General features: G+C 48.2%; 2 protein-coding genes across 2 annotated transcripts; both read right to left on the minus strand.

Annotated features, from left to right (window-relative positions):
- Positions 1–423: 423 nt before the first annotated feature.
- LOC144107645 (uncharacterized) lies at positions 424–8335 on the minus strand. Its single transcript, XM_077640742.1, has 4 exons — positions 8274–8335; positions 6863–7010; positions 3262–3427; positions 424–1011 (listed from the first exon to the last, which is right to left on the minus strand). The coding sequence occupies exons 3-4, from the start codon at positions 3339–3341 to the stop codon at positions 534–536; spliced, it is 558 nt and encodes a 185-aa protein (XP_077496868.1). The 5' UTR covers positions 3342–3427; positions 6863–7010; positions 8274–8335; the 3' UTR covers positions 424–533.
- A 995-nt stretch (positions 8336–9330) lies between these two features.
- Positions 9331–31747, minus strand: LOC144108607 (uncharacterized). The gene is made up of 7 exons (XM_077641801.1): positions 31686–31747; positions 21474–21636; positions 19561–19707; positions 16850–16896; positions 15375–15501; positions 13618–13679; positions 9331–9486 (listed from the first exon to the last, which is right to left on the minus strand). Exons 3-7 carry the CDS (start codon positions 19613–19615, stop codon positions 9331–9333), a joined length of 447 nt encoding a protein of 148 aa, XP_077497927.1. The 5' UTR covers positions 19616–19707; positions 21474–21636; positions 31686–31747.
- Positions 31748–71776: the final 40029 nt, after the last annotated feature.

A 71776-nucleotide genomic window follows, 5' to 3' on the forward strand; every position in this document is an offset into this window, starting at 1 on the left:
GACGTCCAGTCATTCAGTTCATAGTGAGCGAGAGTCAAATCCTTAAACAGTTTCTTTTCGAAGCCTTTTCTTGTCTTTCTGACTGCTGGAGTGTCATCACCACATACAGTTTGCATCAACCTTTGAACATTGGAAAGTAAAAATTATTACAAATGTGTGCAACTGAGCATCAAATATCTAACAAAATAAGCTCGAAGTCTTGTCTCCCCCAATAAAAAATAAGTTCCGGAGTCCCCGGAAGGCTCCACATATAACCTTCCCGTCATTGTCAAGACAAGCTGTCATCGGGTGTAATCACATTCCGGGGTGTTTTCTACGGCTTCGTCTTTTCCATTAATGTTTGACTTCCTTTTGCTTTTCATTTGAGGAATGGAGACGTAAAGTGTATGGGACAAAAAGTTATTTATTCAGTACAGAACGCTGAATGTCGCAACATCTCACTACATCGCTGACGCATCTTGCGCTACCTCTTTACGTGGTCGACCTTGACCTGGTTTCACTCCTGGCGGTGGTAGTGCAACTCCCGTAAGCTTCTACGGTGCCGGCGCAGACGCATCTTGCGCTATTACTTTACGTGTACGATCTCGGCCCTGCTTCACTCCTCCTTGCTGCGGCGTACCCTCTGTTGTGTTACGCGGTCGTACCTTTGGCGCCGTTCCGTCTGCCCTTAAGTGTGGCCGGCCTCGGCCCCGCTTCAATTCTTCGTTACCCTCCGTTGTGCCCAGCGGCTTGCATGTATGGCGCCTGAGCCTCGTGACGTCCTCGGCACCAGCCCCGCACCGCGGGCAGGTCAGCGGGTACCGGCGGGAGTGTATGACCTGCTCGTGCCTCCTTGCATGGGCGCGTTCCCTGAACTTCTTGCCGCACTGGCTGCACTCGTAGGGCTTCTCACCACTGTGGATTATCATGTGAACCTTCAGAATGTCCGGCCGGGAGAACCTCTTCTGACACAAATGGCACACGGAATCTCGCCTGCCAACGTGGGTACGCTCGTGCCTGATGATATCAGCCCTGCATACATGAAGGGTAAGGATAAGCAGAATTACCGCACAACTATGAATATCTTCTCCGGATGCCTCCTTTAGTCGACACCTTTAGCATAGCATGTACCATGTTACCGTTACTGGTACCGTACTGTAGTACCTGTAGCCCGCGAAGCCAGTACACATTCACACATCATCCTGACGGTGCCAGGAGGCACCAGGTTACCGGCAGCTGCGCGTGCGCATGCAGCATCAGGAGCAATCAGCGCGCGCTCACCGGCGGTGGGCTGTCTTCCGGTACTTCGGTAACGAAAACGTGGGACACGGTAGGCTAAGGGTGTCTAGATATGTGTGAACATCTCTTTCAAGGTTATGATTTCGCCAGTGACGATCGCACCTTCCATCTATATTTCTGCCGCTGATGTTAGGCGCATCTTCGCCTGCTTCTGACGCATCTCTTCCGCGTGAGCGAACGTCTCACGCTTACTTTCTTTCCGCTCCTGCTCACATTTCCTTCCTCTGTCCTCGCTAAGGAAACCTCGGTTCACCCGTAGTTCAGTTGTAATGTGAGCGACTCAGCAGTAATGCTTGATAATCAGGCTTATTGAGGAGTGTCTGAGGTACCACTGCTCAGTTCAGCTCTGCAAGCATTGAAACTCGCACGCGCAAAGTCACACAAAATTCTTTAGCGTCCATAAAGGTATGCGCTTATGAGGGGCTGGCCACGAGTCGACCAGAATTGGCGGGCGGCTCGTCCACTTGCCCGAGTCGAGGCCGCTACCAAAAGCACCAGCCGGGCCATTTCCTACACGGGAGATTCGCTCAATTCTGACACCGCAGCAGCGGCTTCAGAGTGCCGATTTCTACACTGGGGAGGCAGCAAACAACGGCCGCGGTTATAACGAACACTCGCTTATTACGAAATAAGGTGGTGCTACCGTAAAAATGTGTGTAAGAAGAGTGTCACTGTGTCTCAGATATAACGAATGACTTAAGCCGTGCAACTCGGTTAGGTCGAACATGGTTTCGCCATGAACTCGACTCCTGTATATAAAAACTCGCACTTTCCGCGACCGCACATGGCGAATAACGCCACCCAGCCCCGGTTGCATTGCTCTGAAGAGAACATCGCGACGCAGAAAAGTAACAAAATGCAGCATTAGAAATACGCAAACTCGGCGGCGAGGCACGCCGACGGGTTAAGGAATACAACGGTGATCACTGGGTAAGGGTGCACCGGCTGGGCAAACCTCTAAAATGCAAGTGAGATTAGCGCAAGGTCGGCGACCAACTAAAGGTAGCGATTAGAGAAGTTTTAATAGCAGTCACGCAGCATGCCTGGCTTGCCAAGCCGATCACATGGCCAGGGTCACCAGCCCAATCTCCTCTCCACAATCTGCGCTGCCACCGTGAGTAGACAACGCCCAGACAGGCTGTGGAGTTGACACGTTCTGCGCGTACTTGCGCCAGATTCTCGGCCGGATGGACCCAGGCGTGGCAGACGATTGTGACGCACGAGGTGTTTGCGGCAACGTGTCCTTCTTGGGCTCATGACCGGCATGGGTGACTTCGTTAACGCCGACATCACTGAGCCACGAACTGATGAAGCATTTTAGGCAAAGTACGAGCGCTCCCAGACTTCTGGGAACATTATGAAGACCACGACGAGGAGGCGTACCTATTTCCACCTGCCTTGAACGCTTACCTTAATTAGTTATGTCGTGTCCCTAAAGCAGTTTGTTGGCGGCAAGGTCCTCAGTGGGGAGCACATGGCCACCGTGGACCGCTTGGAAGGCACCTTGATAGGGCTTGCTTTCAAGTATCAGACGCATATAACTCGCAAACTCACTTTCTCAAATATATGTATTGTTTTTCTGATTTTGTAATTTCGGTGTAATATTAGAAGTTCACATACAACGAACATCGAATACAACGAACGCAATCAGTGCGATCGTCAGGCTCATTTGCACTGTAATTGTAAGCTTGCTGGAAAAAGCGGGCAGTGTTTCTTGATAGAAAATGAACACAAAATGCGAACAAGAAGCGCGAAGAGACACTTTCGAGCACGCTACTGCTATTAGAATGCTGATGACTGTGTTGTGCTCTGTTCCTAAATCGTGTCATTCAAGCATTCATTGCGTATTTTTAAGGCGACTTCACGATTTCTGCTTTTTAAAAATATTTACGGCTTCAAAAGATGCCTTTTAAGAAGAAAGGACATCTCTCCAGTTCAAAAGTCACGATGGCGTCAAGCAACGAACGGCACTATAAGACCTACTTGCGAGTGCTCGTGTAGGTGCAGTGCGTGCAGTGGTGGATTCCCTCCGTGCTATGCCAGTGTTTCCGCCGGGTATGCATTTCTAAGTTGTACTGCTTAGTGAAGAGGTCGTCGCACTTCTCACAGGCGAGAAACAGGCTGTGCAAAGGAATGTTATTGACGTCCTCTGAAAAAGAACCGAGCAGTGGGAGTAGCGAATGAGCACATGTGGAGTGAAGAACTGCCCAGATAATTCAGTGTTCTTAAGGTGGACCGTGACAGAGAGGAAAAGGCCGCAAGTGATACTTTTTCACATCAGTTCCTTTGTATCAATTAGGTGCATTGTAGTTTCCTTAATATAGTAATAGATTAGCAGGTCGTGTTAAATATTTTGCCCATTCGCGAAACAAAGGCAGTGCAATGGTACTAGTCTGCACAGATCGGTGAATAGGTAATATAAACCTTAAATTTAAAAAGACAGTGCCTTTTCTGGAAGCGCTATTGAGTAGCTTCGCATCGGTACACACACACCAGAAGAGGAGTTCTCTCACAATGCTTATGTCATTTTCATGCACTAAAGATATATACATAAAAACAAGCACCCATGCTATTTTATCCACAGTTCAATCTCCCTGCTTATTTGGCAATGTGTCACCTTTCCTTCAAGTTTTGCCCAGATATCCTTGCACAGAATGGTCTGCCGTCTATGCGGACATTCAAATTGTTCATAATCAAGCATAATATAATTAGCTTAGACTTGAAGACGGAAAGGAAGAAGCTAGTGAAGAAGTTCATTAACGAGTTAGCAGTTAGAGGGAAGGAAGAGTAGTTCAGGATATCGCTGTCAAACAAATATTCAGTTTAACTGAGGAAGGCGATCTTAATTTGCATACAATGAGGTATAATTTGACAACTGTCGTTAGGCAGTGCGCAGCAAAAACAGGCGGTAGGACAGTTCGACAGGATACCGGCAAGCTATCTCAGGAGACAAAAGATCTGATTAAGAAACGTCAAACTATGAGGGGAACTAATCCTACAGACAGGACAGAACTAGCAGAGCTGGCCAAGGTAATAAACAAGCGCAAGGTTACCGACATAACGAAGCTCAATATGGAGACAATCGCGCATGCTCTAAAGAACAGTGCCAGCCTAAAAGCGGTGAAGAGGAAACGCATAATTGCTAACGTACCATACCTGCAATCTACCTCTCACCTCTTCAGGAGTTCAATATACACCAGAGTTTGCGAGCTATATAGACTTAGGTTATCATGAGAATATTAGAATAGTCAAAAGCGTGGAAGCCATACGCTTACCGACATTGCCTGACAACGCTTAGCCGATTCAGTATACTCTACGACGTCTGCCCCATTTTGGAAAATACCTGCCGGTCTAATTACGGTCGACGAGTTCTGCATGATCTGTTACCATGTAAGTTAATTGACTATATAAATCAAGGTAACAAGATTTCTAAACTGCAATTTTCTGATCTCATTGCCATGTTCATATGCTGAATCTTTATTATTTTGTGTAGCATGTGATAAGTGCTCAATTAGTGCTGTGTGATGTAGTTTATTTTGACAAGTTGAATGTTTGTACCACTTATAGTTTCATTTTTATTGCTTTATATTTTGCTTTATGCTGACTGAACTAGCTGTGTCCTAGGACATTGCTCTTTGTGCTTTTCTCGCTGCTGCCCCTGCTTGATAAGTGGGGCCAAAGACAACTCAAGCCGAGCTTGAACGGCTTTTCCCTTGGCTCCTTTTTCACTGTATAGTGAGAAAAATAAAGAATGAATGAAGAATGAAAGAGAACAGGAGGGCAATAACATTAGCAACATGGATAAGATAGTTAAAGTAGCCAAACAGTTCTATACAAATCTGTACAGTAGCCAATGAAATCGGAAACATCAATGAGAGAGAGTGTCCCACACCACTGCGTCATCCTGCCAGTGACGAGAGAGGAAGTAAAGAAAGCCTCAAGAGCAATGGGAAAGGAAAAGGCAGGTGGGGAGGATCAGGTAACAGCAGATCTGTTGAAGACCGGAGGAGAGATCGTGCCAGAAAAACTAGCCACCCTGTTTACGCAATGTCTTATGACCCTTGACCGTACCAGAAGCAAATTTTATCTTAAATCATCAAAAAATAGAGGCCATGAACTTGAAAAGTTACAGGCTGATCAGCTTACTCTCCATTGCCTGCAAGATATTTACTAAGGTAATCGCTAATAGAGTCAGAAAAACATTAAACTTCAACCAACCAAACATTCCGGCATGCTTTCCTAAAGGATACACCACAATATTTCAGATTCAAACTATCAATCAGGTGAAATAAAAATGCTCAGAATACAACAAGCACGTATATAAAGCCTTTATTTATTACGAGAAGTTGTTTGAGTCAGTGTAAATCTCAGCAGTTATACAGGCATTACAGACTCAGGGTTTAGAAGAGCCTTATATCAAAATACTGGAAGGTATATACAGCAAAATGGCATTCCACTGGGACACTTGGTATGAATCTGTCTTTGGGCCAGCGTGAATTTTGGAATGCACCAATGTAGACACACACATTGGAACACGGAACACCATAGCTACTATAGTCCTGCATAAAGTCAGCAAGAATATACAAACAAGGAAGGGCCTCAGGCAAGGTGACATGATCTCGCCAATGATATTGCCCTCTTGTTTGCAGGAGGTATTTCGAGGCATGAATTGGGAGCATTTGGGGATAAGAGTTCATGGAGAATACTTAAATAATCTGCAATTTGCTGATGACATTGCCTCGCTGAGTCACTCCAGAGGTGAACTGCAAATTATGATCAATATGTGTGACAGGCTGAGCAGAAAGGTGTGTCTAAAAACTAACATGCAAAAACCAAAGTAATGTCCAGCAGCATAACAGCCTAGCAGGAAAACAGCAGTTCACAACTGGCAGCGAGGTGCTGGAAGTGGTAAAGGTATACGTCCAATTAGAACAAGTAGTCAAAGCTGATGCGGACCATGAGAGGGAAATAACTAGAAGTATAAATGAGGTTGAGTGCATATGGCAAGTTCTCTCAGATTATGAATGGCAGTTTACCAATATCACTCAAGTGAAAAGTGTACAACAGCTGTATCTTACCGGTAATCACCTACGAGGCAGAAACACGGAAGCTAACGAAAAAGGTTCAGCTTAAGTACAGGACAACCCAGCGTGCCAAGGAAAGAAAAATGATACTTGTAACGTTGAGAGACCGGAAGCCGGCAGAGTGGGTGAGGGAACAAACGCGTGTTAATGACATCCTAGTCGAAATCAAAAGGAAGAAATAGGCTTTGGCAGGTCATGCAACGCGAAGGTGAGAGTGTGTTGAGTACATCAGTCATTTGATGTGCGGTCGCCGCTACATAGGGAAGGAATCCCTCCGACTTCAGTACGACACAAGGAACATCCTTTACCCCTTCATCAGCAAAGGCGTGCGAGAATATAACAAATAGTGGTTCCTCATTACGTATCATAGATGAGCGAAGCAAGCAGCCAGTGGCCTTTGCATATGCCTTCTTCTAATTACTGCTGTATCAATAACTATATCCCCTCCTCCATGCAGGCCTCTGTTCAAGTCTGATGTCAATCGCGAATCGCACACTTACGGTTCTTGTCGTGCTGTTCTTCCCGAGAGGATGGCTCTTCGAGCAGATGCTGATCGCCGCTCCCAGGTACCTCCCAGTGGTCCGGAAGCGCCTCGGGGGAAGTCGAAGGTGGGCTTTCTCTGTGAGTCTCCCCAAAGGCGTCGCTTGCCTACGTTAGACGCGCATGCAGAGAGTGGAAAGAAGTAATGTTTGCTTTCAAAAGACCAGGGAAGGCGATCGGTGGTAGCTGTAGGTTTACGGGGCAGCGAGGTTTAAATGTTGCTGTTAGAAGATGTTGGGCTGGTCAGTTTATAGTTATTGCAAAAAGAACTGCACGAAGGAAATGGGACAAAGAGAAAGGCCTTTGTCCGCCTTTGTGCCTGTTTTGTTGCCGCCGTCTTCGCGCAGTTTATTTGGGAAACAAAGTTGCAGGCTCTGCATCAAGGTGAATCAACTTCCGGGAGGTGAAATGGTTTGCCTTGCTTCAGAAACCGCTCCGTACATGTAGCGTGTTGCCCAGAGCTTGTACAGGTGACATAGAAGGGCTATGGGTCGGGCTGGTGGGTAATTCAGATAACGTTCTATAGCGCCGAACCATGAAGGAACAAGATCCCAAGCAGCACAAGTAATTGGACCAACAATGGAGCTGTATTGGCAAAGACCAACCCTACAAGGGCCATGATGGGACCATCCTATTGCAATATTGGGCCGACGACCTGTGCTGCTTGCGATACAAGCATTTCTGCCCCCTCTGTTCGTTCTTTTGCGATGTCAGCCATCTCCCAGCCATCTTTCGATTCTCACCGCGCGAAAGGTGCCGAAGGGAAACATTTCGCTGCACTTGTTAGTGGTGGATTCCTTGCAGTCAGGCATAGCAGTGACGAATCCGCAATATAGCATTATCGAATTCTGGGAGGATATATATATTGAGTAATTGCAAAGGCAATTTGGCGAGAATAGGGGAAACGTAAATGGACGCTTAAGCCACCTTCAAAGTTGATAGCGATAGGATTAAATTTCAGATTTGCCATAGTTTTTGCTGCAACTTCGGTGCGTGGTGACGCCAGTTTCTTTGAAATTCTCGGTGCAGCAACCTCCATATTCGGACTGCTAGGTGCAGATAGCTGTGCTGACAACGTGATAGGCACGTCGCGACGACGTCACAAGGTCACGGGACCTCTCTCGGCCAATCACCGAATTTTATGACATCTATGGCGGATTCCGCTCCTTACCTAAACACTAATGTCATTGCATTGATCTTTGGCTGCATATACTCCTTTTATTAACTAAGGCCGTAATCCGCCATGCGGTTCCAGTGCTTTAGTGCTTGGTTAGTTCATTCTGGGCCCCGATTGCGCCTTTTATATATTGAGAACACCTGCTAAAGCGCCCCGAGAAAGGTAGTGCGAACATCGGTGCATGCTTCACTTACCTCCCTCTCCGCTTCGTCCAATGCTGTGTAAACACTCGCAAACGTTCAGCTTCCGTCGATAGCTGGAAGACATGATTTGGGGCGTATTTTTAGATGGTTAAATGCCGCAAGCGTAGTAGCTGTGTTGGCGAATGGCTTATCGTGGCACTAAAGACGCCAGATATCTAAAAAATTGTGTTAAAATCACGCGACTGAATTACTGAAGCGGCGGAAAATAAATTTCCAGCTCGAAAATTCTGAAATTCACTACAGACAGCGAAATATTTCAGGATGCGTGTCCGAGGAAAATAATACTTTGGTGAAGGCGCGTGCCCCAAAGACAAGAGAGATATAGTGGTTAAAAGTATAAGAATACTGTCAGCTTCAAGAGTTTTCGGCATGTGAGTTCTCGAGAAAAATAAAATCTTACTGTTGTGATACCTCGTAACCCAGCCGTCCAGTATCAACTAATAACGCTTGATTGTTTCCAAACACTTTCAGGCATTTCACGCGATTAGCGTACGTCGCTAGATCCAAATAAATTTTCCCGCATAGCCGCATCCCGTAACGTGTAACCTTTTGTGGCCAATGGTACTTGCTACATCCGCTGATACGAGCCGAAGAAGCTACAAGCCACGCAAAAAGTAGTGTTTTTTTCGAACAGATGCATGCATCCCTTAAACGTCTGCCGCCGATATCAAAATGTTCTAGCCACGTACTAAAAACATTCTCCATACTGAAATATGGCTACCGTCGCTTTGCAGAAAAAAATGAGCATCCGCCAACGACCCCGCGCACACGATTAATGTGTGTTGAGGAACGTCGGTCACGTGATGTGCGGTCGCCGCTACATCGGGAAGGAATACCCTCCGACGTGAGTACGTCACAAAGCACATCCTTTACGCCTTCATCAGCAAAGGCGTGCGAGAATAAAACGAGTAGTGGTTCCTCATTACGTATCATAGATAAGCGAACTAAGCAGCTTGCGGCCTTTGCATACTCCTGCTTCTAAATACTGCGGTATCAATAACTATATCCACTCCTCCTCTGTTCAAGTCATATGTCAACTGCGAATCGCTCACTCACGGTTCTCGTCGTGCTGCTCTTCCCGAGAGGATGGCTCTTCGGGAAGATTCGGATCGCCGCTGCCAGGAGCCTCCCAGTGGTCCGGAAGCGCATCGGGGGAAGTTGAAGGCGGGCTTTCTCTGAGAGTCTCCCCAAAGGCCTCGATTGCCTGCGTTAGCCGCGCATGCACAGAGGGGCAAGAAGTAATGTTGGCTTCCTAGAGATCAGGGAAGGCTATCGCTGGTAGCGGAAGGTTTATGGGGCAGCGTAGTTAAAATTTGCTATTAGATATCATGATGGGATGCTCTGTTCATAGTGATTGCAAAAAAAAACTGCGCAAAGATGATGGGACAAGAAGAGAGAGGTGTGTCCGTCTTTGTTCCTCTTTTCGTTCTGTCATCTTCGCGCAGTATTTTGGCAATTAAATTTTCAGCCTCTGCATTTAGGGTGAATGAAGTTCCAAGATAATAAATGGTTTGACCTGCTTCAGAAACCGCTTCGTACTTGTAGCGTGATACGCACAGGTTCTACGGGTGACAGAGAAGATTTATAAAACAGGTTAGTGGGTAATTCATATTTTATTTCACAGCGCAAATGCATGAAGGAACAAGGCGCATGCATTTCTGCCTCTCTCTTCATTGTTTTGTGATGTCAGCCATCTTCCAGCCATTTATCGATTCTAAACGCGATAAAGGTTTTGACAGGAAACATTTCGCTGTCCTTGACACGAATCCGCAATATAGCAATATCGAACTCTGCGAGGAGACCTAGATTCAGTAATTGCGCGCGACAGTTTTGCCAGTTAGAATAAAGGAAACAAGGAAACTATGGGGACTCTGAAGCCACCTTGAAATGGGAATGCGATAAGATTAAAGTGCACATTTAACACTCTTTCTTCCAATGGCGGCCTGTCCGGAGCCAGAGATTCTTAGCACCCTCCGCTGCGTCACATGTCTGACCGCCGCCGTGGTCAGTTGCTCTGCAGCCGCTGGGGACTGAGGGCCGAGGGTTAATTGGTTTGATCATAGAAGATCATGGCAACGTTTAACGCTAGAACTTTAGCTAGTGAGGCTAGCCTAGCAGTGCTGTTTGAGGAACTAGCGGGATATAAATGGGATGTGATAGGGCTTAGCGAAGTAAGGAGGACAGGTGAGGCGTATACAGTACTAAAGGACGGACACATACTGTGCTATCACGGATTAGAGGATAGACGAGAACTAGGTGTGGGTTTACTCATTAATAAAGATACAGCTGGCAACGTAGAGGAGCTCTACAGCATTAACGAGAGGGTAGCAGCTATAGTAATTAGGCTGAATAGGAGGTACAAGCTGAAAGTGGTGCAGGCCTACGCACCCACATCCAGCCATGATGACCAGACCGTTGAAAGCTTCTATGAGGACGTAGAATCAGCAATGAATAAAGCAAAATCGCAGTACACTGTACTGATGGGCGACTTCAATGCGAAGGTGGGCAAGAAGCAGGCTGACGACAACGAGGTAGGTGACTATGGAATAGGCTCTAGAAATAGCAGGGGAGAGTTATTAGTCGATTTCGCGGATAGAAATAATTTACGGATCATGAATACCTTCTTCCGCAAACGAGAAAACAGGAAGTGGACCTGGAAGAGCCCCAATGGTGAGATTAAAAATGAAATCGACTTCATACTATGCGTTAAACCTGGCATCATTCAGGATGTGGCCGTCCTCGGAAGGGTGCGTTGCAGCGACCATAGAATGGTAAGGTCTAGAATTAGCTTAGACTTGAAGAGGGAACGGAAGAAGCTAGCGAAGAAGAAGACCATTAACGAGTTAGCCGCAAGAGGGAAAGCACAGGAGTTTAGGATAGCGCTGCAAAACAGATATTCGGCTTTAACTGAGGAAGATGATCTAGATGTTCATTCAATGCACGATAACCTGACATCAATAATTACGGAGTGCGCAGTAGAAGTAGGCGGTAGGACCGTTCGAAAAGATACCGGGAAGCTATCTCAGGTGACAAAAGATCTGATTAAGAAGCGCCAAAACATGAAGGCATCTAACACTACCGATAGAATAGAACTAACGGAGCTATCAAAGTTAATAAATAAGCGCAAGGTAGCCGACATAAGGAAGTTTAATATGGAGAGAATCCAGCATGCTATAAAGAACGGAGGTAGCCTAAAAACAGTGAAGAGGAAACTAGGCATAGGTAAAAACCAGATGTATGCATTAAGAGACAAGCAGGGCAATGTCATTAGCAATATGGATAAGATAGTTAACGTAGCCGAAGAGTTCTACAAAGACATGTACAGTAGCCAATGTAATCAGAGCGCTAATGAAAAAAGACAGCAGTGCACAGCAATGCTTCATCCCGCCAGTAACGAAAGATGAAGTAAAGAAAGCCTTAGAAGCAATGAAAAGGGAAAAAGCAGCTGGGGAGGATCAGGTAACAGCAGATCTGTTGAAGGATGGAGGGGACATCGTGCTAGAAAAACTAGCCACCCTGTATATGCAATGCCTTATGACCTCAACTGTACCAGAAGCTTGGAAGAATGCAAACATTATCTTAATTCATAAGAAGGGAGACGCCAAGGACTTCAAAAATTACAGGCCGATCAGCTTACTATTTGTTGCCTACAAAGTATTTACTAAGGTAATCGCTAATAGAGTCAGGGCAACGTTAGACTTTAATCAACCAAATGATCAGGCAGGCTTTCGTAAAGGATATTCCACAATAGATCATATTCACACTATCAATCAGGTGATAGAGAAATGCGCAGAATATAACCAACCTCTATATATAGCTTTCATTGATTACGAGAAAGCATTCGACTCAGTGGAAACCTCAGCAGTCATACAGGCATTGCGTAATCAGGGGGTAGAAGAGCCTTATGTCAAAATACTGGAAGATATATATAGCAACTGCACAGCTACTATAGTCCTCCATAAAGTCAGCAATAAAATTCCAATAAGGAAGGGCGTCAGGCAAGGAGACACGATCTCGCCAATGCTGTTCACCGCATGTTTGCAGGAGGTATTTGGAAGCCTGAATTGGGAACAGTTGGGAATAAGATTTGGAAGCCTGAATTGGGAACGGTTGGGAATAAGAATAAATGGAGAATACCTAAATAATCTGCGATTTGCTGATGACATTGCCTTGCTGAGTCACTCAGGAGGTGAACTGCAAATCATGATCAACGAGTTAGACAGGCAGAGCAGATCGATGGGTCTAAAAATTAACATGCAGAAAACCAAGGTAATGTTCAACAGCCTAGCAAGGGAACAACAGTTCACAATTGGCAGCGAGAGCCTAGAAATTGTGCCGGAATACGTCTACTTAGGGCAGGTAGTGACAGCTGATCCAGATCATAAGAGGGAGATAACTAGAAGGATAAGAATGGGCTGGAGCGCATATGGCAAATTCTCGCAGATCATGAGTGGCAGTTTACCAATTTCCCTCAAGAGGAAAGTGTACAACAGCATAATCTTAACGGTACTCACCTACGGGGCAGAAACGTGGAGGCTAACGTAAAGAGTTCAGCTTAGGTTAAGGACAACGCAGCGAGCCATGGAAAGAAAAATGATAGGTGTAACGTTAAGAGATCGGAAGCGGGCAGAGTGGGTGAGGGAACAAACACGGGTTAATGACATCCTAGTCGAAATCAAGAGAAAGAAATGGGCTTGGGCAGGGCATGTAATGCGAAAGCAAGATAACCGCTGGTCCTTAAGGGTAACGGAGTGGGTTTCAAGAGAAAGTAAGCGTAGCAGGGGGCGGCAGAAGGTTAGGTGGGCGGATGAGACTAAGAAGTTTGCAGGCAAACGGTGGATGCAGCTGGCAAAGGATAGGGTTAATTGGAGAGACATGGGAGAGGCCTTTGCCCTGCAGTGGGTGTAGTAAGGCTGATGATGATGATGATGAACACTCTTTCTGCTGCAACATCTGTGCGTGTTTGCGTCAGTTTCTTTGAAAATGTCGGTGCACCGACCGCCATATTCGGACTGCTAGCTGCAGATAGCTGTGCTCAAAATGTGGTGGGTCTGTTGCGATAATGCCACAAGGTCACATGACCACTCTTGGTTAAACAACAAATATAATGACATCTATGGCGGATTCCGCTCCTTACCTAAACTCTAATGTAATTGCATTGATATTTGGCTGCATATACACCTTCAATTAACCAATTCCGTCATCCGCCATGCGGTGCCAGTGCTCTATTTCCTGGTAAGTTCGTTCTGGGCCGCGATTGCGCCTTTTAGAAATAGAGAGAACCTGTCAAAGCACCAAGAAAACGGTCGTAAATGTCCGTGTATGGTTCACTTACCTCCCTCATTACGTCGTCCAATGCTGCGTTAGCACGCGCAACAATTTCTCGTCCGTCGTAAGCTGGAAAAAAAATTCATGCATATTTTTGGAGGCGCAAAGATGGAAAGGGTAGCAGCTTTGTTGATAAATGACTTGTCGTGGCAATAAAAAGGCCAGAACTTTCGAAAGAATGGCTGTTAAAATCACACTATTGCATCACTGAAGCGGCGTTAAATAAACATGCAGCTTGAAAATTCCGAAATTCACTATACATTAAAAATTTACATAATGCATGTCTGAGGAAAATAATACATTGTTAAGGCGCCTGACACACAGACATGACTGGAGTGTTTTGGGAAAAGCGGCCACAAGAGCTTTCGGCAAGCATGTTCTCAGAAAAAATTGCAGTGGCTTATCTCAGCTGTGGCAGGATATACGTAGCCAGAGCTGCAGTTCCCCCCTTGTTACACACGTTGTCTAGCTTGTTGTTGTGACTGTAATGTTAAGGAATAAAGAAGTAATCGGTTAAACACACTATTTATTCATTCTTTTGACAGATATAAACATTGGCTATGGTCGGTAAAGTAACACGCAGTTGTCTCAATGCTGCCTACACAGTATTTAGACTGGTTGGTTTCTCTCAGATACACAAGGCCAACGGTAGTTCTTCATTTTGTAGTCAGAATGCGAGGATCGCTTTCTTAATTAAAATCAATCTTTTCCTTTATAATATCGGCTAAGAGGACCTTGTGCCCTATTGAAATCACCACACCGAGTCGTATCACCTCAGCTTTTATGCACACAGCCGCCTCCACATGACCATACGCGCGGCCGTGGTGGCGGCAGAGCTCTGACGTCATGCGTCTCGCACCAGCTGCCCTTCTACGGTTGCCGCGCATTCGCATTCACTTCACGCGCGGCCGCCGCGGGCCTAGATGGGCGCGCGGGGCTGCTGGCGAAGCGGCGGCGGCGACTCTGACGTCATGCGCCGCGCCATTTCTGCTCCTCTCCAGTTTCACGCATGCGCACTGTTGCCTTCCCCGGATCATGGCGAAATGCTCGACTGGGTAGCGTAGTGTAGCTCTCGCTACAAAACTACTGTTGCGCCGCCACACGACGCTGCTTCCCAGAATTAGCTAATGACGCGTGATCGTTTCCAGGCACCTTCAGACATTTCACGCGATCAGCGTACGTCGTTAGATCCAAATAATTTTTTGCCGCATAGCCGCAACCCGTAACCTGACCTTTTGTGGTCGATAGTAGAAGCTCCATGCGCTGATACGAGCGGAATGAGTGGCAATTGTTGCTACAAAAAGTGATTATTTTTTTAAAACACATGCATCCCGTAAACGTCTGCGGCCGATATCACAACGTTCTACCACGCACGAGAATCGTTCTCAATACTGAAAGAAACCTTCCGCCGCTTTCCAGAGAGAAGCGGGCATCCCGACCCCGCCCACACTACTAAAGTGTGTGTCATCGGGGAAGCGGTTAGGAACGTTGGTCACGTGATGCGCAGTCGCTGCTACATCGGGAGGGAATTCCTTCCGACGTGACTACGTCATAGACGGCATCCTTCATCCTTTTCCACAGCTGAAGTGTGAGCGGAAAGAACGAGCACTGCTTCCTTATAACGTATTATATATTAGCGAGGAATTCAGCTTTAGAGACCTTTGCATATTCTTTCTCTTCATTACTGCTGTATCAATAGGTATATGCACTCATCCATGCAGGCCTGTGTTGCAGTCTTGTATCAATTGCGAATCGTAAACTTACCTTTTTTATCCCGCTGCTCTTCCCATGAGGCCGGCTCTTCGGGCAAATACGGGCCGCCACTTCCATAAGCCTCCCATTGTTCCAGAAGGATATATTCGGGTGCCGGCGGGCGTTCGGTCTGAGTCTCCTGCGGTCAGGTGACATGCGGATATACTGATTGTTATGGTGAAGTCCTACATTATATGAAAGAACAAAAGCGATCATAAACGGTTTTATGCTCAAATGTGCTTTTGTCTAGATTTGCTGGGTATATATAAATTTAAAAAAAAACTGCCTTCGGAAAAACATAACTATGGCGTCTCTGTTCTAACTTGGTGCCAAATGTTCCAAAATACATGAAAACTTAAGAGCGCTGTCGAATGGTCTAGACGTATTTTGAAGATGTACAACTTGATTCGCAAAGCGACTCGAATACACGGGAATGCGATCAGCTATCTGAATATTTCGGATATTCGGAGTCTCTACTGAAGAGAAATATTCGATGCACCTAGGCCGCACTAAGCGATGCTAAATACAGTTAAGCACTACAGGGTAATCTTACAAATAAGGAGGAATTTTTTTATAATAGCGCCAGTTAATAATATAGCACGCTCGTTTCATGCCGACCGCCAACATCATTGCCATGACCGCTCAGAAGCGACCTCTGTAGCTAACCAAACCATTTTTTATATCACTTAGTTACCTGTGAACATCCGGTAGTGAGCGTAGTCTCTTGTGTCGTCCGCAATGTCGACCGGCACATTTAATTCTTGCACGAGTTTAAGTGTCGCACAAATACGCAGGCCGGAACTCCGGTTTATTTAAAGACGGTCGCTGCCTCACCAGTCACACTTACGATCGAAAAGAGGCTAAATACATTGAATATTCGTGCGCAGAATCTGCAGGCGCAGCAGCAAACACTTGGCGTTGGATATGCCGCTGCGACGCTTTCGTTACGGCAGCAGAATGCTCACGAAAGATCCCGGGATCTGTCATGGCGAGCTTACCGCCTTAAAGAAGATGTTGAAGCTCAAAACGCCTATCCGCCGAAATTTTTGTGCAACATATTGAAGCATGATTGTTGAACATAAACCCGGAATTTAAAACACGACGTATTCAGACCTGATGGATTGGGTGTGACCCACACAATTTTTAAGCGAGCGCCGTGGTGGCTCACTAGATATAGCGTATCGGCGGATGACCCGAAAGACGTGAGTTCGATCCCGGCCGCGGAGGTGGAATTTATTTGGAGGGGAAATTGTAGACGCCCGTGTACTGTGCGATGTCAGCGCATGTAAAGAATCCCAGAAGTGCAAATTTCTGGAGCGCTTCATTACGGCGTCCCTCATTTCCTCAGCCTCCTTGAGGCGTTAAACCCCATAAAACTAATATAAAAGAAAATTCATTAAGCTTTAAACACCAGTCGAGACCATCAGGTTCACCATGCAATGCACTTCAAGGTAAAAGAGAGTGTTAAGACGGAATGTTGTGCTCACCTCATTGGGCTCGACGACCATAGGTTCATCTTCTTCACTGGCAACACCTTGGAAGAAATGCATGAGGACATGAAAAAGGTGTAGTGAAAACCGCAGACGCCAGTTCTAAATGTGAGATGCTTACACGAGGCTGTTTGCACTAAACACACCCGTGCATTCTAATGACAAAATTCGGCCCTTTCTGTTATGCACGCGTCAAGCTCACCACCATCTGTTGTTGGGTCGAGGTCGTTGCAAGTTTACGGAGCCTGATCTGTCATTCCTATATCGCTGATGTTAGGGCATGATTTGTTAGCTGCCAAAGCTCGCCTTCCTGGGGCAACTTTTATACGATAACATTAGAAGCCTAATCGAAAAAAATGCGTCGTCGGTCATAATGTTCGCTGACTGGCTAGGTGAAAGGGTGTCACCGGGCCGGATGTTGGCATTGGCTGGACAGAAGTAACGTCACCACACTGGAAATTTCGCCACTCCTGGCAGAGGTATCACCTAACGCTATCGCAGTATCAACACTATGTGATTAGGGGTCGCTGTGAATTTTTTTTTGCATAATGCTGCAGACATTTTAACCGCGTTTAGGAAGGGAAGGTACAGAACAGAAAGAAATTGTTTACATCGGCCATCACCGCAAGCCTTTGAATAACGGTAAAAAGACCTGCATACACAATGTAAAGGAGAAGGCGGCGTTAAAATAGGAACAAAAAATAAAATATAAATATTTTCTTGATAACACTCTGAATGATCTTTACATTACCCAACTTTTAAAATGAAAATATTCTATTCCCTAAGCGTTCATAGAAGAAAGCAAAACGAATGATTTTATTGTGGAAAGTTTGAGGTTACGCTTTAGTTGAGCTGATGGCAAGCGCAGTGCGTTAATAAAAACTGAATGAAGCTTACGGGGGAACTATGAATTTTGCTATTTATTAGGTGATAGGAGGCCTGCTTCAAGGAAAACGCTAATAGATTTAATTGTGGGTTTTTGCCATTGATAAATTTGGGGATCCAGTTCGTTTGTACTTGTTTTTTATCAACCTTACAGCACGCCGCTGTACATTTTCCAGTTTAGCAGTTCCCTTCTTTTATGAAGCTCCAAATCATATAAACGGCCAGAATTAAGCCAGTCAAGATTCTCGGAACTTTTTCTTCGGGAGTCAGTGGCCCTTTCTCGGTTGAACTCAAGACTGATGTGATCTGATACGATTCGGTTTAATAGCAGCGTATTGAATTTTTGGGCGCGTATGTCAAAGGACATCCTTCGCCCATGCCGGCAGTCTGCACCAGCTCCAATTTTTACAGCGGAGGTCAGCACGGTACTACGTCTCAGAGAAAACCAAAACAAACCGCCATAAACCGTCACGTCTTTGTTCTTCAATACACTGTCGTTTCTTAACTACTGTTACGCGGTTTATGGCCGAACTCGTGCTGGTAAATACAACTCGTTGACGGTGGAAACAAGCAGGCGTGCTCGGAGGTCGACGAAGGTGAGAATAATCAACCCTCTAGGCCGTGCTGAAATTAGGTTACGACGAACATTCAAGACAACGTGCCTGTAACGTTTACCACAATATTGTAAATAATGAGAACAAATGCGCATGACTACGGGTATTTCAGGCATACCTGGCCAACTCTCGTGTGACATACAAAATGACAAGGTCATGTGCCCGGGGCTGTGATCATGGAGCATGAACAATCACAGGTTTTCAGACGTGCTGGCACTACATTAACTTTCCCGTGCGCGTACTATCGCGATGGAAAGAAATACGAACAACGCGGCGTCTACGCGCTAAACACGGATATCGCTGTCAGAAACTGCACGTGCGAAGTAAACTGTAATATTAGCATTAAATAAAAACAGAGAATTATTCCACACCCTCTATTTTTTGACATTCAGTGCAGAATAGAACACGGCATTGAAAAGCGCAGTAGAGCAACAACCGCAACCGACATTGACATTCATGCATCCTCTTTCAAAATACAGTCAAGCCACAGAGCCCTGCGCTGATAAACTGGAAATAATAGTGCTCCACCGGCTTTTAAGTCCCCCTTTTCTCTCACCCCCATTCATACCAAGGCAACTTCACACAACTGATAACCCAAGCTATATATTGGGAAAGTGCCGAGAACTCTTCGCCCAGAAATGCCAAGGGCTGCGAAAGGGGCACTGTGGTTAGAATCCTTTTCCTTGTACACACGTATCCCGCACATAACTGTTTATTTCCCGATTCTGAGTCATTTAGCCATGCGCGAAATGCTACAGGCATCTCGCGAGGCGAAGTGCAGTGCCTAAAGGGGACCTCTAGGCTGTTGCGATCCGTCGGCTTACCACTGGTACGCGTGAAGATTGGCTGATTACTGCACAAGCCCACTAGCCGCTACGAACCACACACAATCCGTCATGAAAAAAATGGTGGCTAGGCATTCTTTTCTAAAACTGCCGTACTGAGGAAATGAATGGAATTGCGTTTCAAAAGCAGTGGGCGTAAACTCATGGCTACCAGCTTTTGTTTCTCTGTGCGAGTGGTTATATGCTGCTGGAATGCGATTTATCAAAATGCTGCTTGTGCCGGAGACCCAGTCTTCGCCTCCAAACCGAGCAATTCTAGTGAAGGTGCCCAAAGAATTAACTGCACGTACACAACTCGAGCTTTCAGTAACCATTACCGATAATACTAAATAGCTGCTAACAATTACTACATGGTCAGGCTTACCCAAGTGTTCCGATAAGGCACCATGCTCATCGGTGCTCAACCGCAGATTCTTCATGCCTTGCGAGAGTGCACTATACGCATCGTTGGTGATGTGGAGTGCCTTTCTTTTGATGCTTCCTTTGCTGGCATCTCCTAGTAATCGATGTGCTGGAAAATGTAGGTTTATGAATAAATATTAGGCCTTGTTGCGCATTATAACCGAGATTATGGTTAGTCCTGTATTACATCCACCTTGCCTGAAAGCATGGAATTTCGTGACCGCTGTTGTTACAAGCACTTTTACTCATTAATCAGCTCAATTATATGAAGGAAACCGGAATTAAGGATGTCACGTTATATATTATGGACAATTTTTGTTTTGCAGCCAGCCAATCAAGAGAGCCTGTTTTATCTTGCTTTTTCGACCCATCAATACAAAATGCGTGCCTCTAAATGCTGATCTCACCATCACGCCGCGTAGAACACAGAGAAAGAAGGTCAAAAATTGTACAAAAGAGGAGAATATAGATAGGAGAATATAGGAGAAGGCGGCGCTGCGTTGCAGCACGTGTGGCGGATGATACGAGCTGCGGGACCAGTGATTTTGGCGAGCAGTGAGAGATTATGGTGACCTTCCGTAATGATACTGACAATGATTAGGCTGACGGTGATGATCTATATGATCGTTAACAATATGTGTTAGATTACTATGTAGACTTAGTCAACAATATGGAGTTTGAAAACACGAGTTTTGCTATTACCTCTAGCATTTTAACGCAAAGTAATCAGCGAGTCTATGGTTACATGTTTCAATAACCAGTTGACCAAATTTCCTCCTTTGACAATAGCCGGCTCAATAACTCTGCGGACGAGCACTAAATGCACATATAAAAAACAACGCGAGTTGCGCGCGGGAAAATTTCTAAGAAACGATGGGCTGCAGGCCTCCTTACGCGCAGGCGATGCAACCACCCAAGGGCTGCGGTATGGAGTACCAAGAGGTCATTGTTTCGACAGCCGCCCTTTTCGCTTCTGACAGCGAGTTGCTAGGTGCGACGAGGAGGAGAGTTCTTGGAGGACGCAACCCCCCACCCAGCGGTGGTTCAATGCGTAACGCGGTTTTGTGGTTCTCAATGGCATTGGTTTAATCCCTCATTTCTATACGAAGCCTTCACCTGACATTACATCAGTGGGCTCGCTGCTACGGCGGCTATGTTTATCAACCGCTGGGCTGCCCCGCAGGTATGCAGGCTTCAAGCGATAGTATTCTTCGTTCGCCATTTCTGCTAACAAAATGAATAGAAAAGGTGGAGCATTGATAAATGTCGCACACGAGATTATTTCCTGAACAAATAGGGTTCAGCTTTAGTTAAGGACAATGCAGCAAGCCATGGAAAAAAAAAATTATATGTGTAACGGTAAGAGGCTGGAAGCGGGCAGAAAGGGTGAGGGAACAAAGGCGGGTTAATGACATCCTAGTCGAAATCAAGAGGAAGAACTGGGCTTAGGCAGGGCTTGTGATACGAAGGCAGGATAGCCGCTGGTGCTTAAGGGTAACGGAGTGGATTCCAAGAGAAGGCAAGTGCAGCGGGGGTGACAGAAAGAGAGGTTTGCGGATTTGAGTAAGAAGTTTGCCGGGATACTGTGGTCGCAGCTGGCACAAGATAGGATTAATTGGAGAGACGTGACCGAGGCCTCTACCCTGCATTGTTCTTGGTCCGGCTGATGATGATGATGAGACGCAATGATGGGATCACGCAATAGTAGCGGAAGATGGAAAAAACTGAATATCTTTGGCAACTGACTTGCGAAAGAACTGCGTCGCAAATGGCTCGGCCATTTGCTGACGCAGCTATCGAGCGTCTCATAGACTGTATTGTAATGTCTACACGCTTATCCGTACAATCCGAAGTCACTATGGTGACTGCCCTCACCTTCCTCCTTGTGCGATTGGCGTGGGCATGGCGCCTCTTGTTTCTCATTGGTGCTGCCTGTACCGGGAGCCACACGTTGGACTGTAGAAACTCCAGTAGCGGAAATTCCCGATACGTTACTGGTCGTGGTCGGGGCGCTTTGCGATGCCTGAAATAAGTTCACCTACAGAAAAATATCCGAAAATTATTGCATTATGTTTTCTTCCAAGGTACATCGATACGGATTGCTGAAAGCTCAACGCGCACAGGGTGGTATACATTGTATTCCAGGCCCAGAGCAACAAGGACGTTTTGCATATTTGTTTTTCTAGGTGGTACTTTCTGAACGTTGCTCGGGGTTTTCCGTGGAAGCCAGTATTTGCTCAAATAATCCAGCAGGCGATTTCTCGCAGGCGCCCATGGCCAAGATTTAAAATAATTGCAGAGCGGAATAACTTTGTTGGTTTATGGTTTATGGGAGTTTAACGTCCCAAAGCGACTCAGGCTATCAGAGACGACGTAGTGAAGGGCCCAGTAAAATTTCGACCACCTGGAGTTCTTTCACATGCACTGACATCGCACAGTACACGGGGCTCTAGAATTTTGCCTCCGCCGAAATTCGACCGCCGCGGCCGGGATCGAACCACGTCTTTCGGGCCGGCAGCCGAGCGCCGTAATCACTCAGCCACCGCGGCGGCTAGAGAGGAATAACTTGTCCCGCTTGCTATGTAGCGTTCGAATTCGGTATAAGCCTTATTCTCGTCAATCGGAAGTTACACAGGCGTTACTAGGAACGCTGTTTTTATATAAAAGACATCTATCCCGATGACTTCTTATTCTGGCATACAGCGGGTCTTTGGACAATTAGCTTGAAATTAGCATCGCAACGAGTCGAAATCACCTTAGACGGCGCGTACGAAAACCCATCCAAAAAAGGAGGGTAGCATGAGAACGGCGTACAACGCTTGTCAATGATCAAAAAGTACTCTCAGGCTTTACATTACCGGCATTTTTGCATAAAAGTTTCAAATATTCAAATAATGGCAAATAATAGCAGGTTATGTTGTATACTTTGGAAGCGAAGCAAAATCTTTCTTTTAAAGTTTCTGCATCGCTCGCATCTCAGCATTTAAGAATGCCATAAAAACCGATAGGCAACATTTTGGACGATAGCAAAAACGTTAAAAGCGAGATCTGCAGCTATATTGAGTGTAATAGCTAAATCTTGCACTATATGACAAGAATGATTTCAAGAAATCTTCGTTCTAAAATGCTTCGGTGTAGACTTGTTGGCTAGGATTCACTTTGCGCCAAATATCTGCACCAGTGTGACGATTCGTGCACATGCACCGGTGCCACGGCGAGCCGGTCAGTGACTTTTCCTGGAGACGGTTGGCCGCGCCGTCCTGGCGTCGGGTCGCAGCGGAGAGACATGACCATATTTGGTTGTGGCGGAGAAACATGACCATATATGGTAACCGTCGACGGCCCTGTCGAACGACGCTTGAGTGTCCCCGTCATTATGCACCCCTCGAGAGCCACGGGAGAGTGGACAAAGGCGCGGCCACGGCTGAAGAAAGAAGCAAAGGCTTTAAAAGCGGAAGCCGACGGGAGAAAGGGGGAGAGCGATCGGGGCGAGTGGACGTGAGGGTCGGAGACGGAGCGAGGCAGAAGACTGGGGCTGCGCATTGACCTGAGCCCGGGGTCTAGCCGTCGCTAACGTTCGACCTTCGTCAACGCGCCTCCACGCCTGGCAGCTCATCCAACCACCAGCCGAGAACGAGGGCAGCACAGCCACGAGGAACTCCCAGCCCGGCCGCTGCAGACAACCAGCCATTCATCGAGCCCGTGCCACACCACGCTGACTCAGCCCCGGCGACGACGAGCCCAGCTTTTTTCTTGTAAGCGGCATCGAGCCAGATGATTTAATTAAATCACTTCAAAATCATTTTGGAGTCTGTGCATCAATCTCCTCATGCGCAGTGTGGACCCAGGGCCATTTTAAGAAACTGGTTCATCACACCAGCATGTAGTGACTTAGTAGCCCTGCTTGTCGGTTATGGGCGTTTTCTGGAAGAAGTGGGTAGTGCTCGCCTTGGTAGATTCAAAAGCGAACTCACAGGCCCGGAAGCACCCGCTCCTCACATAACGTGCCGATTTCGATCGACCAGATTAATAGAACTAGGGGCAGCACATGGTTTTGCCTGGAGAGATGAGGGAGTCAGGAAGGCGGGCACGTTGGCTGAATTTAAAAAGCTAGCGTTTAAATATTTTTACAGGGAACCTTCTAGCGTAAAGCTCAGGCGGTTCCTCGACGCTCGGCAGAAGCCGGGGGAATACGCACGCGCGTTTGCCTCCCGCCTTCGCTTCCTTGGGAACGAAACCCTAGCGCGAGAACCGGGGCCTGATAGTTCGAAGCAAAAACACGCCAGAGAGCTGCTTCTGGAGCAGATGACGTCCCAGTTCATCACTGGCTTGAGGGATCCGGTGCGCAGGTTTGTTCTGTCTAAGGCGCCGTCTACTTTTGAAGGAGCGGTAGAGGCAGCTGTAGACGAGGAGCGTAATGAGTTGCTTGTCTCCAGTGAGGAGAAGGTGCGGCTTGTAACAGAGCCAAAAAGTGCAAGTGCCGACGCGAATGTTACTGAGTTGACCGATAGGCTAGACCGGCTGGAGGCGCTCCTCGCGGAAGGCCTACAGTTAAATAACAGGGGCAATTTCCGGAACCGTGAAAGGAGGCAGGTTCGCTGTTATGCTTGCAGAAGGTACGGACACGCTGTCAGATACTGTCCCGAGCTAAACCGCGAATCTGGTACACCAAATGGGCAGCAGCGCGCGCCGACCAACACGGGGATGGAACAAAGATATATTGTGCCAAAAAAACACGTAGAGTCCTCCGCAGCCGAGCCGGTTGGGAGGGAGAGCAGTAATAGCTGTGCTATTGTAAGCGTTTTTGGAGAATCCTGCCCGATTGCCAAATTCGTGGTAAACGGGGTCACTTGCAATCTGTTGGTTGACACTGGCTCCCGGATAACGCTCCTTAAGCAAAAGTTTTTTGATATGCTGACAAGGAAGGGAGACAGGCAGGTGCATGAGGCCCGAGAATCTCCGGAAGTAAGATTCGTGGGCATCACAGGAGCTCACCAAGGTGTAGACTTGTTGGCTAGGATTCACTTTGCGCCAAATATCTGCACCAGTGTGACGATTCGTGCACATGCACCGGTGCCACGGCGAGCCGGTCAGTGACTTTTCCTGGAGACGGTTGGCCGCGCCGTCCTGGCGTCGGGTCGCAGCGGAGAGACATGACCATATTTGGTTGTGGCGGAGAAACATGACCATATATGGTAACCGTCGACGGCCCTGTCGAACGACGCTTGAGTGTCCCCGTCATTATGCACCCCTCGAGAGCCACGGGAGAGTGGACAAAGGCGCGGCCACGGCTGAAGAAAGAAGCAAAGGCTTTAAAAGCGGAAGCCGACGGGAGAAAGGGGGAGAGCGATCGGGGCGAGTGGACGTGAGGGTCGGAGACGGAGCGAGGCAGAAGACTGGGGCTGCGCATTGACCTGAGCCCGGGGTCTAGCCGTCGCTAACGTTCGACCTTCGTCAACGCGCCTCCACGCCTGGCAGCTCATCCAACCACCAGCCGAGAACGAGGGCAGCACAGCCACGAGGAACTCCCAGCCCGGCCGCTGCAGACAACCAGCCATTCATCGAGCCCGTGCCACACCACGCTGACTCAGCCCCGGCGACGACGAGCCCAGCTTTTTTCTTGTAAGCGGCATCGAGCCAGATGATTTAATTAAATCACTTCAAAATCATTTTGGAGTCTGTGCATCAATCTCCTCATGCGCAGTGTGGACCCAGGGCCATTTTAAGAAACTGGTTCATCACACCAGCATGTAGTGACTTAGTAGCCCTGCTTGTCGGTTATGGGCGTTTTCTGGAAGAAGTGGGTAGTGCTCGCCTTGGTAGATTCAAAAGCGAACTCACAGGCCCGGAAGCACCCGCTCCTCACATAACGTGCCGATTTCGATCGACCAGATTAATAGAACTAGGGGCAGCACATGGTTTTGCCTGGAGAGATGAGGGAGTCAGGAAGGCGGGCACGTTGGCTGAATTTAAAAAGCTAGCGTTTAAATATTTTTACAGGGAACCTTCTAGCGTAAAGCTCAGGCGGTTCCTCGACGCTCGGCAGAAGCCGGGGGAATACGCACGCGCGTTTGCCTCCCGCCTTCGCTTCCTTGGGAACGAAACCCTAGCGCGAGAACCGGGGCCTGATAGTTCGAAGCAAAAGCACGCCAGAGAGCTGCTTCTGGAGCAGATGACGTCCCAGTTCATCACTGGCTTGAGGGATCCGGTGCGCAGGTTTGTTCTGTCTAAGGCGCCGTCTACTTTTGAAGGAGCGGTAGAGGCAGCTGTAGACGAGGAGCGTAATGAGTTGCTTGTCTCCAGTGAGGAGAAGGTGCGGCTTGTAACAGAGCCAAAAAGTGCAAGCGCCGACGCGAATGTTACTGAGTTGACCGATAGGCTAGACCGGCTGGAGGCGCTCCTCGCGGAAGGCCTACAGTTAAATAACAGGGGCAATTTCCGGAACCGTGAAAGGAGGCAGGTTCGCTGTTATGCTTGCAGAAGGTACGGACACGCTGTCAGATACTGTCCCGAGCTAAACCGCGAATCTGGTACACCAAATGGGCAGCAGCGCGCGCCGACCAACACGGGGATGGAACAAAGATATATTGTGCCAAAAAAACACGTAGAGTCCTCCGCAGCCGAGCCGGTTGGGAGGGAGAGCAGTAATAGCTGTGCTATTGTAAGCGTTTTTGGAGAATCCTGCCCGATTGCCAAATTCGTGGTAAACGGGGTCACTTGCAATCTGTTGGTTGACACTGGCTCCCGGATAACGCTCCTTAAGCAAAAGTTTTTTGATATGCTGACAAGGAAGGGAGACAGGCAGGTGCATGAGGCCCGAGAATCTCCGGAAGTAAGATTCGTGGGCATCACAGGAGCTCACCTCGGCACGGGAGGACTGTACCTTTTGCGCTTCACAATCGGGAACGAAAGTTTTGACCATCCCAGCTACATTTGTTCCGATGCTGTGTCGTTGCCGGTTGGTATATCGGGCCTCGTAGGTCAGGACCTGTTACGGCAGCATGGCATCGATCTCATATTTGTGACGTAGTGCAAGTCATGCACACGCGCCTAGCCGGACAGAAGCAGCCCCCATTTCTGTTATCTAACCGCTTGCCTATATAACCGCTCGCCTTCTTCAATAAAACGACATTCATGCACCATGCTTCGTCGTGTCCACATGGTGTCAGAAGTGGGAAGCCAGAACTGCCTTTCCTGTCGCGGGGCTTTGGTCCCATTAGCAAATCGAGAGGCCGAGTACGTTGCACGAGTGGACTGTGGGGAACAGAGCGCGAAACAGGGCTCGCTAACACACGCGGGCGTTAGTGTTAGGACAACGAGAGAAACAGTGGTGCCGCCTCGGTCAGAGATAATCTGTGTGGGAGCAATGTCAGCTCAGATTGATGAGGGACACATAGGAGTCGTATAACCTATAGAGGGGCTCGCAATAGGACTGAGTGTGGCGGGCTGTTTGGTCACGGTTGACTCAAAGAAAAGGGTTCCCGTCCGCTTATGTAACTACTCGTAACAAGAGCTTCACCTGCCGAAAAACAAAAACATAGCTACATTCTCCACGGCTGAGGTAGATGAGCAGGGTACCCCGATTTGCACTACGGGCCTCGTCAATGAAAGGAAAGGGAAAGAAGGGAACCTGCAGTTCGACCTCTCTCACATCGACTGCAAAGAGCGAGGAAGAGTTGAGGGTCTCCTACAGCGCTACTCGGATGTGTTCGCTGCATCGAAGCTAGACCTGGGAAAGTGTGGAGTGATTAAATACCGCATTACGACTGGCGACTCGCCACCAGTGTACCAACGGGCCTATAGAATTCCCTGCTCACAAAGAGAGGAAATGGATAGGCAGGTCCATGAGCTAATCGACAAAGGCATTGTTGAGCATTCCAAGTCGCCGTGGGGGGCACCGGCACTTCTAGTTGAGAAACCCGATGGTTCATTTCGACTGGTAATAGACTACCGGCGATTGAATTACATTACAAGGATAGATCCCTACCCGCTGCCACAGGTGCAGGAAACCCTCGCGCAGCTTGGGTCAGCCAAGTATTTTACAGTTGTCGACCTCGCATCGGGGTTCTGGCAGATCGAAATTGATCTAAAAGATGTCGACAAAACCGCATTTAACACCCCGTCTGGCCACTTTCAGTGGAGACGCATGCCGATGGGACTTGTTAACAGCCCTGCAGTCTGTCAGAGAACTGCGGACGGAATCTTGGCCGGTTTGCTGGCAAAGATGTGCTTCGTCTACATGGACGATATAATAATTTACAGCAGCACCTTTACCGAACACTTGGAGGCCATTGAGGAAGTGCTGGTCAGACTGCGAGCTGCAGGCTTAAAATTGAAACCTTCAAAGTGCCAACATCTACAGCGGCAGGTCAAATACCTTAGACATATCGTTTCCGCAGACGGCGTAGAACCTGAAGCGGGAAAGTTAAGTAGCGTCCGCGACTTCCCTAGACCAACTGGAGTTCGAGGCGTTCGCGAGTTTTTTGGCTTAGTCGGATACTACCGAAGGCATGTGCGAGATTTAGCCCGAATCGCAAAGCCACTGACTGCACTAACAGCAAAAAACATAGAGTTCGTATGGTCGGAGGAGGCAGAGGTGGCGTTCGAAGAACTAAAGGAAAAATTAATAACCGCTCCCTTGCTAGGATATCCAAACTTCAGCCAGCCTTTCATTGTAGCGACTGACGCCTCGAAGTTTGCAGCGGGTGCAGTGCTGTGTCAGAATTTTGACGGCAAGGAGCACCCTATCGCGTTCGCGAGCCGGCAATTCAGTCCAGTCGAGCAGCGGTACAGTGCCACTGAGCGGGAGTGTCTTGCAGTGGTTTGGGCTGTGCGGCACTTTCGGTGCTACCTCTATGGCCACAGATTCAGGCTAGTGACCGACTGCCAACCCCTTAAGTGGCTTCTAAACGTGAAGGATCCGAGCTCGCGCCTCGCGCGCTGGAATCTGCAACTTCAGGAACACGATTTCGAGATAGAACACAAGCCAGGCAAGGTGCACACTGACGCGGACGCATTAAGTCGAGCTAACCTGGTACGCACCGTGAATGAGTTTTGTCCGGCCATAGATACAAACGATCTCCGCACCGAGCGGCGAAAGGACAAAGGGCTAGAGAAAACATTTCATGCAATTTCTGGGGGGATCGCCCGGGATCCCGACAATTGTTACTTTGTTGACAACGAAGGAACCCTACGAAAGCGCACCCGGCCTACGCGGTCAGGAAGGAAGGCTAGCCAGGTGTGGGAAAGAGTGGTGGTACCAAAGTCAATGGTGCCGCACTTCTTGAGGGTTTTTCACGATGCCCCATACGCGGGCCATTTTGGAGTAATGAAGACGCAAAGGAGGTTGGAGCGCTACTACTATTGGCAGGGCATGCGTTCAGATGTTAAAGAGTACTGCGCTAACTGCCGTTCTTGCCTGGAAAGAAAAACTCCGAAAAACCGCAGGCCGGCCCCCCTTCAGGAATTCGAGGAAGTCTCGACGCCTTTTGAGAGGGTTGGCATGGATATCCTAGGCCCACTTCTGACTACGACAACAGGAAACAAATATGTACTGGTGTGCGTTGACCACCTAACGAAGTATGCTGAGATAACAGCACTGCCCGACCAAAAAGCAGAGACTGTGGCACGTGCCTTTGTAGAAACAGTGGTTCTGCGGCACGGCGTTCCGCGGCAGTTGTTAACGGATCAAGGGTCAAACTTTGTGTCGAGGTTGATGAAAGATGTGTATAACCTTCTGGGAATTGACAAAAGACAGACCACCCCTTACCACGCGGCTTGTAACGGTGCTGTGGAGAGGCTTAATCAAACAGCAAGCAAACTGTTATTCCATTATGTTTCGCGAGACCAACAGGATTGGGACCTCTGGATACCGTTTGCTGTTTTTTCTTACAACACGGCGGTGCACAAGAGCTCCGGTGACTCCCCTTTCTACCTCTTGTACGGTCGCGACCCAGACACACCGAATGCGGTGGTTGATGGACAGAGACGGGTGCCATACCGGTCACTAGATGATTATCGAGCCGAACTGACGTCTCGATTGCAAGTGGCCCATGACGTAACAGCCGAAGCATTACGGGAAGCAGCCGACAAAAGAAAAAGGCGGTTCGACACTAGGGCTAGGGCGGTTCCTTTCAGGGTGGGAGACCGCGTATACCTTGAGTGTGTGCAGGTCAAGGCAGGGCTTGCTCGTAAGTTAACGCCCAAATGGAAAGGACCTTACCGCATAGTAGAGCAGCTATCGCCGGTTAATTTTCGGATTCGGGGGATCGCAGGGGCCTCAACCGCTGTGGTCCATGCTAAGCGGTTAAAGCAAGCACCAACATGCTCGCCTCTTTCTGAAACGGCTGCCTCAAGGAAACAGGAGGGGGAGGATAACCTTCGCACGGAGCCCGCCATTGCAAATAACCCTGCATTGCAGAAAAGCGGTCAGAGCGGCCGGCACAAAAATTTCAGTCCATGTGATGAACTGGAACACTTCATGCAGTCGCAGCTCGGAGGCGCACTTCTCGAGGAGGAGGCATTCCAATCTGGCAGACGTATTCCAGCCGCTAGGTACTACCTCCGTAACCGAGTAGTGGACAGGGAGGTACCTCGCTAAGACTACATTTCCTTGTTTTGTACATTACAAGTGCGCTTCGTTTAGTTTCATTTTTTGTTCGTTCTCTTGTTTGAGATGTTGTACATACTGTTAATTATGGTCTTATATTGTGCACTCGAGTGGTATCTACGGTGTAGAATTGTTCTGAAACTCCGCTCTGGCTCGGTGCTCGTGGGGAAGGAGCGACTTGTGCGGGATACTGGCCCGAACAGCGCGGCGTGTTTGTGTGCGCGTGTGTGTGTATGACGAATTCCTAATGTTCAATGAACATTCCTTTTAAGAAGGAGCGGATGTGACGATTCGTGCACATGCACCGGTGCCACGGCGAGCCCTTCAGTGACTTTTCCTGGAGACGGTTGGCCGCGCTGTCCTGGCGTCGGGTCGCAGCGGAGAGACATGACCATATTTGGTTGTGGCGGAGAAACATGGCCATATATGGTAACCGTCGACGGCCCTGTCGAACGACGCTTGAGTGTCCCCGTCATTATGCACCCCTCGAGAGCCACGGGAGAGTGGACAAAGGCGCGGCCACGGCTGAAGAAAGAAGCAAAGGCTTTAAAAGCGGAAGCCGACGGGAGGAAGGGGGAGAGCGATCGGGGCGAGTGGACGTGAGGGTCGGAGACGGAGCGAGGCAGAAGCCTGGGGCTGCGCATTGACCTGAGCCCGGGGTCTAGCCGTCGCTAACGTTCGACCTTCGCCAACGCGCCTCCACGCCTGGCAGCTCATCCAACGACCAGCCGAGAACGAGGGCAGCACAGCCACGAGGAACTCCCAGCCCGGCCGCTGCAGACAACCAGCCATTCATCGAGCCCGTGCCACACCACGCTGACTCAGCCCCGGCGACGACGAGCCCAGCTTCTGTCTTGTAAGCGGCATCGAGCCAGATGATTTAATTAAATCACTTCAAAATCATTTTGGAGTCTGTGCATCAATCTTCTCATGCGCAGTGTGGACCCAGTGCCATTTTAAGAAACTGGTTCATCACACCAGCATGTAGTGACTTAGTAGCCCTGCTTGCCGGTTATGGGCGTTTTCTGGAAGAAGTGGGTGGTGCTCGCCTTGGTAGATTCAAAAGCGAACTCACAGGCCCGGAAGCACCCGCTCCTCACATAACGTGCCGATTTCGATCGACCAGATTAATAGAACTACAATCTGCAGTCAGTAGGAAATGTCTGAACTTGAATCTATGATCTAATCCTTAGACATCACAAACATTTCGTGCACTGAGGGTCAATAGCACGGCTTCCACCCTCCCTCTAATGAAACGTGGACAAGGCACGTTTGCATTTCAATTAGGGCAAAATGAAAAGTTCGCCAATACTCAAACTTTCGTACTGCGCGAAAGAAAAATTGGTTACTGTTTACCCACTGTGGCGCTTAAATGGCGACTATGCAGTTCTTGCAGAAAAAGAAACTATTAATCTCTGGTCTTCAGGTTTATAAGACAGTGCATGGATTTCGATAACAGAGTGGAATGTGGAACTGACCTGCGTGGCCTTCGGTCCGACAACAGGCGGCAGTTGTTCGCCTGTAACGTAGAGTCCTGGAACAAAGCAACAGCGTAGATGAGTCCGGAGCGTTGCAGACAGGGGACTTTCTTAACAAGATATGCAATGTTTCCACCTGCGCAACTAAGTTTTCGCCAGCCACGGTCGAAGTGCCATGCTTCAACTCCGTTCGGCTTCGGCCAACTTAATATTTTTTTACAAGGGCAAAAGGGCCTTTAGAACAAAAAAGGTCAATCCCGGTTGTCGGTACCTTTGGTTAGCAAACAATTTCATCAACGTGAATTTTGATCTCTAAGCTACTATTATTTCGCACGCATGAAGGGAGGTGCTAGAAATGCTACAAGCGCTTATTTTCTCGATATTAGGGTAATAGTTGACATCTACCATGGAAAGAAGAGAGATGCCGCAAACAAGCTTTCGTATTTTGCTTAGCAAATGTTAGGCAGAGATTCAGCTGCAACAAGAAGACCTTTTTCGCGGCGAAATCTCGAAGAACTGCTGTCAAAGGTTCCACACGACCCTGGCACCTAAGTGGCACTGCCGTTAAATATATCGAAAAAGTTAAAAACTGCATGTTTGAAGTAATTTATCGTGCATAGACCAGTCAGCTTTTCGGCAAGGCCTTCACATGTATACCACATCCGAGGCAGAATGCACGTTTTCGTCCGAACACTAGCGAAGGGAGATTAGAAGCCTCGTCTTCCGGCATTCTCCACGTGCATGAAGCACTTCTCAAGAAACTCGTGCAGAAGGTGTTGCGAGTTCTCAAAGTAGGTATCAGTGCGGAACTCTAGAGCGTCATGTATAATATACTGCGAAACATGGCGTCTCCCATTTGAGCTCAAGTCCTTCGATTTCGTGCACATTTTTCAAAATGTACCATCAGTATCGCGTGCAAACGAAACGCAACTTTGTTCATTCAAAGCAGCTCTTTTGGGTAAGTCTGCTTTTCCGAATTAAAACGCAGCGTTTTAAATTAACCTACCCGACTCGCCCAAAGGGTGCAATGTAATCAATGCACGCTGTTTGTTCCTATGTTTGGCGCAGCTTTTTTTGCCGGTTTCATGCATTCGGTGTTTCAAGGCTATCAAATATTGAATACAATGCCGAAATAACACAAACTTCTTCTCGAGATAATGACAAGTGTTTGAACCAGTTTCCTTCCTTGTATTGCGGTCTCTTACAAGATATCAAGCATTTTCAGGGGCTAGGTGCGAAATAAGAGGAGGCAAAGGGAGCACAACACTTGTTTCTGCTTAGTCATCAGCATATTTGTGTGCTTATTGTACAAACGAGCGTGCCTAGGTTTTTCTCTCTTACATTAGCCTTAAGACGGAGATTGAGTGTCCTTCAATTTAGGGTGTCTCCTGAAGTGTCCCCGTCCAGCCCGATCACGAGGGCTACAAAGGACACCTGACCGTAATGGAGCGTGTTCATGGCCATGAAATGCTATTGTCGTTTGGGAGCATTCGACCCTGATGACGCGATAGAAAGAAGGAAATACAATTATATCATCCTGCTCCCGAGCATTACACGTAACATTATCCCGCGCTTTAAAATTTTCGAATGAATGCGTAAATATCGTCACAACTGCACATTTCTTTCTCTTCTTAGCCAGCCAGTCCGAAGACGACGAAGTGCTACTTTTTTGCAGTGGTCGGCCCAAAACGTTTTCATGATATTAAGCTGTTTGAGTTGGGGGAACTAATCTTGGGTTGTTTATGTAGCACTCCCTGTAGGTGTTAGTGCATTTTTACCTTTTTGGATGCTAAACACACTTAACCAAAATGCTGAATACTTCAGTGAGCCGCGGCTGCCAGAGACACCACAAGGTTGGGTCTCAGGAGCACCATCCTGGGCTGCATCAGCGGCATGAGCTGCAGCAGACAGCACGGCTTTCTCAGCTGCCTCGTCCTCGACATACCGTATCTCGGCCTCGCCTCAGCGCTTTTCATTTGTTTGTTGGCCCGGTTGGTATAGCATACCGAATGCCGAAACCATGCTGAGAACAGACTAAGGAAGTTAACTTGACAAGCTGTACCCGCCCATAGATTCAATAAGGTAATTTGTCGGTCAACACCCCGCTTGTGGAGTTGCAGTCAGCATCGACTTGCGCAACCTAGTCACCAAAAGCAGAACAAGAAAAGAGTAACATCGCGGACATACAACCTACAACGCTTTTCGATGTTCTGTTTTTCACTACACGCATGGTGGCCTAAGGAACCTTTATTATTCTCAGAGCTGTTCCCAAGGGAAAACGATGAGGCCTTTGCGGAATACGCCTCGTCCGGGTACTTGGGTGATCTCCATCTCAACGTGAACCGGAAGGTTACGCAGCGAGGATATCATTGTTTCGAAGTTGTCAAGCTGTCGACAATATAAAATACGGATTCACCTGTTATGGAGTGCGCGATATGGTTGAAGGTTGCAGTTCCCACAGCCGAACCTGGCAGGTTTAATTCACGCCAAACGTAGCCTCTGTTGCTTTGTGTTCAGCGTGCTTTCGCTCTCTCACGCTATACCTCTGGGAACTTTCGTTAAAAGAAGTTTAAGTCATTGCAAGTATCCTACCGCGGCTATTACTGCGCTTGAAGCAGCCTAATTCCACGCACACGCACACACTGACATCCCTCCAGTGATGTTCGTGGAAGCTACGTACTGGTATTGCAAGCACAGAAATATACGCGAAAAAACGGCACGCACCGCGATGGGTCACATTCTATAGGTAATGGCGCATAGGAAGGACGTGGTATCGGTACCAACAACTGTTACCGCTTATTCCAGTTTTGGTCATCTTTAACAAGAGCAAACCTTTACGGAGATCGTGCACCTTAAAAGACGCCGCTTGGTTCCACCGATTATCCGCACAACAAACCACTTGTCTCAGGTCGGGCTGTCAGCTCGCTGTATACGCTCGTGATGCTGTATGTTGTGTGCCGGAAGATGAATTAGAGCGTCCCGGCTATCTTAGGGTGCGTTCCTCACGACAGCTTTGACGGAAAGAATGAAAGTATTTCCCAACAACAATAGAAAGAAAGGTTCGAGAGGACAGACGCAGCCTTGCACGCACTGCTTCTTACAATGACTGCCGTCTGAATAACAGCTCGTATATATTTCTTAACGCGCGCATCTCTGCGAGTTCAAAAAAATTGCTGATAGTCTAGCTATGGTTAATCCTGGTGGAAGCGAAAAACTCCAACTCCCTGGTTACGCTTGTGGCCGAGGAACTTGTCTCCACGGCAGGCACCGCGTCACACACACCTACCTTTAGGCTAAATGCATAAAAGTTCACCGGTGTTTTATGCAGAAAAAACTTTGATGCCATGCCCATGAGATTATAGAGGCCGCTTTCCGTCTTCGCTCGGTCAAGGTGTGTGACTTCACGCAGGGAGTAGGCAGCACGCCTAGGATGCCTCCTTTCCTCCTCTCTGCGACGCGGTGACGGAGCGCAAATCTGCCGCTCTCTACGGTAGGAGTGGCATCGATCGCACCTAGCGTTCTGCTGAACGCATCAAGGTGCAGCAGCGTTTTATGCAGAACCCATTTTCATGACCTGCGCATGCGATGCAGGCAGACTCTTTCCTCCTTTTCCGCTTGACCGAAGGTCAAGGCAAAAGATGAAATTCGAGATATATGTTGGAACAGCCACTAGTGTCACCTGCTCTAACTTACGTCATGTGTCGAACCTGACTACCACCAGTTATGCTCATGGTTCCACCTCTAACTACATTCAAGGCCAAACTAGCGGCAAAGCAGACGGCTCGAAAAGCTGGCGCAGTGAGGCTTTTCGGTGGAAAAAAAAACATGCAAATACTCACCTTCCTCGACGCGCCACAGTTGTCGCGAAGCTGGCTCCGCTGCAGGATAAGGTCTTCCGTTCACAGGCCTCACATGCGGGACCGGAGATGCAGAGGACGGAATGGCAGGCACTCTGCTGCTCTGATTCCTAGCTACAGCTCCGGGCAGCTGAAATTCGCAGGTGTGCATAGAATAGGGGGAAGTTAATGTCCCAGCTGAAAGCTGGTCGCATAGAAGGTGGTGCGATGCCATACGAGGAGCGAGTTTAAGATCACAAACAGAGCTCCAGAAAGTTATCTGACCGCGTGCGTGTTCACAAGCTTTCCAGAGCACACGGGTTAAGACCCCTAACTACAAACGAGACCCGAGGTGGGGCGTCGCACTAGGTTTTTTGAATTAAGGGAGCGAGAAAGAATTATGCGTGTGCTTTGCAATGGAGGCTTTGAAGTAATGAACAAGCCTGCTGTTTCCACTGTATAAAGCTAGGTGGCACTAGGAATTTAGTGCAAAGCATGAATTCGTCATTTGTCTCCCAGCAATCACGCTTAAAATATGCTCACACGCATCCTATGTAAATTGTATTTGTAAAGAAAGACGGAAAGTAACGAAAATTGCCGCTAGCTCTCTCCTCTGCACATCTGTCTTCATACCACACACACCGGCAATGTTCCTGAAGCTGGGAAAACATCGGCTAGATTATTCTCGCTTCAATCAGTTAAATGCCCTTTCTCCATAAAATTGTTTTTTTTTGTCTTGGGGGAATCGCGACCTCGGGTCGGCATTGAATTTAAAAACCGAGTGATTGCTGATCAATAACGTTCAGGGCTAAAGAGAGCATCCTGATTCTTCCATTGCAATCATGCATGTCCCAACTTCCCCGCTATCACACGTTAATCTGAATCATATCTTTTACTTCTACCGCGTAGCAATTTATTCCCCTTTAATCCTCACTCCACACCCCCATTCAAGCGCGCCTAGCTGACATCTCACCAGCTGACGGACAAACTGGCCTTGGTGACTCTGGCGCAGCATGTACTCGACGCTTAGTGCATTCTTTGAAGCTTTCTCTTCCTCCCAGTCCACAAAAAATGTATAGCGCAGCATAGCATATAGCCGCTACAAACTTGTGTCATGGCACTCTTTCTTCCTAATGTTTCCATTAAAAGAATATGCTTGTTTTGTGTGGAACATGAACCGTGTAAATTACCACTTATAGACATAATTTGCAAGAGTGTACAATCCATCACACTAAAAAAGGGTTAGGAACAGAGGGCAAACACAGTGTGGTCCATCGAGGAAAAAATAGTACTTCACAGTGACAGATGCCAGGTCAAAAATAGAGCATTGATGACAAGTAATGAGTCACAACCACGCCTTGATTGTGGTGCACTTGCCCTATCATTCGCATGTCCATGTCGCCTAGCCAGAGATCGTATAGAATCCAGAACACCCCGTCCCTCCTAAGTTTGCGCGTCCAATATTAGCTCGGGCGCCCACACAGCTTAGTCCTGGAACGCGCTGTCCATCGCAATAACTCAGTCACCATAACAAAAAAAGCCGGCCTTTAGCTTCAAACGCTCAGATTCTGCCCATTTTTTAAGAATTCCTTTCCGCTAAGTCATTCATTCGAAGCACCATAATCGAATGAAGCCATTTGATATCAAATGGATACAACTAAATTTCAAGAGCTAATCCTTCGTTTGAATGACATGTAACTTAACCCGCAGTCCTGATGGTGTCACCCTTTCTTTCCTACATGCACACTTAATTTTGTTCCATTGCATTTGTTTAGCTTTAGCGATCTAGCTGTACTTACAATTAAATAGTGTAGTAACAATACTAGCGTTGTAAAATTTTTTTTGCAAAATAAATAAAATATTTAGCGTATATTTTTGTTTTGATTTTCTCGTTTGTTCTTCTGTGCGTTTTTCAGTATTATGCTGTGACCAATATTTGCTTTCTTACTGCCCCCCTCCCTTATATAGTACCCTAAAAAGGGGACATCAACTGTGTTTTGAATCAAGAAATAAACTGCCGCTTATGTCATTGTGATACAGTCGTGGCAGCCCCGACATACTGAGTAGAAGTTCCCGCCATCATGTCGTGCCCCGGTCAATGGCTGTCGTATTTCAATGCCTGCAATGTAGGAACTGCAAGCACCTTGAAATATCTGTGCTCGAATATTACCCGCAGCGACTGCTGTAAATACGCATCCCCCTTTATAATGTATCTGACAGGTCACACTGCTCTTTTGGGATGCAAAAGTTGTTAGGCACAAACAATTGTCATTGACGTTTAACTTTGCACTTGACAGGCACAAGGCAATAGTAGTGCGCGTGGCCGAATCAAGGTCCGTACCTGAAAGGGCTTCAGTTCCTCAATGACCCAGTAAGATGAAACCAGTGGCTCTGAAACAAAATGTGCACAGTTAATAAAGCAAGAGACACTTTTTTCTAAAACGCGGAATTTGTAGAGTTAACGAGGCAAGCAATTCCCAGCCATCCGAACAGAGCGTTGTACAAAGTGCGCTCTTCCCCCTTGATATTGATGGCAACACAGGTGGCGTAAACAAAGAAGACAAACACTGAATATTTGTCACGTATCAAGTAAAAGCATTCCAAATGCCTAACTAACACCGAAGGTATGGCGCTCAGTAGGGTCTGGCTTGAAATTCTGGAGATGAGAAGCAATTACGGTGTGCTCATAGGCTGTTCGAGCTAAAATGATTCACGATCACAGCGACGGAATTGGCGGACGTCATAATTCATTTGTAGTCTGATAAACTTAGATATGTGAATGAACTCTTATGTATCAACTCTTAGGCTGTACTTTTCATTTAGTGAATAGGAACGATCCGTCAGGGTATCATATCAATTATCGGGTGTGGAGAATTGTAAAACTACCCTTAGTGCAATGGCTCGAAGAATTTCAGGTGTTCAGACGTATCTAAGGGACACGTAAGCAGAGCGCAGCCACGTCTACCTCTCTCCAACCCTGCCAGAGCAGTGCCTCGCATACCGCCACTCGAACCGGAGGGAAAGCGCGAAAGGAATCTCATGCGTCCACTCTGACCTAAGTAGCTTCGTAGGAGTGACTGAGGGGGGGGGGGGCGCAGCCGCCCCGCGTCCTTTGGATGCGTCTGCACGGCCGAAATTCCAAGCGTCGTAGTGCCGCGAGAAATTACCTCTTTACACATCTACTTACTGGCACTAGCTGCCCTGATGGCCCACTGCAATTTTCCAATTGCTACCAAGCGCCGAACTGCTAAAATATACGCGACGACACGACAGGAGTGCGACGCAAAAAACTCGCTCTAATACTCTAGCACAAAGAGCCGCATTTATGTCGAACGCTAAAAATAACGCCTTGCTTTGTCAGGAACACACCTCGGCGACTGCGGGCATGTATATTTATGAAAGAATTGCATGTTTAATGTCTTATCATGCCATCTGTACATGTATGCGAGGTTCCGCTGCATGCCGAGAACCGTCACTAAAGCACTATAGAGCTGTGGCAGGTCTGATGTCTCTGCACAGTGTTTATACTTGGCGCTGTGGTGTATTATTATCAGTATATTATTGTCCGCCCTCAATATACTGAATAATGGCAGTCAGAGGTTGTCCAGATGGAATTTAAATTTACTCACGGTGCTGTTTAGCAGAAAACATTAGGAAACACATTGCATCATTTGGCGTCGAAAACGCCCCTGATCATGTGATTAACCTCGTCCTCACAGCATTAGCCGCATGCCTGCCGCTTAGTGGTTATCAGGAGGGGCGCGCGGTCGCAACAAGCCGGCGTCAAATGTCTTGCAACGCCCTTCAACATTACATACTGAAACAACTGCATACCGCGGCATGGGCAGCAGCAGCTGCCACCGTTATAAACATTATCATATCACAGCGGCACCCGCCTTGGATGAATGCGCAAGCATTGACGCCTCCTAGCCTCTCTTTGCCCCTCTTTTCCCCTGTTTGCCTAAATTTTCAACAATGCCAATTTTTAGTTTTCAAACTTGGCGCCACGCTTCGTTTGCAAATTTGGCGGCACGCTTTGCTTCCTCCACACTTCCAGTTTTTTAAATTTGGCACCACGCTCTAGCTCCGCCCACTTCCGGTGTTTTCAAATTTAGTGCCACTTCTGCCCCGGCCCTGGCCACTTTGTGGAAATTTTCAGCTGAAAAAATATTACCCCAATTACGCCTCATGATTTCCGCTGCGAGATTTCTTGGTGCTCTATATAATGCAGCCATTATTTTTCTTACAGCTCAATTAGTTCGCACGCTACCGTAACGACAAGCTCGTGGTGACACAAAACCACAAACTTGCCATACAAAGCGTGCTCATTAATAAAGCCATCAGCAGCGAAGTGGCACATGAGTTGCGCTACGAGGGCGCCAAGAATGTGCCGAGGCGAAGCGTCGAAGTCTGAACGCGACACGTAGAACGGAGCGCAGGAGGCACCGTTTCTTCCGCGTCGCGCCAGCGTCTCGTCTACCGGCATTGTCGCAAGAAGCCCGCTGGAGAGGGCGACCAAACACGTGAGGTCATTCGGACGCCTCCAGAGGAAGATGTCCGCAGATCATGGATAAGGCCGCTCAATTATCCTCTGTCCGTAGCTATCATCTGGTTAAGCGGCGATGAAAACCTACTGCGGAAGCAAGGGGAACAATAGGGCAGGGATCGCAGGGGCGGTGGTGCCGTAACAGCTATGTGGATTGGTCTGCTAGTCGCTGCCGACGCGTGGCGATACATTCGTTTTCATCGATCTTCACCTACGAGGTATTTAAGGTGCCGACACTGCCACCTGGCCTAGCCAGATATCTGAGACTCCCTGCGTCGCCTTGCTCTAAGCGACGGAATTACGCCTTCGGCGACGCTAGCAGCCAAAATGCTGACGCCCAAAAAAAATGCTGCCTTGTGGATCGGTCTTTAAACGCGCGGCGGTTCGAACGCTATTGGAAACGCTATTGGAAACCAAATGCTATTGGAAAGCTGCGCTGTACGGCACTAACCTGCTGGAGCAGCAATGGATTATTCGGTGGGCAGTCACTATACCGCATGCTTAATTATGGCATATATGCATGCTTATGCGTGTGGGCTCCATCAACGCAAGCGGACACCTCACCAGCGCCTCAATGCAGCTATTTAATGTCTGTTTCTATCTCGATGAGGGCGCTCGAGGTAAAGGAGTCGAACGATAAAATGCTAAAGTCCGTTCCCCTACATTTTCACATTACAAAGCGCTCATAACTCCGCCAGTTCGACAAAGCAACCGTCACCCAATAATGTTAGACAGCACCATTAAAATGAAATACAGCAAGTTCAAAAGCAATGCAGACAAGCTAACACTCATCTGCTCGACCATATTGGCAATCATCATTGTTTGGGTTCACTTGCACCCGCCGTGAACATAACTGAGTGTTTTTTTCAAGTGTTTACTGCATCGGCGTGGTTTTTCCTGGCCATATATAGCATTTCACACCACATTTACCGTAAAGAAAAGTTGTCCAACACACAGCTTGAAAAGTTTTATCGTGGTGCCCTGTATATATCCAACAAATGAAACAGACTGTTAACGCCATAATGTTCCGAAAATCAAGTAGGAAGGGCCAAGCGAGCTTAGGTGGAGTGATAGTGACAGAGCCCCGGGACATGGAAACGGGATGAGATAATTCCGCGCCCAATCTCCGGATTAAAGCAGAGTTTCGATGGAGGCAAAATTGTAGAGGCCCGTGTACTGTGCGAGGTCACTGCCCGTTAAAGAAGCCCAGATGGTCAAAATTTCTGCAGCCCTTCACTAGGCGTCCCTCATAGCTGGTGTCGCTTTTGGACATTAAATCTAATAAACAAGATCACACCACACCAAACCAAACAACAAAAAATTGTAGGACGCTTAAGCTTCATCTTTAAAAGTTAGACGCGACAGCGTGTCGCAGCGTAGCCGAGAAGTAGTACACGGAACGGAACGCCGCCGGCCATCCGGCGCGACGCGTGGCTCGTTGGACAATTTAACGAAAATACGCCTGTCTTGCACATCTCGGCGTAAACTCGAACTGGGCCGTAAGGGAAGGAGCAATTCCTTTTAAGGAAAGGAAATGACGCCTGACTCATGTTTCTAGGTGGACACCGGCGTAAGGGAAACAAAAATCGATCTATCTATCAATCAATTGGTCCATCAATCAATCCATCAATCATTCCTTAACGCTGTCGCGATAAAATACCATTTACTTACGGCACGGTTCAGAAGTCCACCGAGATTTGTCATTTTCCGCTCGCGGCCAAAGACAGCGACGCCGACGACACCGGCTTTCTTTGAGACGAGCTCCTTAAAGCTGTCGCGTTAAAATTTCCAGTATCACCGACGCGTTCGCTGTTGTCAATGCTCGGTAAGGTCAAGCGAGCGTCATGCGCGTTCGGAAGCAGCTGCTCTCTGCCATTCACCCTCCCTCATCTTTTTCCTCTCCTGTGCTTGCATTCTGTCCTGCTCGCTTCTTTTGCACTTGTCCGCTCCGCGCAGAGGGATACAGGTAGTGGAGGGCTGCGGAATAATTTTGACCACATGACGTCTTTAACCTGCACTGACATCAAAGGTGAGCCCTCCACTACTGCACCTCTTTCTTTCGTTCTTCTTTCACTACCTCCTTTGTTCTTTCTCTTACGGCGCGGTTCGGGTGTCCACCAAGACATGTGAGAAAGGTACTGCTTCATTTTCTTTCCCCAAAAACCAATTTTCATTTTTTAAACAGCGGAGAATCAAACGCTTGCAACTGACGTTAGCGAGTATTAACGCGTCGAGACAGAATGCCTCGACTTGCTAGGACATTCTCGGTGAAAGCACTTAAGAAGCAACGGACCCGTGCAGGAACCTCAGCTAGGGACGCTGCGCATAAGCAACACGCGTAGGTTGGCATCTCTACGACGGCAAAGAGGGTTCGTTGACTGAACGTCCTTTACCGTTCTTGGCTTACAGCGTTCAAAACGAGCAAACAGCTCGGCGCAGATAAGAAACAGGCGACGCCAGGACCTCGAAGTTGGTTTACGGGGGTTTGACATCCCGAAGAGAGTCAGACTGTGAGGAGCGCCGTAGGGAAGGGGTCCGAAATTTCGACCACATGTGCTTAACTTGGACTAAAATCACACTCTACGGGCCTCTACGATTTCATGTCGCATTTCTATGGAAGCTAAATTCTTTAGGCCTGTTCGCGCTTGACACATAAAGCATAGATGGGATGTGCGTTAATATCCCGAGGTTCTGTCACGCAAATATGATGCAATAAAATTTATTCAGCTCTCCTCAAACACGGGCAAAAACAGTCTACATAAACGGCGAATGCTCACATTTTTCGCTTCCGGGTTGAGCGCTGGTCGTAATTTACCACAGAAAAAAATTTCCCTCCGTGCAATCTAGCGTGGAAGTCTGCAAAGTCTGCCTAACAGAAGCGCGTTTTCGCTATCTGCAGAACGTCTAGGTACGCATTTTGGTACGGCTGGTCTCCAACAACCCGCAATAAGCTTTTTTTTAGTTTGAGGGCGACTCAGGCGGAGCTCTTCACCTACGTTCCTAGAAAAAATGAGGTTCCTAGTGCAGCCAGAGCACAATTATATGCATGGCGCTCTGCAAAATAGTTATACAATCATGCCTCCCTGTAGTCGTAAGTAGTACTATTGAAGAACTAGCGCATAGAAAGAACTAGTAGAACAGGTGCAGACTTACCATTTGTTGCCATTGGAGTGCAATGCTGCTCGAGGTGCCAGAGGCGCTTCTTGAAATGCACTAAGTCACGAACGCTCGATGAACAGCTGAACACCGAAACGCGTCGCCCGCGAGAAACGGTTGAAAAGGACGCGTCCACACGTGGGCATTGGCCCGGGAGAGGCTTGGACGATACCAAGTCGATTCTCTGAGGGGAGGGGGGACAGGTACTGAAACTCGGGGACAGCTTTCTATGGCTGTGTGATGGAAGTTGGGAACGCGTGCCGCTAGGTAACAGGCCGGCTTCTGTGGCTCTCGATCGCGTGCAAAGAGCGCGCTTGAGGAAGGCGGCGTTTCGCGCTCCTAGCTTCCACTGCATATCTATAGAAAGCTGTATCTCAGTACAAAGAGTTAAGAGCGAAGATGCACGTGTTCTTTCCTCGGTAAAAGACACGGACGCCATCGGATGCTCACAGCCGGCTGCATATTTGTGGTGGCAGTGGTGGTTGTTGTGGTAAAATTTTATTTGATGCCCTGAGGTGGGATTTAGAGGGAGTGGATAGATTCACCACTCCCTTGGGGCGATAGTGGTGGTGATGGTAGCGCTTTTTTAATTAAAATAATAGTAAAAAGGAAGGAAAAGATTTTTGCTAGCCCCGGCATCTGCCATCAATACTGAAGCACCTGAGCGGGGGCAGCGAAAATAAGGGATAGCAGGCAGAATGGAGAAATGAAATGAAAGAGGTGAGGTGACAGGAAGAGAGTAAGTAGTCGTCAATCAGGGACGCCATTAGCGGTAGCCGCTGCAAGCGCTCTTTGATCCAGAGTACTCTGGGACTTCAGGTCCACGAAGCTGGACATGTTCGCCTCCCAGCCCTCTCTCATTGGATAATTTACTCTCTCATATTTTTATGGCATGCCCATAGCAAATGATATGCGTCGGCCTACATGTCACGAAATCTACAGTACCCTGAAAAATTTGGGTATATGTGTTTTAGAATTGCGGAGCTTAGAAATGACCCAGTTGGCAACCTTCTGAGGAGGTCGTTCCTCATTTCTATCCAAGCCCTTGGCGGACTCTGGGAACGTCTGCCTCCTGAGACGCAGATATGCTGTAATGTCCGCATATAATTCGTTTTTGGCAGAAAGGAAATGGCGCAGTGTTTGTCTCATATATCGTTGAACCTGAACCGCGCCGTAAGGGAAGGGAGAAAGGTGGGAGTGAAAGAAGAAAGAGTTGCCATAGTCGATGCCTCCGGAATAATTTAGACCACCCGCGGGTCTTTAGCGTGCACTGACATCGCACAGCACACGGGCGCCTTAGGTGATTAGCCTCCATAAGAACGCACCCGCCTCTGTCGAACCCGGGAATTCTAGGTCAGTAGCCCAGCGCTCTAACCATTGAGCCACCGCGGCGGGTATATGTAGAAAGCGTATTCGGTACATGAGTCCCGACAGAGTCTGGCAAGTTAGTGGAACTAAGGAGGAGAGACGTTCAAGAAGAACAGCGCGAAAAGACAAGGACCACAGGATGTCTTTTCGCGCTGTTCTTCTTGAACATGGCATACCAACTCGCCCAAGCATCAGTCCTAACGAGGAGAGACGCTCGGGCGGCTGTGTGAGCAGCCTCGTTCCCTTCTTCCCTGGTGTCCGGGCACCCATATCAATTGTCATGTTCTCTGCATTGAGCTACATGTTTCGCGTTTGCAAAAATTTTTCTGGCAAGCGGCGCTATTCTTCTTATATATTTCGACAGCCTTGTTGAGAACCAGAAATTATGTGCTTGGCATCGGAGTGAGTGGCTGCCAACGCTGTCTCCACGGTGAAACCAGTAAAGTTGCGTTAGCCGAAGTGGCAGCATAATCAAAATCATTTAACTGTACTGTGCGATGTCAGTACATGCTAAAGAACTCGAGGTGGTTGAAATTTCCAGAGCTCTTCACGATGGGGTCGCTCATATCCTGAGCCGCTGTGGGATATTAAATCTCACTGAAATAATAATAATAATAATGGGTTTTTGGGAAGGAAATGGCACAGTATCTGTCTCATGTATCGTTGGACACCTGAACCGCGCCGTATGGGAAGGGATAAAGGAGGGAGTGAATGAAGAAAGGAAGAACGATGCGCCGTAGTGGAGGGCTCCGGAATAATTTCGACCACCTGGGGTTTTTTAACGTGCACTGACATGGCACAATACACGGACACCTTAGAGTTTTGCCTCCATAAAGACGCAGCCGCAGCTGTCGGGTTCAAACCCGGTCAGTAGCCGAACGCTCTGACCAGTGAGCCACCGCGATGACGTCATTGAAAAATGAAAATTCGTTTTTGCGGAAAGGAAATAGCGCAGTATCTGTCTCACATAACGGCACACACATGAACCATGCCATGCAAAGGAAAGGAGAAAAGGAGGGAGTGAAAGACGAAAATGAGATAGGTGCCGTAGTGGAGGGCTCCAAAGTAATTTCGACCACCGGGGAATGTTTAACTTGCAGTGGCGTTAAAGATCCCCAGGTGGTCAAAGTTACTCTGCAGCCCTCCACCATAGCACTTCTTTCACTCCCTCCTTTATTTCTTTCCCTACGGCACGGTTCATGTGTCCACCGATACTTCACGTTAAACATCCCTAGGTGGTCGAAATTATTCCGGAGCCCTCCACTACACCTCTTTCTCTTTTACTTCTTTCACTGCCTCCTTTATTCCTTCCTTACGGCACGGCTCAGGTGTCTGCCGATATGAGACAGATACTGCGCCATTTCTGTTCCGCAAAAACCAATTTTCATTTTTCGCTCAGGGTTAATAGTGATAATAATAATTTTTTAGGGGAAGGAAATGACGCAGTATCTGTGTCATAAAACATTGGACACCAGAACCGCGCCGTAAGGAAAGGAATAAATGAGAGAGTGAAAGGAGAAAGGATTAAAGAGGTGCTATAGTGGAGGGCTCCGGAGGCTGACTGACTGACTGACTGAAAAACTTTATTTTCAAAATATATGCAGGAAGCTAGTGGAGCGGTCCTTAAGGGTCCGTTCCTTACAAATGCTTGGTGGGCTGCTCATTACAGCAGCCCATTGGCAGTAGCTGCTGCTCGGGCGCGCCCGACCAAAGCCTTTTGGCTCGCCAGGTCATAGCAGCCGAGCAGGGCCGCCTCCCATTCCTCCCGGGCAGGGTTGGGGATAGGGGGAAGATGCGCAGTTGATTGGCATGCCCACACCATGTGGTAAATCTCCGAAGACAGAATTTCCCTGCAGTGCGGGCACTCTCCTGTGCACGCAGGGTCGAAATGTTTGATTACTGCCGGGCACAGAAGTGTTTTAGTATAAAGGCGAAGGAGTAAGTGTTCCTCCACTTTCGTGAGGCCCTTGCATGGCTTAGGAAATATTGCGTGGCTGAAATGGTAATACTGGATGATTTTCTTGAAGGCAAAAGCCGGATTAAGGTAGGAGTCCGCATCGGGGGAGGCAAGGGTGATGCCCTGAGAGTGAGCGCGCGGGCAGCGGCGTCGGCCGCTTCGTTGCTCTCGAGATCCGTGTGCGCGGGAGTCCATACTATTGGGTGGGACGCGGGAACCCCGAGATAATTACTATGTTGAAGAATTTCGTATGACAAATAGAAAATAAAGCCCCTTTCGATGTTCCTGCAGGCCCCCCGCGAGTCGGTAACGATTACCCGCAAGTCCTGATCGGCGGCGGCGAGCGCGATTGCCACCTCTTCCGCATGAGTAATGTCTTGGTGTTTTGGTGGACGACTGCGGCTGTGTACCAACCCCCATGATGTGGGCCGGCGTCGTCCACGTAAAATACTCCGTGTTTGTTTCCTTAGTAGCGTGCCAAGGCTTCCGCCCGCGCGAGGTGCTGGCCACTATGGTCGTCTCGTGTCATGTTGGCCGGAAGAGGGAGTACCTGCAGGGCGTATGTCCAGATTTCGGGGATGCGCACGCGGTCTTCAGTTAGTGTTGGATGGTGGATGTGAAGTCGGGCAAGCATGCGGCGACCCGACGGCGTCTTTGAGTCTTGTGTAGTGGTTTGTCAAGAGTGCTTCTCGGAGCTCCATGAAGGTGTTGACCATTCCAAGGTCCAGGAGGCGCCGGTTGGACGTGGTGACCGGGAGGTCGAGGGCACGCTTGTAAGTCTTACGGAGAACCACCTCAAGGGCTTTCTCGTCACATCTGCGAAGATGGAGGTAACGAGTCGAGTACAAGACTTAACTGGTTACGAATGCATGCGCCAGCCGCAAGGCATCTTTGCACCGTAACCCCCCGCGGTTATTGGAAACCCGTCGGATCATGCGGCCCACCTGGTCCCCCACCTTTCGCAATTTGGCCAGTGTTGTGTCGACACGGCGGTGTTTATTGATAAAGAGACCCAGTACTATGATCTCCGCGTGTTCTGGGATGGGTCCGCTCGCTAGGGACAGTTCGATTTTGGTAGTGCACTTCGGCGGGGGTCGAATGTGCACAAATTCTGATTTGGCCAGGGAGCATTCAAGGCCGCAGCGGCGGGCGTAAGCGTCAACAATATCCGCCGTTTGCTGCAGGTTGGCTTCAATGTCTCCTACTGATCCGTGCTTAGCCCAGATGGTGATGTCGTCGGCATACAGTGCGTGCTGTACACCCTCGACACTTTCCAACTGCGCCGGAAGTTTCATCATTGCAAAATTGAATAGTAGAGGTGAAAGCACCGCGCCCTGCGGGGTAAATCTTCTACCTAATTGGTGGGGGCCGTGTTCTTCATCTTGTATCCGGATATACGATTGCCAGTCGGAGAGAAATTGCCTAATGTACTGAAACGTGTTGTGTCCACAATTGGTTTAGGAGAGGTGCGTCAGAAGTATGTCGCGTGTTACATTGTCGAAAGCCCCCTTCAAATCGATTGCGAGTACTAAGTTGTCATTAAGGGGGTATTCGACGGGATTCAGAATTTCGCGGTCTTGTTGAAGCAGGACATCCTGCGCTGACCGGTCCGGGTGGAACCCGAACATGGTGTCTGCGAATACATTTTGGATTTCCAAAAACTCGGACAGCCTGTCTCGTACTATAGTCTCCATCAGCTTTCCCGCACAAGATGTGAGGGAGATGGGGCGGAGGTTGTCCGTGTTTATGGTTTTGCCGGCTTTAGGAATGAAGGTGACCAGGGCGGTCTTCTATTCGATTGGCAATGGTGCCTCACCTTGCCAGATTGAGTTTATAGATGCGAGGATTGTCTCGTAGGCCCGGTCGGGAAGGTTTGCAAGTAATTTCACAGTTAATTTGTCTCTTCCCGGTGCCGTTCCTTGTTTCATTTTACTCAAGGCCGCCTTCAGGTCGTGGAGCCGGAACGGTTGATCCAGCTCCGCGTTCTCAGAACTTGCATACAAGTACGCTGGCACTCGGGGGTCCTTTTGGATGGAGAGGTATTAATCGCGTAGTTTCCATGCTAATTTAGAGGTATCTCCGTCGAAGCTATGGATAGCCCGTTGGAGGAGATTTCGTGTCTCGGCTCTGGTTTTAGTCGGATCGATCAAGGCGCGAAAGAGACGCCAAGTGCTCCGTATAGACATATGTCTTGCGGCCGTGTTGCACCGGTCCACCCAATTCGAGTCGGCGAGCTGTGCCGCGTAATCAGCCACTCGCTAGGTGAGCTCGGCGATGCGAATTTTGAGCTTCCGATTATGTTTTTGGCGGCGCCATCTGCGGACGAGGCTGTGCAGCGCCTCCCAGATGTGCAGGAGGTGGTTGTCCACTTCCGCCGTGGCCTCCGATAGTTGAACTTGAGTTTCTACCAAACGAAGGTATGTAACCAATTTTTGTGACCACGCGTGGTAGCCTTGTTCGTGAATAGAGGCCGAATTATTGTAGGTTTGCCGGAACATTGTCCAGTCGGGTAGGCGTGCTTGGGCGTGGGATCTTGCCAGTGGTTTGGTTCTGACGCTGGTGTTGAGTATGCAGTGGTCACTGCCGAGGGTTTCCTCGGCGTTGGCGCATTCTGCGTGTCTTATGTTTTTGGTTAAGGTAAGGTCCGGACACGTGTCCCGAGTCACGGAGTTACCCACCCGCGTTGGATGTGCAGGGTCGGTGTGAAGGGTCAGGCCCAGCGTGGACGCAAGTTCCGCTAGCTTGTGGTCGCGCTTCTCTCCACGCACGTACCCCCAGAATGTGCTTTGAGAGTTAAAGTCGCCCACAATCACCAGGGGGTCACTGCCCGCTGCCTTCAGGGCGCGACTGAAGAGGGCTGCGAAAGTTACATTCTTTATCTTAGAAAACAATAGATGTTAAGTATATCTAAGGGTGCATTTTCTTTCTTAATACGGAAGAAGAGTGGCCATCACATAGGAATATGCAGCATTGAGGTCCAAATCAACCACGTTGGCTGTATAATTTTTATGCACGCAGATACAGGAAGAGAGTCCTGCTGGAACGTAACATAATAGACAGTTTTAGCTGTGCGTACGCAAGTGTTTGCGTACGCAAAGAGCTACGGCGCTGCGTGCGTTACGCTGTCCGCTCCGAAGTATAGTTTTAGCTGACCGTGCCGTAGCGTCCCTCAGGCTTACGTGGCGCCATCTAGTGACAAGAAGTCAAACCACATCAACGCTCGGTTGAAGAAAATTTCATCCGTGATTACTGATAACTACTGTGAGTGCATTGGGAGCCTTTTTTGTTCCAAGAAGAAAAACTATGCAAACCAAAGAAAATGCTAGATCTGGCTAAAAGTTAGAAAATTGCTTCGCCAGGTGTCGTTGCTACGAGGAAAACACACTGAATATAGTTAAGCCTAGGAGCTTGAAGATCGCCAAATTATCTGAAAAACAGGGGCTAGTTATCGCTTATACCGCTACGTGTGGGCAAGATTAGGCGAAATAAAAGCGAACCGCTACCATTTTAGCGAGCTATTGCGTCGGAGAATCCAGCGGCGACATGTATTTATTCCGAAGCGGGCGAGCAGGGCGCCGCCATCTTGTCAAAGTTAGCGTACGCAAGCCACGCAAGCGCCGCAACGCAAACTCCGCTGGCTAGCGTACGCAAGGCTACCGTACGCAAGACGGAAGGCTGGCGCTTGCGTACTGCGCATGCGCACTACCGTCCCCGCAAACTCCTCGTGTACGCTAACTCTTTGCGTACGCACAGCTAAAACTGTCTAATTTGTAAGGGTTGCGCCGCTACCTGGCTCCTGGAGGGTAACCACCGCAAGAAGTGAATCGAATGTTGACAGGAAAAGCCGGAGGTTCGCCCGCTTGGCACGGGAACGGAATCCGCGGCAGTTCCACTGGGTGATTAAGATGGGGGTGGCCGAATTAGTATGCGGAGAGCGCCTAATTTGAAGCCTGTCCACCATGGTCAGTTAGGCGAGAGGTCGATTGTAAGGACGTTTCTCCGGAGCCAGCACTCGCGATGAGAGGGCCATCCTCTATTCCCGAGAGCGAGCAGCTGTCGTCGTCTGCTGCTAAAGTTTCCATGGCGCGACGCATTTTGGGATAGCGGCCAGACACGCCTTTGATTAGACCGCCGACTCGTCGGACGCCACGCGAAGATTGTGCGATGTGCTGCGCGACTATTGTGGGTACAATTTCGGTCATTTTGGTGATTGCGGAGATGACTGCCGCGGAAATTTGACTTTCTAGGGCACTGAAACGGGCGTCTATGCGGGCCTCTAGACGGGCCAGAAGTGCAGCATCCCCGTTCAGTGCGGCGTTCGGTGCCGCGGGCTCACTCTCCATTGCCTCGGTAGCGGAGCGAGAGGGGGGAGTGATAGGCTGTTTTGATTGTGATTCTAGGAGCGCAATTTTCTCTAGCAGCATCTCAATTTTGCCCTCAGGAGCTCCTATTTTGGTTTGCTCGGCACTGCATGCCGCAGGGGGGCAAGAGGGAGGGCAGGAGGAGGCAGCCCTGTCCGTACCGCTCACCTGCGTTCCATGTTTCACGGCGTTGACCCAGGCCCCGGTCTTGTCGTGTGGTGGCGCTGTCGACTGCTTTCCAGTATCGCCGTGTGGTGGCGGCTGCGTCGACGGGCGCTTGCCGGCTCCTCCGGTGGGTGTCCCCAGCTTCTTGGTGTTGTTGTCCCGGCTTAGTAACTCACCGGGGCGGCCAAGATGGCGGCTCTTCTCCTTGGCAGCAATTTTCTTTGTGGTGGTCATCGTGTGCTTGCGGAATTTCGCCGCACACTCCCGCGAGTTAGTGGCGTGTGCACCGGCACAAACCGAGCACCGCAGCACACACTCGTGAGGGGCCCGCACCCCCTCCTGAAGCGGGGCCTGTTGCCCACACAGACCGCACGTGTTCGTCTGCGTGTCGGGACAAGCATCCACTCGGTGGCCAACGGCCCCACACAGGCCGCAGGCCAGGATCGTATGGTAGCAGTTTTGCACAGGGATGAGCATCTTCTCGTAGTGCACAAAACGCGGTTTTTCCCTCCCGACGAAGGTGATGCGAGCTTTGTTACAGGAGCCGAATTTTTTAACCTCGGCGATGGTGCCTGCCCTCCACTGCACCTGCTCCCGAAGCCAATAGTGTCCGAGTTGCTGACGGTGATGACGCCGTGGCATACATCGCCTCCGTCTTGTCGAAGGTATCCGTGGAGTGGAATAATCTCATGCTCGGTGTTAATGGAGATGCCCCCGAGGAGCCGATCAGCCGCCGCTGGGTTCGGCGTGTAAATCACATTGAGGTTTTGTTCACGGTATGGCAGATCCATAACAGACCTTGCCACTGCGGGCCCAAGATAGGCCGTAATAGCGGCGCCGTAGCGATTTTCTGAAAAGCCTTGGTGCAGCTAGATATGTTTGCATGGCTTGAAAACAACCACGAAGTCGTCTGGTCCCGGTCTTGGGAGTCGGCGAGGCTTCCAGTTAGGACAGTCCTTGCCTTTGATTACTGCAGCGCGCGAGGCAGGAGGCTGCGTCTTGCCAGCCGAGTGTGCCGGAGGCCGGGGCAGCGATGGACGCCGCTAGCTTGGCTTGAACGATCGAGCGGCGCGCGACCGCTTCGTTGAAAGATTGGTGCCGAAATTTCGGAACAGAACCGGAGTTGTCCCCTTCCGATGTAGAAACTGTCGTCCAGATCATGCCGTCGGGATCGTAACCCCTCGCGAATGATGAAGGGTCAGCCATTTTACCTAGGGAGGCCGGTTCCACGCCGCCGCACGTCGGTGTGGAACGCCGACGTCGTTAGGCCAAACTGCGTCGCCAGGGTGTAAATCGGCCGTAGAATTAGCAAACTTGGGCCCACCTTGCAAAATTTGGGGTCCACGTAGTCCAGATTGCTTGCTGCGTTGAGAGGCATTGGTCTTGTGGGGTGAAGAAGCTTTAGCCGTGGCTCCAGCCGAAAAACGACGGAGCCGACCAGCGTTCGCCCGCGTAGCTCGAACGCAACTCCCCGTGAGTCTGCTCCGGAGGAATTTCAAACACCTAAAGATCTTTAACGTGCACTCACATCGCACAGCACACGGGCGCCTTACCGTTTTGCCTCCATAAAAACACATCCGCCGCGGTAGCGTTCGAACTCAGCAGCCGAGCGCACTAACCACTGAGTCACGCGGCGGTTTTTCACTGAGGGTTGAAATCATAAATCTCATACGTGTGTTTGACGGCTGAGTGTTCGACTGAAATCAAACACGGCAGTGTCATGAAGCCGGGTGCCAAGGTGTTAGTCATGTAGGGAAGCTGAACACTTCGCTATGGTGCAAGAAAGCCGGGCAGCACACCCTCAGCATTCTGAAACAGGCTCCGGGAACGACGCTAGTAATATTTGTTCCTATTCATTGTCCCCGATGATGAACCACGTTTTTTCCTGCCACATGCTTTTTGCGAGAAACCATTATCTTAACACAAATGCTGAGCACAAGTGCATGCAATTTTAAAGCGAAAATTTTACTGGCTGCGAACTTGCGATTTTGCCGTTGCGATGCTCCAAGGGGAACCTGACGACACAACGCGCGACTCGCCGCGGAGGCGAACCGGTCTGGCCGGGCCGGCGGCGGCTGGCGCACTCAGCGCGAAATAGAGACTGCTCTAAGTCTCCGCCAGTGCGGTCAGTGTGCGCCGAAGCCGCCGAACGCGTTTGCGGTGAAGCGCAGTTGGAGTATAGAGGGTCTCGCCTTGGCGGACTTGACGTCGCCGTGCAGCGCTTGCGCGTTACGCCGAAGTATAAACACGCCTTAACAGAGCCTGCGCTTAACTGCTAAGCAACGTGTTTGCTGGCGGCATCTATGGGAACCACTGAAACCCCTCGCACACACTCAACTAAAAGGTTGCTAGGGGGGCACGGAGGCCATTCAAGACGCTACGACATAGGAGCTGAGAGCCGTGCCAAAAGAACCGAATCAGCGGCGCCGTGAGCTTAACTTGGCCTTAGCTCTGGCTGCCAAAGTGGTTCCAGATGACGGAAGCTCTAGCCCTGTCTGCATTTTATTCTGTTTATTTGTTTACTCTTTATGGCCGGGGCACGCGCGTGCACGCGTCTCTAACTTTTGTGTGTTGGGCGATCCCGCCACCGTCTGCTCCTGTCCACCTTACTCGCCGCCGCTCTGCTGCCTTAAGGGGTGGCCATTATCCCCTTCCGCTCCTTGTTTTTCTTTCTTTTTTTCGTCCCGGGCCGGCTCCCCGCGGCTGCGGGGTGGGCGGCGGGGGACAACACATTTTTCTTTTTTATTGGTTCCCCTTTTTTTCCCTCTCTCTCTCTCTCTTTTCTAGTATTCTTTGCCTCCGTTTGTTTACTTTGTTCATGTGTAGTACATGTCTGCCAGTGCCAACTCCTTAAGTAGGGGAAGAAGATCCCTGTAACCGCAGTCTTGAGAAAGGACAGGCTTTTTCCGAAACGTCGACTTAAAATAAATCTATGGTTAAATGAAGCGTTTTCGACTTTGCATGTATGTATATATATATATATATATATATATATATATATATATATATATATATATATATATATATATATATATATATATATATATATATATATATATATATATATATATATATTGAGAGAGAGAGAGAGAGAGAGAGAGAGAGAAATGCGGGGCTCGTTAAACATGTGAGACAGACCAACATCCACAAAAACCAAGAAGCATTGGGTATTTTTATTTTATTTTTGTGGGGCTGACCCATTGAGGTGATTATTAAATATTTTAGTATTAATTCGGAGGTCGTGGGCTCGGTTCCTACCGATCGCATGTGGTTGTTTTTTTCGCCTTTTTTAATCGGTACGTACCTTTCCGCGGACAAATATTGGCCAATAATCTCCATTGATCAACGCCACAACTAAACAAAAATGGTTGTTGTTCATCTCCACTATACTAGCGACAGATGCAAAGCGAAAGCTTGGTTTGTCTGTGGTTTTACTTTGTCAGGCGGTCCTTATCCTTTTGCATATACTTTGCATGCCCAGCAATATCTTTGGGATCGTCAGACTGGGACCGGCGCCGCCGGTACACATCGCAACCGACGGCTTGGTATATATGGCTATATATTAAAATGATTAGCGAATGCGAAATCAAATAAAGAGCGTTAGATAAGTTTACTCCTATGCTATCGGAATATTGGGGTACCAAATTGTACATCACGAAACGGTAATTCGTTTGGTACCACTCGCATCCCTCTGCGACGACCGGTTAGCCCGCCATGCCCTCGAAAGGTCGCCCCTCATTACGGTGTCGAGGACCAAGGGTCGTCTTTACGAATCCCTAGCACAAGCCAGAATTCAACTCGACTAACAACTCTGTGCGCACCTTCGCGCTAGTTTCTTTGACATCGTTCCAGACCCTATGTGCCAAAGGGATAGTCCACAATTTCTTCACAGATATTGACTTCAAGTGGCACCAGTCTCGGCGCACGAGCAAGCCTCGTGCTGAAAGTAGAAGAGCCGAAAGATATTTGAGCAGCGGTTGTGGTCAACGGTGGTTGTGGCTCACCCTGAGCAAGTGGGCAGGCCCCAGCAGTTTACTTTTCATTTTTTCTGCTAGCTATAGAAGGTAGAGTGAGAGAGAAACATCTTTATTGAGCCGAGCTCGACGTCTTCTTAGATGTCGTCGATGGAAGTGGTTCGCTCTACACGGGACCTCAATGCTTCCCTAGCCGCTTGGCCCCTGGAGATCACGTTGAGCTGGTCATCCAGGGTGGGGCCGATTAGTAAGGTCACCCATCGCTCGGTATGGGAGGATGAGGGACAGGGCGAGGTAGTGGGGCAGGTAAGGGATGGGTGGATTGCCTTGACGAAATCTCATACTCCAATGACATGTTAGAACGTGCCTTCTGAGTCTTGCAGAAATTAATTCATTCTCGTACCTTTCCGGGTACGTCTTGTTTTGAAGGTATTGGTGGGGTAAGGGTCCTGCCTGTGTCTGCCTCTAGATCGCTTTATGCTTCTGCTGAGCGATTTGTGGGAATCGAGGTAACGTCACCTCTCCGTCTTGTAATGGTTTATAATGTCCCTGAAGCTAATTATAGACTGTGGCTCACCTTCCTCTACCCTGTGTTCCATTTCTCGGGCGAACTGGTGGGCAAGTTCTTTACCCTCCAGCGTAGAGTGAGCCGGTGTCCATATCAACTCAACTTTCCTTTCAGGTACGTCGCGTTTACTCTTGAGAATATCTAGTGCCGCAATAGAAACCCACCCCTTTCTGTAGCTGTTATACGCCTTTTGCGAGTCACTGACAATTCTTCCTACTTTGGGCTGCGCGAGTGCTAGCGCTATTGTTGCCTCTGCTGCCACCTCCGGAAATGACGTCTCGATGGAGGCGCAAGTTACGAGCACATCCCGCGTCTTAACTGACAGCGTGGCTTGTGATGAAAACTTGGGTAACGAAGCGCCTGTGTTGTTGTTGTTAGCCTATCAAAAGATGGCACATACTCACACTGGGGGATCGGCCAAGGATCGGGTGGCTATTCACCTGAACCCAGTTAATAAAAATGAAAAGCACGTGGAAGCGCAGCAAAGGTGAATTCTTCCTCATGAACAGAAAAGGGATGACAGTTTTGATTTCAAAATTATGAAGAGATTGACTCCCTCTTTCTCTTCTTCTATTTGATCTAAAGTCTCCGTCAAGGCCGCTTTACAAGGAGAGCCTCAGCGACTTCTTGGCGGTGAAATACATAAGCACTCGTCTACTGTGCAAGTCATTTTGCACGTTAAATAACCAGAGGTAGTTTAAGCTAACCTGGAGCCGGCCATAGCTGCATCGCACACAGCCGTCATGCTGAACCACAGTTTATCCAAACAAATCCGAAGCCCTCCGCTGCACCATGACACGAAGCCTTCATGCAGCTTCGGGGCATTAAACTTCATACGCCGTTCATCTTACTTTTTATGTTTAACGCAAAGGAGGCGACCAGATTCAATGACCAGATTCCTCCAGAGGCTGCGCATGTCCACACTGGTACTTCTTCACAGCGGAAAAGTTGCTCGGGAATCTCAGAAAAGCAAATAGGTAAGGCCTTAAGGCAAAAAAAAATGAATGAAACAAAGGAGTAATTCCGTACGTTGGCGCCACTTCGCTATTTTGAAAAAAGGAAGGGGATAAGCAGCCGAAGTTAGATCACAATTTTACGCTTCACAAGGGCTTGCTATTGAATGTGTAGACTAGTGAGGGTTACCTTCGCGCAACCTGCCTGGAAAGCAGCACCATTACAGGATTTTAAAATTTGAGATTTGTGCTGTTTAGTCATCCTCTGGCAACTCAGGAGTTCGCAAAGAGCGGGCAGTAAAACTAGTTTAAAAGATCAGTGACACAGCAAAAGAAACGGATTAATGGTCATCTTCGCTTTCATTCAGAAGCTGCACACAGCGGTTGACTAGAAAATTTTTAGAAACGTTGGATATTGAACATGTGGGCTCTCTTATGTCAGCTTTACCGCTGTTTTCGATTAGCCGAACAGCATTCCCACATAGCCATAACAGTTTGCAATGTGCGAGCATCTCCGCAGAGGCCTTTTGCTGTTTTACTGGGTTCCTCTGTATATATAACATAATTTCTCCCACTATTCCGCTGCACACAAAATATAAACTAGGTTGGCACGTTCGCGTATGCCTGCTCCTTCACGTTGTTCTGTCTGGCTTTCTTTGTTCTTGTAGTCGAATTCTTTTTGTGCACTGTGAAAAATCGCAGTTGATAGTTGTACAGAGTAAACCAAGTGATAGTGTGAAAGATGATTGCCATTATGAATTCATTACCTGCATGAATAAAAGCCGTGCACAACAGTGATGTGCACTTGCAATAAAACTTTTTTTGGTTACGCACACTTTCGCCCTGCGTGGTTCTTGCTTTTTGCAGCGCCTATGCTCTCAAGCAAGTGGCGAAGATTCGCGGTTAATATCAAGCAGTTGGCTCACCCACCACCAGTGGCTTCCAGCTGGCTCATGGCTTGCTGGATTTGATTGAGATTCAGTATCGAGCAGGCCATGAGCCAACGGCAACCTTTTATCAGGTTCCATGTGCCATGTGTTTATTAGGTTCCATGTGCCGACTGCCCATCAGTATACATAGGCGAAACAGGAGATTTTGCACGCAGATTACGTGAACATAAGAATGACGTGAAGAACCGGCGCGCAGAACAAAATGCGCTTGCCGAGCATTCAGTATCTGCCAGCCACAACATCAACTGGGCAGAGGCACGTGGTCGCCAAAGAAAAAGACAGGAAATCACGGCTCTATCTTCAGTCGCTGATCATCCAAACAACAGCGCATACTATCAATCGAAATAAAGGAAATTTTCCACCTATCTACGCGAGATTCCTGGGATCGCATATACGCCGCATAAAAAAAGGCACCACCGCAACGTTTTGCCTCATTGTGAACAAGACTCCCGTGTGGGGGCCGAAACGTCATTACATCTTAATTTTTAGTCGGTGCGAGTCACTAGTATCATGTACCATCCCGACCAGACGGGATTCCGTCAGACCCTAGACTACAAACTTTTGAACGCGAATGTGTAAATACTGGTTGCTATTCCCTGCGAAGCTCTCAAGTTGATAGGAGTAAAAAGGAGAGAGATCCAAGACAAAGCCGCATTAAAACAGCTTGCCATCGATTACCGGGGCAATGTCAGTGGATAATTGGACAGAGGTCTGAAAGTGAATGGTTCTAACTTGGGCTTGCATTCGCACATGATATTGGGCCACATACCAAACAATTCAAATTCGGTCTCGGTTGTGCATAGGCTCCTGCTCGGCCCTACGCCAGGAAGAAAAACACCTGTGGCTGCGGAGCACTTCCAAAAGCGACGTGACCGCGGCTTCCGAAGACCCTTTTTCTATTGCCCACGTTTGAAGCTGGTGCCGAAAACATGCTATGTCCTCGTCATCGCTTTCGTGATCGGCTTCTCAATCAGGAAAGTGTGCAAAAGCTGTATCTTACCAGTACTAAAACTACAGGTAATGAACGTAGAGGCTCACGAAAAGGGGTAAGCTTAAGTTAAGGACAACGCAGCGAGCCATGGAAAGCAAAATGATAAGTGTAACCTTAATAGACCGGAAGCGGGCAGAGTGGGTGGTCATCCTACATGAAATCAAGAGCAAGAAATGGGATTGGGCAGGACAGGGAATGTGAAGGCAAGAAAACCGCTGTTCCTTACGGGTAACGAAGTGGATTCCAAGAAAAAGTACGTGTAGCAGGGGGCGGCAGAATATTAGGTGTGCAGATGAGATTAAGAATTTTGCAGGCAAAGGGAAATGCAGCTGGCAAAAGTCAGGGTTAATGGGAAAGACATAGGAGAGGCCTTTGCGCTGAAGTGGGTTTAGTCAGACTGATGATGATTATCAAACTGAGCACATGCAAAGGTCCTGATGATGTCATTAAGCGTTTACATCTACAAAAACCGATGCGGTCCCAGGTTGAGCGTATTCACTTCTGGGGACACGGCTCGGCACGTCCTCAGTGTCCGGCACCAAACATTCGGTCCAACATACTTCACGCTGTAGCTGGTTGCACTGCTTTGACATTCGATCTGCCCCAGCTTCGGCCCACGCAGGGAGCTGCAGGCTAACTTCAATGCGTCTTTCCTTCAGCGACGAAATTTCTTCCCATAGCTTACGGCTGACCTGGTGCAGATCTACAAAGGCATCACTCACTTTTCTGATATTTATCCATCGTTCCACAACGCGCAAGTGAGAGTCACTTGCTTGCGTCGGCCGTGCAGTGAACTTGAATATTTGATCACTGTACTGGCGTTGCGGATGCAGACTTTGGCTTGGCTTAAATGCGAATATCCTACACGCTGTAATGACGATAATGCTCATGCGCTCATAATGCATTGTAGATTCTGGTCTATTGGAGTAAAAGGAGCCTTCACTGTTTTTTTTTCTTTTCTGCCAATATGTGAATAGATTACCTGGTAGATTCTGGCCTTTGGATTAAAAGAAGTCTTCACTTGCTTATTTTCGCCTATGTATGAATAGATATATTCTGCTCTCTCTTTTGGGTCCTATTGTTTTAAAAGCTCGGATTTATACTGTTATGCCTGAGTGGAGCAGGAACGAGCAGTTTTACTGCTTCTTTTTGGCCTGAAATTAGGCGAGTGGCATCCTCGCCAATTTCTAAAGCGTACCACCACATACTGCCTTTATGAAAAACTGCGCCGCATTTATTCGGGTGTCAGTTTACTGTCATGTAGACAGAATGCACATCGTTGTACTGGGAATTCGTCTAAACTGGCTAGAAACGAAGACCACACGAATTAGGAATAATTGTACATTCACGTGTTCATCGTATTGAAGACAGTCCAGCACGATTCCCTGTTCAAAGAACAATCAGCCACCATTCCCGCCGTGTAGAATGCGCGTGACGACGTCGCCACGGCAAAACCTTTTTTCATTATTTACATTGCGATACGGTAATGTATGGCATAAAATATAGATTCCCATGCATCTCACGCTGGTAATAAGAGTAATTACTCATTTGCATCCAGCCGAGCGCAACTATACGGCTATAAAAAGTCTATTGTACACTTTTTTCAGAAGCTTCTCAGTTAAGTTCGTTCAGTTCGTTCGTTAGGGTGTCACAGTAAGTTCGTTCGGGTGTCACAGTTTACTGTCACGTAGACAGAATGCACATCGTTGCACTGGGAATTCGTCTAAACTTGCTTAAAACGAAGACCTCACGAATTGAGAACAATTGTACATTCATGCGTTCATCGTATTGAAAACAGTCCAGCACGATTCCCTGTTCAAAGAACACTAACCAACCAGCCACCATTATCGCCGTGTAGAGTGCGCGTGACGACGTTGTCACGGCAAAACCTTTGTTGATTATTTACATTGCGATAAGGTAATGTATGGCATAAAATCTAAACTCCCACACATCTTAGATTCGTAATAAGGAAGTTATTACTCATTTGCAACCAGCGGTGCACCACCGTGCACATAAAGGATGGCTATTGTACAACTTTCTCAAAACTCAGTTAAGTTCGTTCCGGTCGGGGGTTTGAACCCGGGACCACCGCTTCACCGAAGCAGTTGCTCTAACAACTGAGCTAACCGGGACGGGAAGCTTATGGTGATGCGAGGGTAAATTGCAGATGTAATACAAGAAAAGACGTCAACTATTGGCAGCTGCACTAATTTCGGCGTATAGGCTCGATTTAACGGACATGGCTCAGATTCTCTGAAAGCGTAGGCCGCTTTGGAGTCTAGTTTTGCCTCCACGGCTAGGTCCGCGGCGGCATCCCTAGAATCCGCTCAGCTTTCTCTGCCAGTGGAGCGGAAGTTACGAAGTCGAAAGGCGCCCATTCTTCTCAGGCAGTGGAATATGGTCTTTTCTAGAAGGCATATCTGTAACACAGACGCCAACCTTATGTAGTCAAGAAAAGACTTTTTTTTATTAAAACGAATTCGCTAGGCCGGTCTTGTGTCAAGATGTTTCGGTAGATGACGCCAGCTACCCCATCGACGGGCTGTAGCTATCGAGCATAAAAGAGCACAAATGGTAAGGCGGCCAGGCGCACCGTCCTATGGTCGAAATTTTTGATGGCGTGACAAAATTACGGAGCCACCCAGAACCCCGACACAGGAGGGTCAAGGGGGGCAGTCACCCCCCCCCCCCCAACAGTTTTCTAAGGGGTTGTGCACCCCTGCCCCCTGGCTGCAATTATTGACACTTAATACTAATAATAATTGGTTTTTTTGGGGAAAGGAAATGACGCAGTATCTGTCTCATATATCGTTGGACACCTGAACCGCGCCGTAAGGCAAGGGTAAAGGAGAGAGTGAAAGAAGAAAGGAAGAGAGAGGTGCCGTAGTGGAGGGCTCCGGAATAATTTCGGCCACCTGGGGATCTTTAACGTGTACTGACATCGCACAGCACACGGGCGCCTTAGCGTTTTTCCTCCATAAAAACGCAGCCGCCGCGGTCGGGTTCGAACCCGGGAACTCCGGATCAGTAGTCGAGTGCCCTAACCACTGAGCCACCGCGGCGGGGCACAATTGAAACACTTCAGTTCTAGGACTTTTCATGCAAAACAAAGTGGGGCTGAGCTATTTGTTTTCGTAGCCAGTTGTGAACATTTCGTATATGAATAACTCAAAGCAGTCGTTCCAACAGAAGTCAACTGTCTGTACCGTGTACATTATCATATCTAGCAGAATTTAAATGAGTTATGCACAAAATTTTAACCGAACTGATCACTCGTCGTGCGTATTTCTTCCCGTCTATAAAACGTCCCATGCTACATCATTTTATATTGCCGTGAATATTTGCACTGTTTGTGCGTTCGCACTCAGAAGCACCGGCACGCGTCTTTATGAGTTTGCTTCGTGACGCCAGATGCGACCAGACTTATCTACATTGATCAAGACTAGGTACGAATGCTTCCACGTCTTTCCGGATTGCTGTAGTTGGCTTTGGTTCTTTATCGCGGCCAACAACTGCAAGCATCCATTTCCATGACCGTTGAGCACGCTTGTGCGTACCGCCGACGTCGAGTCATTCAGTTCATAGTGAGCGAGAGTCAAATCCTTAAACAGTTTCTTTTCAAAGCCTTTTCTTGTCTTTCTGACTGCTGGAGTGTCATCACCACATACAGGTTGCATCAACCTTTGAACATTGGAAAGTAAAAATTTTTACAAATGTGTGCAACTGAGCATCAAATATCTAACAAAATAAGCTCGAAGTCTTGCCTCCCCCAATAGAAAATAAGTTCCGGAGTCCCTGGCAGGCTCCACATATAACCTTCCCGTCATTGTCAAGACAAGCTGTCATCGGGTGTAATCACATTCCGGGGTGTTTTCTACGGCTTCGTCTTTTCCATTAATGTTTGACTTCCTTTTGCTTTTCATTTGAGGAATGGAGACGTAAAGTGTATGGAACAAAATGTTATTTATTCAATACAGAACGCTGAATGTCGCTACATCTCACTAAATCGCTGACGCTTCTTGCGCTACCTCTTTACGTGGTCGACCTAGACCTGGTTTCACTCCTGGCGGTGGTAGTGCAACTTCCGTAAGCTTCTACGGTGCCGGCGCAGACGCATCTTGCGCTATTACTTTACGTGTACGACCTCGGCCCCGCTTCACTCCTCCTTGCTGCGGCGTACCCTCTGTTGTGTTACGCGGTCGTACCTTTGGCGCCGTTCCGTCTGCCCTTAAGCGTGGCCGGCCGCGGCCCCGCTTCAATTCTTCGTTACCCTCCGTTGTGCCCAGCGGCTTGCATGTATGGCGCCTGAGCCTCGTGACGTCCTCGGCACCAGCCCCGCACCGCGGGCAGGTCAGCGGCTACCGGCGGGAGTGTATGACCTGCTCATGCCTCCTTGCATGGGCGCGTTCCCTGAACTTCTTGCCGCATTGCCTGCACTCGTAGGGCTTCTCAGCACTGTGGATTATCATGTGAACCTTCAGAGTGTCCGGCCGGGAGAACCTCTTCTGACACAAATGGCACACGGAATCTCGCCTGCCAACGTGGGTACGCTCGTGCCTGATGATATCAGCCCTGCGTGCATGAAGGGTAAGGATAAGCAGAATTACCCCAAGACTACGAAAATATTTTCCGGATGTCTCTTTTAGTAGACACCTTTAGCATAGCATGTACCACGTTACCGTTACCGGTACCGTACTGTAGTACCTGGAGCCCGCGAAGCCAGTACACATTCACACATCATCCTGACGGTGCCAGGAGGCACCAGGTTTCCGGCAGCTGCGCGTGCGCATGCAGCATCAGGAGCATTCAGCGCGCGCTCACCGGCGTTGGGCTGTCTTCCGGTACTTCGGTAACGAAAACGTGGGACACGGTAGGCTAAAGGTGTCTAGATATGTCGTGAACATCTCTTTCATGGTTATGATTTCGCTAGTGACGATCGCACCTTCCATCTATATTTCTTCCGCTGATGTTAGGCGCATCTTTGCCTGCTTCTGACGCATCTCTTCGGCATGAGCGAACGTCTCACGCTTACTTTCTTTCCGCTCCTGTTGACGTTTACTTCCTATGTCCTCGCTAAGGAAACCTCGGTTGACCCGTACTTCAGTTGCAATGTGAGCGACTCAGCAGTAATGCTTGATAATCAGGCTTATTGAGGAGTGTGTGAGGTACCACTGCTCAGTTAAGCTCTGCAAGCATTGAAACACGCACGCCCAAAGTCACACAAAATTTTTTAGCGTCCATAAAGGTATGCGCTTATGAGGGGCTGGCCACGAGTCGACCAGAATTGGCGGGCGGCTCGTCCACTTGCGCGAGTCCTCGAGAGAGGCCGCTACCAAAAGCACCAGCCGGGCCATTTCCTACACGGGAGATTCGCTCAATTCTGACACCGCAGCAGCGGCTTCAGAGTGCCGATTTCTACACTGGGGAGGCAGCAAACAACAACCGCGGTTATAACGAACACTCGCTTATTACGAAATAAGGTGGTGCTACCGTAAAAATGTGTGTAAGAAGAGTGGCACTGTGTCTCAGACATAACGAATGACTTAGGCCGTGCAACTCGGTTAGGTCGAACATGGATTCGCCGTGAACTCGACTCCTGTATATAAAAACTCGCACTTTCCGCGACCGCACATGGCGAATAACGCCACCCAGCCCCGGTTGCATTGCTCTGAAGAGAACATCGCGACGCAGAAAAGTAACAAAATGCAGCATTAGAAATACGCAAACTCGGCGGCGAGGCACGCCGACGGGTTAAGGAATACAACGGTGATCACTGGGTAAGGGTGCACCGGCTGGGCAAACCTCTAAAATGCAAGTGAGATTAGCGCAAGGTCGGCGACCAACTAAAGGTAGCGATTAGAGAAGTTTTAATAGCAGTCACGCAGCATGCCTGGCTTGCCAAGCCGATCACATGGCCAGGGTCACCAGCCCAATCTCCTCTCCACAATCTGCGCTGCCACCGTGAGTAGACAACGCCCAGACAGGCTGTGGAGTTGACACGTTCTGCGCGTACTTGCGCCAGATTCTCGGCCGGATGGACCCAGGCGTGGCAGACGATTGTGACGCACGAGGTGTTTGCGGCAACGTGTCCTTCTTGGGCTCATGACCGGCATGGGTGACTTCGTTAACGCCGACATCACTGAGCCACGAACTGATGAAGCATTTTAGGCAAAGTACGAGCGCTCCCAGACTTCTGGGAACATTATGAAGACCACGACGAGGAGGCGTACCTATTTCCACCTGCCTTGAACGCTTACCTTAATTAGTTATGTCGTGTCCCTAAAGCAGTTTGTTGGCGGCAAGGTCCTCAGTGGGGAGCACATGGCCACCGTGGACCGCTTGGAAGGCACCTTGATAGGGCTTGCTTTCAAGTATCAGACGCATATAACTCGCAAACTCACTTTCTCAAATATATGTATTGTTTTTCTGATTTTGTAATTTCGGTGTAATATTAGAAGTTCACATACAACGAACATCGAATACAACGAACGCAATCAGTGCGATCGTCAGGCTCGTTTGCACTGTAATTGTAAGCTTGCTGGAAAAAGCGGGCAGTGTTTCTTGATAGAAAATGAACACAAAATGCGAACAAGAAGCGCGAAGAGACACTTTCGAGCACGCTACTGCTATTAGAATGCTGATGACTGTGTTGTGCTCTGTTCCTAAATCGTGTCATTCAAGCATTCATTGCGTATTTTTAAGGCGACTTCACGATTTATGCTTTTTAAAAATATTTACGGCTTCAAAAGATGCCTTTTCAGAAGAAAGGACATCTCTCCAGTTCAAAAGTCACGATGGCGTCAAGCAACGAACGGCACTATAAGACCTACTTGCGAGTGCTCGTGTAGGTGCAGTGCGTGCAGTGGTGGATTCCCTCCGTGCTATGCCAGTGTTTCCGCCGGGTATGCATTTCTAAGTTGTACTGCTTAGTGAAGAGGTCATCGCACTTGTCACAGGCGAGAAACAGGCTGTGCAAAGGAATGTTATTGACGTCCTCTGAAAAAGAACCGAGCAGTGGGAGTAGCGAATGAGCACATGTGGAGTGAAGAACTGCCCAGATAATTCAGTGTTCTTAAGGTGGACCGTGACAGAGAGGAAAAGGCCGCAAGTGATACTTTTTCACATCAGTTCCTTTGTATCGATTAGGTGCATTGTAGTTTCCTTAATATAGTAATAGATTAGCAGGTCGTGTTAAATATTTTGCCCATTCGCGAAACAAAGGCAGTGGAATGGTACTAGTCTGCACAGATCGGTGAATAGGTAATATAAACCTTAAATTTAAAAAGACAGTGCCTTTTCTGGAAGCGCTATTGAGTAGCTTCGCATCGGTACACACACACCAGAAGAGGAGTTCTCTCACAATGCTTATGTCATTTTCATGCACTAAAGATATATACATAAAAACAAGCACCCATGCTATTTTATCCACAGTTCAATCTCCCTGCTTATTTGGCAATGTGTCACCTTTCCTTCAAGTTTTGCCCAGATATCCTTGCACAGAATGGTCTGCCGTCTATGCGGACATTCAAATTGTTCATAATCAAGCATAATATAATTAGCTTAGACTTGAAGACGGAAAGGAAGAAGCTAGTGAAGAAGTTCATTAACGAGTTAGCAGTTAGAGGGAAGGAAGAGTAGTTCAGGATATCGCTGTCAAACCAATATTCAGTTTAACTGAGGAAGGCGATCTTAATTTGCATATAATGAGGTATAATTTGACAACTGTCGTTAGGCAGTGCGCAGCAAAAACAGGCGGTAGGACAGTTCGACAGGATACCGGCAAGCTATCTCAGGAGACAAAAGATCTGATTAAGAAACGTCAAACTATGAGGGGAACTAACCCTACAGACAGGACAGAACTAGCAGAGCTAGCGAAGTTAATAAACAAGCGCAAGGTTACCGACATAACGAAGCTCAATATGGAGACAATCGCGCATGCTCTAAAGAACAGTGGCAGCCTAAAAGCGGTGAAGAGGAAACGCATAATTGCTAACGTACCATACCTGCAATCTACCTCTCACCTCTTCAGGAGTTCAATATACACCAGAGTTTGCGAGCTATATAGACTTAGCTTATCATGAGAATATTAGATTAGTCAAAAGCGTGGAAGCCATACCCTTACCGACATTGCCTGACAATGCTTAGCCGATTCAGTATACTCTACGACGTCTGCCCCATTTTGGAAAATACCTGCCGGTCTAATTACGGTCGACGAATTCTGCATGATCTGTTACCATGTATGTTAATTGACTATATAAATCAAGGTAACAAGATTTCTAAACTGCAATTTTCTGATCTCATTGCCATGTTCATATGCTGAATCTTTATTATTTTGTGTAGCATGTGATAAGTGCTCAATTAGTGCTGTGTGATGTAGTTTATTTTGACAAGTTGAATGTTTGTACCACTTATAGTTTCATTTTTATTGCTTTATATTTTTCTTTATGCTGACTGAACTAGCTGTGTCCTAGGACATTGCTCTTTGTGCTTTTCTCACTGCTGCCCCTGCTTGATAAGTGGGGCCAAAGACAACTCAAGCCGTGCTTGAACGGCTTTTCCCTTGGCTCCTTTTTCACTGTATAGTGAGAAAAATAAAGAATGAATGAAGAATGAAAGAGAACAGGAGGGCAATAACATTAGCAACATGGATAAGATAGTTAAAGTAGCCAAACAGTTCTATACAAATCTGTACAGTAGCCAATGAAATCCGAAACATCAATGAGAGAGAGAGTGTCCCACACCACTGCGTCATCCTGCCAGTGACGAGAGAGGAAGTAAAGAAAGCCTCAAGAGCAATGGGAAAGGAAAAGGCAGGTGGGGAGGATCAGGTAACAGCAGATCTGTTGAAGACCGGAGGAGAGATCGTGCCAGAAAACCTAGCCACCCTGTATACGCAATGTCTTATGACCCTTGACCGTACCAGAAGCAAATTTTATCTTAAATCATCAAAAAATAGAGGCCATGAACTTGAAAAATTACAGGCTGATCAGCTTACTCTCCATTGCCTGCAAGATATTTACTAAGGTAATCGCTAATAGTGTCAGAAAAACATTAAACTTCAACCAACCAAACATTCCGGCATGCTTTCCTAAAGGATACACCAAAATATTTCAGATTCAAACTATCAATCAGGTGAAATAAAAATGCTCAGAATACAACAAGCACGTATATAAAGCCTTTATTTATTACGAGAAGTTGTTTGAGTCAGTGTAAATCTCAGCAGTCATACAGGCATTAAAGACTCAGGGTTTAGAAGAGCCTTATATCAAAATACTGGAAGGTATATACAGCAAAATGGCATTCCACTGGGACACTTGGTATGAATCTGTCTTTGGGCCAGCGTGAATTTTGGAATGCACCAAAGTAGACACACACATTGGAACACGGAACACCATAGCTACTATAGTCCTGCATAAAGTCAGCAAGAATATACAAACAAGGAAGGGCCTCAGGCAAGGTGACATGATCTCGCCAATGATATTGCCCTCTTGTTTGCAGGAGGTATTTCGAGGCATGAATTGGGAGCATTTGGGGATAAGAGTTCATGGAGAATACCTAAATAATCTGCAATTTGCTGATGACATTGCCTCGCTGAGTCACTCCAGAGGTGAACTGCAAATTATGATCAATATGTGTGACAGGCTGAGCAGAAAGGTGTGTCTAAAAACTAACATGCAAAAACCAAAGTAATGTCCAGCAGCAAAACAGCCTAGCAGGAAAACAGCTGTTCACAACTGGCAGCGAGGTGCTGGAAGTGGTAAAGGTATACGTCCAATTAGAACAAGTAGTCGAAGCTGATGCGGACCATGAGAGGGAAATAACTAGAAGTATAAATGAGGTTGAGTGCATATGGCAAGTTCTCTCAGATTATGAATGGCAGTTTACCAATATCACTCAAGTGAAAAGTGTACAACATCTGTATCTTACCGGTACTCACCTACGAGGCAGAAACACGGAAGCTAACGAAAAAGGTTCAGCTTAAGTACAGGACAACGCAGCGTGCCAAGGAAAGAAAAATAATACTTGTAACGTTGAGAGACCGGAAGCCGGCAGAGTGGGTGAGGGAACAAACGCGTGTTAATGACATCCTAGTCGAAATCAAAAGGAAGAAATAGGCTTTGGCAGGTCATGCAACACAAAGGTGAGAGTGTGTTGAGTACGTCAGTCATTTGATGTGCGGTCGCCGCTACATAGGGAACGAATCCCTCCGACTTCAGTACGACACAAGGAACATCCTTTACCCCTTCATCAGCAAAGGCGTGCGAGAATATAAGAAATAGTGGTTCCTCATTACGTATCATAGATGAGCGAAGCAAGCAGCCAGAGGCTTTTGCATATGCCTTCTTCTAATTACTGCTGTATCAATAACTATATCCCCTCCTCCATGCAGGCCTCTGTTCAAGTCTCATGTCAATCGCGAATCGGACACTTACGGTTCTTGTCGTGCTGTTCTTCCCGAGAGGATGGCTCTTCGAGCAGATGCTGATCGCCGCTCCTAGGAGCCTCCCAGTGGTCCGGAAGCGCCTCGGGGGAAGTGGAAGGTGGGCTTTCTCTGTGAGTCTCCCCAAAGGCGTCGCTTGCCTACGTTAGACGCGCATGCAGAGAGTGGAAAGAAGTAATGTTTGCTTTCAAAAGACCAGGGAAGGCGATCGGTGGTAGCTGTAGGTTTACGGGGCAGCGAGGTTTAAATGTTGCTGTTAGAAGATGTTGGGCTGGTCAGTTTATAGTTATTGCAAAAAAAAAACTGCACGAAGAAAATGGGACAAAGAGAAAGGCCTTTGTCCGCCTTTGTGCCTGTTTTGTTGCCGCCGTCTTCGCGCAGTTTATTTGGGAAACAAAGTTGCAGGCTCTGCATCAAGGTGAATCAACTTCCGGGAGGTGAAATGGTTTGCCTTGCTTCAGAAACCGCTCCGTACATGTAGCGTGTTGCCCAGAGCTTGTACAGGTGACATAGAAGGGCTATGGGTCGGGCTGGTGGGTAATTCAGATGACGTTCTATAGCGCCGAACCATGAAGGAACAAGATCCCAAGCAGCACAAATAATTGGACCAACAATGGAGCTGTATTGGCAAAGACCGACCCTACAAGGGCCATGATGGGACCATCCTGTTGCAATATTGGGCCGACGACCTGTGCTGCTTGCGATACAAGCATTTCTGCCCCCTCTGTTCGTTCTTTTGCGATGTCAGCCATCTCCCAGCCATCTTTCGATTCTCACCGCGCGAAAGGTGCCGAAGGGAAACATTTCGCTGCGCTTGTTAGTGGTGGATTCCTTGCAGTCAGGCATAGCAGTGACGAATCCGCAATATAGCATTATCGAATTCTGGGAGGAGATATATATTGAGTAATTGCAAAGGCAATTTTGCGAGAATAGGGGAAACGTAACTGGACGCTTAAGCCACCTTCAAAGTTGATAGCGATAGGATTAAATTTCAGATTTGCCATAGTTTTTGCTGCAACTTCGGTGCGTGGTGACGCCAGTTTCTTTGAAATTCTCGGTGCAGCAACCTCCATATTCGGACTGCTAGGTGCAGATAGCTGTGCTGACAACGTGATAGGCACGTCGCGACGACGTCACAAGGTCACGGGACCTCTCTCGGCCAATCACCGAATTTTATGACATCTATGGCGGATTCCGCTCCTTACCTAAACACTAATGTCATTGCATTGATATTTGGCTGCATATACTCCTTTAATTAACTAAGGCCGTCATCCGCCATGCGGTTCCAGTGCTTTAGTGCTTGGTTAGTTCATTCTGGGCCCCGATTGCGCCTTTTATATATTGAGAACACCTGCTAAAGCGCCCCGAGAAAGGTAGTGCGAACATCGGTGCATGCTTCACTTACCTCCCTCTCCGCTTCGTCCAATGCTGTGTAAACACTCACAAACGTTCCGCTTCCGTCGATAGCTGGAAGACATGATTTGGGGCGTATTTTTAGATGGTTAAATGCCGCAAGCGTAGTAGCTGTGTTGGCGAATGGCTTATCGTGGCACTAAAGACGCCAGATATCTCTAAAAAATTGTGTTAAAATCACGCGACTGAATTACTGAAGCGGCGGAAAATAAATTTCCAGCTCGAAAATTCCAAAATTCACTACAGAGAGCGAAATATTTCAGGATGCGCGTCCGAGGAAAATAATACTTTGGTGAAGGCGCATGCCCCAAAGACAAGAGAGATATAGTGGTTAAAAGTATAAGAATACTGTCAGCTTCAAGAGTTTTCGGCATGTGAGTTCTCGAGAAAAATAAAATCTTACTGTTGTGATACCTCGCAACCCAGCCGTCCAGTATCAACTAATAACGCTTGATTGTTTCCAAACACTTTCAGGCATTTCACGCGATTAGCGTACGTCGCTAGATCCAAATAAATTTTCCCGCATAGCCGCATCCCGTAACGTGTAACCTTTTGTGGCCAATGGTACTTGCTACATCCGCTGATACGAGCCGAAGAAGCTACAAGCCGCGCAAAAAGTAGTGTTTTTTTTCGAACAGATGCATGCATCCCTTAAACGTCTGCCGCCGATATCAAAATGTTCTAGCCACGTACTAAAAACATTCTCCATACTGAAATATGGCTACCGTCGCTTTGCAGAAAAAAATGAGCATCCGCCAACGACCCCGCGCACACGATTAATGTGTGTTGAGGAACGTCGGTCACGTGATGTGCGGTCGCCGCTACATCGGGAAGGAATTCCCTCCGACGTGAGTACGTCACAAAGGACATCCTTTACGCCTTCATCAGCAAAGGCGTGCGAGAATAAAACGAGTAGTGGTTCCTCATTACGTATCATAGATAAGCGAACTAAGCAGCTTGCGGCCTTTGCATACTCCTGCTTCTAAATACTGCGGTATCAATAACTATATCCCCTCCTCCATGCATGGTCTCTGTTCAAGTCATATGTCAACTGCGAATCGCTCACTCACGGTTCTCGTCGTGCTGCTCTTCCCGAGAGGATGGCTCTGCGGGCAGATTCGGATCGCCGCTGCCAGGAGCCTCCCAGTGGTCCGGAAGCGCTTCGGGGGAAGTTGAAGGCGGGCTTTCTCTGAGAGTCTCCCCAAAGGCCTCGATTGCCTGCGTTAGCCGCGCATGCACAGAGGGGCAAGAAGTAATGTTGGCTTCCTAGAGATCAGGGAAGGCTAGCGCTGGTAGCGGAAGGTTTATGGGGCAGCGTAGTTTAAAATTTGCTATTAGATATCATGATGGGATGCTCTGTTCATAGTGATTGCAAAAAAAAAAAACTGCGCAAAGATAATGGGACAAGAAGA

This window comes from Amblyomma americanum, chromosome 10 (genome assembly GCF_052857255.1).
Source record: "Amblyomma americanum isolate KBUSLIRL-KWMA chromosome 10, ASM5285725v1, whole genome shotgun sequence".
In the NCBI taxonomy this organism is placed as follows: Eukaryota; Metazoa; Arthropoda; class Arachnida; order Ixodida; family Ixodidae; genus Amblyomma; species Amblyomma americanum.

Bases quoted from the DNA above. Each gene is read 5' to 3' on its own strand.
- LOC144107645 (XM_077640742.1), bottom strand. From the start codon at position 3,341: ATGCATACCCGGCGGAAACACTGGCATAGCACGGAGGGAATCCACCAC. The intron at 1,012-3,261 runs GTAGGTCTTATA...TCATGTATGCAG, and splicing joins ACCTACACGAGCACTCGCAA to GGCTGATATCATCAGGCACG.
- LOC144108607 (XM_077641801.1), bottom strand. From the start codon at position 19,615: ATGAAGAATCTGCGGTTGAGCACCGATGAGCATGGTGCCTTATCGGAA. The intron at 16,897-19,560 runs GTAAGCCTGACC...ATTTCTTCCAAG, and splicing joins TGCCTTATCGGAACACTTGG to GTGTTGCCAGTGAAGAAGAT. The intron at 13,680-15,374 runs GTAAGTTTACGA...TTTTTTTTCCAG, and splicing joins AGAGCAGCGGGATAAAAAAG to CTTACGACGGACGAGAAATT.